Source organism: Canis lupus, chromosome 10, assembly GCF_003254725.2.
Source record: "Canis lupus dingo isolate Sandy chromosome 10, ASM325472v2, whole genome shotgun sequence".
Classification (NCBI taxonomy): Eukaryota; Metazoa; Chordata; class Mammalia; order Carnivora; family Canidae; genus Canis; species Canis lupus.
This window is the reverse complement of record NC_064252.1, coordinates 57,821,734-57,876,895: the sequence shown is the minus strand read 5'-3', so window position 1 is coordinate 57,876,895 and position 55,162 is coordinate 57,821,734. Positions and strand designations below refer to the sequence as shown.

Genomic DNA, 55,162 nt, shown 5'->3' with positions numbered 1-55,162 from the left:
GAGTAGAGCCTACTTAAAGAGGAAAAACCAAACCAAACCAAAACACCTTCCTGCCTTTTATGTCAGAGGAGTTCAGTGTTTCTCTCTCTCCTTAGATTTAACTACTAGTGAAATTTGTCTTTGACACCTCTTCTCTCATGTACCCAGAAGGCTCTCCTCAGTGCAGTTCCTGAGACCTCTTTTGGCTCAGGAAAGGAAACACAACTCAGAAAAATATGAATCCTGTCCCTGTCCCTTGTCAATTTGTCTCCTTGAACAAATCATCTCGCTTTACTGGGCCGCAGCAGCTAAAAAAGTAATGTCCACGAAGTGCTTTGTCAAATTACCTACAGAAACGCCAGTTTGTTGTGACCGATATTGCATCCGGGCAGCCCACTCTCTGGAAATAGGAACCATCACGTCTGGGTGGGTTTTTTTCCGCCACCAGGTTTGTTCTTTAGGAGTCCTGTTCCAAAATCCAATGGGCAGCACTCTTCCCCGCTAACTCTCCCAGACATGTAACACCTAAGCAGTTATTAGAAGGCAGATAGGCGGCTGAGAGTTTGAGCGAGACGTGTGTTGAGAGGTCAAGGAAGAAAGAAACCAAAGAAAAATCTCTCCACAAACTTACATACAGCAGCAGCTACTTACTACTGGGCTGTATCACCTTGATGCGGTTTTCATGTTTCTCATTTGGGTCATTGATTCGGGATGATTATTGAATAAATGATGTCGCTTCGTGTTGCTAGGGTCATGGGTGGTATCGGGAATTTGGCTGCTACAAACAGAAAACTCAAAAATCAATCATTTAGAGAAAAGCATTTGTTTTCTCACACATACCCCACATTCAGTTGAGGATTGGCATGATGTCTTTATGATATCGTCAGAAACTTAAGATTCCTGGGGAGCCTCGGTGGCTTAGTCAGTTAAGCATCCAGCTCTTGATTTCAGCTCAGGCCATGATCTCCAGGTCGTGGGATCAAGCCCTGCGTTGGACTCTGTACTTAGTGTGGAGTCTGCCGGAGATTCTCTCTCCCTCTCCCTCTGCCCCTCCTCCCACTCATGTGATCTAGACTCTCTCTCTCAAATAAATAAATAAAATCTTAAAAACAAACAAAGAAACTTAGGCTCCTTCTCTCTGCTCAGCCATCCTTAGCACGATTGCCTCCTGGCAACGAGATGGCTGGCTGCTGGAGTGCTAGCCATCCGTCTACCTTTGGGGCAGAACAAAGATAGGAGCAAATGGCAAAAGGACACGTGCCCTTTTAACATGTGTTCCTGGTACTACAACCCAGTGAAGCTCATTTATATCCTAATAGCCAGGGCTTGCCATGTAACTACCCTCAGCTACAAGGGAAGCTAGGAAGCTTTTTAAAGATAAGTGCATTGGCAGCCCCGGTGGCTCAGCAGTTTAGCGCCGCCTTCAGCCCAGGACCTGATCCTGGAGACCCGGGATCGAGTCCCATGTCGGGCTCCCTGCACGGAGCCTACTTCTCCCTCTGCCTGTGTCCCTGCTGTGCTGTCTCTCATTAGTAAATAAAAAAATTAAAAAAAAAAAGGTAAGTGCATTATGGGGTGCCTGGGTGGCCCAGTCAGTTAAGCATGAAACTCTTTTTTTTTTTTTTTTTTTTTTTAGATTTTATTTATTTATTTGAGAGAGAGAAAGTGTGCAAATGGGAGGAGGGGCAGAGGGAGAGAGAAACTCTCCAGCAGACTCCCAGCTGAGCATGGAGCCCAATGCAGGGCTCAATCTCATAACCCTCAGATCATAACCTGAACCAAAATCAAGAGTCAGATGTTCTAGCAGCTGAGCCACCCGGATGCCCCAAGATTTGACTCTTGATCTCTGTTCAGGTCTTGATCTTGGGGTTATGAGTTTAGGCCCTGAGGTGGGCTCCATACTCCACTGGAAAAAAAGAAAAAGACAAGCACATGAATGGCACAAGTAAAATCAAAGTTGTTTTAATAAGAAATAAGAAAAGAGCTATGTGATGGGCAACCAGCAGTTTTGTATGCGACCTGGCAGTAGCTTCTGGGCACGGTACAGGAAGGCACCTAAAAACCAGCCGTAGGTGACTCCCAGTCCTTAAGCCATGATGGTTTTATCTCAGCTGTCGCTGGAACCACCTCTCTCCACTCACTATTGCCCAGCCCAGGCTCTCACTAGGTCTCACCTGGTCCTGCTCACTGGTCCCTCTGATGCCAGCATCGCCTCTCTTGAACCTGCTCTCCACACAGCTGCCCAAGTGATCTCTCTACAAAGTCAAGTGCAGCTGCTTCGCCCCCAGTGTAGACTGAATCATTGTTCAGCGTTCTTCCCAGCCTCCCAGTGTGGCTCAGCCCCCCTCTCCTCATGCGGCTTTGCAGGAACTCCCACGGAGGGGGGCAGAGTTTATCTTCCCTCCCCAGGGATGTTGTGCTTGGCCATGGGCTTGTGGTGCTGATGGAATGTGGGTGCCACCTGAGGTGGGTCCCTTCTGTTTGTCCCCTTGCCGCCCTGTACTTCTGCAGGTCCCTGGCAGGAGAGCTGACCTTGGGTAGCTGCTGTTCCTTGGGTCTCAGCACCACCCAGTGCCACCCCAGGCATCCCACAGACCTGCACCCTGAGGTGGAGCCTCCCTCCCCTTGGGAACACTCGCATCTGTGTGCAAGAGTGTGGGGCTGTTGCTTAATCCACCGAACTTTGGTCAGACACATCGTGCAGCATGAAGGCAATAGTGAGGGTTACAGCTCCCCTGGCTCCCCTGCCCAAATCCCTGCAGCGGCAACTCAGCACCTCTGCACAGAGCAAAGCCACATTCCTCAGCAGAGCGCATAAGACGGCCCAGGAGGGCCCTTGCCTCCACCCCCAGCGTACCTTGCCTCACACCATACTCCAGCAGCACCCACTGCCCTTAGATCCCCACCAGCAGCTCTCCATACCTGTCTCCTGACACTAGTCTCCCAATGCGTGGAATGCCTTTTCCCTGCCTTTGTCCCCTAGATCCTTCTATCAGCATCATCTCCTCCAGAGCCCTGGCATCAGCCCACATTTCTCCAACGAAGTCAGAAGGGAGTATTCCTCTCCACTCCCATAGCCTCTCGCGTACCTCCAGCCCAGCACCTGAAACAGCACATTGAACCACAGGTGGAAGCTCTGTTATTATAGGCGGAAGCTCACATTAACCCAGCCCAACCCCAGCAGAAGACTTTAGCTCTAGCTAGAATTTAATATTCCCTCTTTTGCACTTTCTCCAAACCCTGTAAACTTCTGTCATGCCCTGTGAAACGCCTTGATGGGATTAGAAATGCTGTCAAGGACATTGCTGAGTGGATCCCATATGCCTTATTACGACACTACACCCTAATCCATATGGTTCCTTGGGACTCATTAGTTTTAATCTTACAGACACTGTGAATTATGCAACTGGTGTACATTTCTCTTTGCACTGGCTGCCGGGAAGTCAGATCTAAACTTGCAGCCCACTCTCAGCAATTTAGATGAGACTTAAGGAATATGCCTTGTTGACTAACCTTTTATCATTTTCTTACTTTTAAATTTCTCCCTCTTCATTTCTTCTATCTCTGCAAGTTACCTGATACACACGTGTGTGTATGTGTATATATGTACGCGTAAGGTGGGAAACAGTAGGAAGTGGCTAAAGGGGAAGGGGGGTCGCTAGTCAGAGACTCTATACATAATGTTTTCTCTCATTCACTTTGAGGCCTTCTCCCTCTAGCAGCAGGCCACTTGCTAACCTAGAGGCAGCAGCATTCAATAAAAGAGGGAAGGGAGGAGGGAACAAGCTTGCTTAAGGCCTTGGTTCAATTTTTTTATTCCGCTGGTTTGGAAAGGCGAGTCCTCACCTGCAACACAAGTAGAAGACTTCTTCTTTGGGAAAATATTATTTTTTTTAAAGATTTTATTTATTTATTCATCAGAGACACACACACACAGAGAGGCAGAGACACAGGCAGAGGGAGAAGCAGGCTCCATGCAGGGAGCCCGATGTGGGACTCAATCCCAGGTCTCCAGGATCAGGCCCTGGGCCAAAGGCAGGCGCTAAACTACTGAGCCACCCGGACTGGCCCCTTCCTTGGGAAAATATTAATGACGGATGCCTGGGTGGCTCGGTGGTTGAGTGTCTGCCTTCGGCTCAGGGGTGACCCCAGGGTCCTGGGATCGAGTCCCACATCGGGCTCCCTGCAGGGAGCCTGCTTCTCCCCCTGCCTATGTCTCTGCCTCTCTGTGTCTCTCATGAATAAATTTAAAAAAAAAAAGAAAGAAAATATTAATGACATTTAAAGTAGGCTATTTTGGAAGTCACATGAGTCCTATGCAGTTCAGAAAACTTTTCTAAACTGTCTAAGTATAGGATCATACGGTGTTTTAATGCTCAAATCGCTGTGAACTGCACTCAGGTGCGGGCTTGTTCACCGATGATGTGGGACGTAAATAAAGGTACCGCGTGCACACGGCTGCGGCTTATCTCCTCGTGTCTGGGTTGTGTCAGGCAACAAGCAGCTATTGAAACATCTCATCTTGCTCCACTAAGAACCAGATACCCAGGCAATACTTTAAAACCCAATGAAGTACACCGAGATTTTTGTTTTGGTACCTAATTCTGAGGCCCAATCCAGAAAACATGAGAGCTGTGTGGGAATGCGGAGTAGCTGGGAATCCCAGCAGTCCCAGAAGCCTCTGGTGGAGGCAGGTGTTACCGATGGATGTCTCCCAAACCTGCTGCCACCGTGAGCCTCTGTGAAGGTGCTTTGCCTCCATCCAGCCCCACAAACCAAACATTAAGGAGCTTGCTGGCCTTTACTGTGTTCTGTTTTGCCAGGTACTCTAGCAGAAACTGCCAAGGAAGGGTTGCTTCCAGAAACACCCAAGGACGAGAGGCTCAGCCAGCCTGACCCTCAGAGTGTCGAGACCCCAGGTGTCTTCTGAGTCATGAAAACAGTTGCTCTGTGCCCTTCCCACCTCCACTCCATCTGCTCTCTGTGGGTAGGATGAGACACGCATTTCAGGGAGGAAAACCGAAAGCAGAGGGTCCTTCAGGCACCCATAATTTCTGTTTGTGAAGAAAATGGGCAGGGATCCCTGGGTGGCGCAGCGGTTTGGCGCCTGCCTTTGGCCCAGGGCGTGATCCTGGAGACCAGGGATCGAATCCCACATCGGGCTCCCGGTGCATGGAGCCTGCTTCTCCCTCTGCCTATGTCTCTGCCTCTCTCTCTCTCTCTCTCTCTCTGTGTGACTATCATAAAAAAACTAAAAAAAAAAAAAAAAAAAAAAGAAAATGGGCAGACCCATTTGATAGTGCCCGGGGCCACTAATGCAACTTCCATTATCAACCCTCCTCAACCCTCCTCTAGGTCTCTATCCCACAGATTCTCAACCCTTGGCTGCATATTAGAATCACCTGGAAAGTTTAACACATACTGCTGCCTGGGCCTCTCCCTAGAAATTTCTGATCTCATAGCTCTGGGGTGCAGCTTGCCTTTTGGGGTTTTAAAAAACTCCCCATGTGATTCTGCTGTTGAGCAGTTTGAAAATTAACTCTTGTAGATGGTGCAGAGCACCGTCCAATAGAATTATGATACAAATGACAAAGGCAAGCCACTGATGGAATTTTAAATTTTCTAGTGGTTGCACTTAAAAAGTAAAAAGAAACAGGCTTTAATAATATATTTCATTTAACCTAATATACTCAAAATGTTATTTCAACATGGAATCAACATAAAAAATTGCTAATGAAACACTGCATTGTTTTGTAGTAAGACCTCAAAAATCTAGTGTGTATTTTACATATACACCATATCTCAATCCAAACAAGCCACGTTTCAAGCGCTCAAGAGCCACATGTGACTGCCAATATTGTGGCCACCAGTAAGTGGCTGCCACATTGGACATCACAGCTGCAGATCATTTGGTTGGGGGACAATAAGAGTGGTACCTGCTAAATAATGACCTTACCCCAGATATCTGCGTGCTAATCCCTAGAATCTGTTAATGTTACCGTTTAGTGCACTAAGGGACTTTGCAGATGTGCTGATGTTAAAGATCTTGAGATAGAGCAATCATCCTAGCTTCTCCTAGTAGATAAACGCAATCACACATACCCTCGTAGGAGGGAGACAAGGGAGATTTCACAGATGGATCAGCAGGGCATGTAACCACAGGGGCAAAGGTTGAGTGGTGAGTACAGTAAAGGAATGCTGGCAGCCACTAGACACTGGGAGAGTCCAGGAATGGAGTCTCCCTAGAGCCTCCAGGGGAAACGCAGCCCTTCTGATACTTTGAGTTTAGCCCTGAACATCTCATTGCAGATTTCTGTTCTCATTCTCCTATGAGAATAAATTTCTGTTGTTTTAAGCTACTAAATTTGCAGTCAAAATAGAAAAGTAATACAGCCCATTTAATAAAAAAGCACTTCCTTTTTTATCTGCATGATTGAAGTTATCACAGTCTTTCTTCTTTTATTGCTGGTTGGATACCTATTGATTTTTTTTTTTTCCCCGGAGGGCAGGGACCTGTCTTATTCATTGATGAACCCTCCACCACACTTAGCAAGTAAAGTGTTTGTTGCAGGAGCACAGTAAAGCGTCTGAAGCTCAGCCTCGGGGATGCCCAGATTCTGGTGCACGTTCAGGGAAAGCGTGAAAGAAAGGCCGCCTCCCGAAGAGGTCTCTATCTAGGAAAGCAACAGATCACAAACATCCCAGACGTCCATTGGAGCGCCTGCCTGCCCTGGTCACTTGAGGTGTCTTTGAGAAGGCGTGACCCCTGGAGTAGAGAAGAGGAAGAAAGCTCTAAAAGAAGGACTGCCTGACAGATCTGAGCTTTGAGGCCAATTCCCATGGAACTGGCCTACCCCTGCCTGTCCCCACGCAGACCCACCCCCATGCGATCTGGAAATTTCCAGTCCTTTTGCTAAGCTGCCTGAAATAGACATAGTTAAGTCTCACAAGTGAAAATGCCTCTTCACACATTTGCTCCATAAGAGAGCTTTTCTCCTAACAGAAATCAGCTGCCCTGAGGGTGGGCAAGTTTGATAAGGAAGTCCCTCCTGGGCCGTTTCTCAAATAGTCCGACCCTGGCAGCATGGGTCTCACCTGAGATGCGGGCTTATCCTGCCCCTATGCACTAAATTATGATAAATGACAGACTGAACACTGAGGTCCACTCGCCGCCTTTCAGAGTGGAACCTTCCAAGGGCCATGATCACATTGCGACTGGACAGGAACCATCCTGGATGACGCACCCCATCGTAAGCCATCGACCTGGGGACAGGCACTCTTACCCCATTTTCCAGACGAGGCTCAGGCCAGACTCACACAGTCATTGCAGAGTATCATCCCGATGATGAGCTTCACCAGAAGAGACAGGAGGAGGCTGAGGACTCTGCAGGTGGCCCTTACGCCCCCAATCTTCTGTACAGCCTACAAGAGGTGTTGGTGGGGGGGCTTCCTTGGTGTGTTTGGTGAGACCCAGGTTTTTAGGCTTTAGTGGTAGAGCAAGCAAGGAACAAGAATTGGCTCTAAAATGGACATAAATGAAGTCTTTATGCCTTTGCCACCTAAAAAAAAGAGTCCTAATTGCAGAATAATTTGCAAGGAACTCGTAATTGTGTCTTTCGTTTGTCTGGTAGCATCTACAGATGTTCATAAAGCAAGCTCTTTCCCAGGGGAATGCTCGCCGGCGATGCTCTCTGCCTAAGCACCACCGTGATGCTGGAAAGTTTGTACCCCTCGGAGTCACTGCCCCAGGGACACCCTCGCCAGGCAGGTCATCTAAAGGGCCTCCTCCTGCCTCGTGAGTTCACCACCTGTTTCCTTCAGAACACTTATCCTTCACAGTTTTTTCTAGTTTACTCTCTACTTGGAGCTGGGAGAGGGATGAAGGGAGGAGCCACGCGCCTGACCCGAAAGACACTCGGTGACTCTGTGACTGGATAACGTGAAGGTGTTTAATATTTGCTCATCAATACAGCAAGCCACTAACTGCTCTTTGCTTTGTGACAATACATACTACCCCACTACCACCCCCACCCCAACGCTAATTCATTTCACCAGAGGCAGTAGAGGCCTTGGAAATGTGTATTTGATGGTTGCTTCTGGGCTGATTCTGGGCTGATCCATCCCCAGAACAGCATGTGGAACAGAACCCGTGCCTGCCTCCCTCACACAATTTTCATTCTCTTTGCAGTGAGAGTCATGGCAACAACCTAATTCACACACTCATTTCTGGGTCTTTGGGATGCCTGAGAGTATCCTATGAATCCTATTTGCATTTGTATCACTTGTCTGCCAGTGAAAAGCCATGAATTCGATTTTAAAGTTAATGTTACCTTCTATACACTATGATTTAACACTCACCACTGTCTTTGGGAGTATATTCAGGGCAGCAGAGAAATTGTGCTTTCTGGGAAACTCATTCCAAGGTCCTGGGAACCTGAAAGTGATCTACATCCTTTGGGGGCTTGTAAAAGAACTGGAAGCAAGAGCACCTAAGGTTGACCAGATGGCCTGTAAGCGGGACACTCTTGCAGTGGAAGATGTGTAGTGGTAGGGAATAGAAGTTCCAGCTGCACAGTGATGGCATCAGAACAAAGAGCAGAAATGGGATGAAGCACCTGAAGAATTAACTTTACTTTGGGCTCCTACTATTCCTAGTGTGGCCTGTGGACCAGCAGCATCAGCTTTGCCGAAGACCTTGCCGAACACTGAGAATCCCCATTCCTACTCCACAACTACCAGATGGGAATCTACCTTGGGATGATCTCCAGGCGATTTGTAAGAACATCAACATTTGCGAAGTGCTGACTTATACCAATGGCAAGTAGGAGCTTGGGGAACTAGAGGAAATTCCTTACAATTTAGGAATTCCTTCACTTAGAGGAAATTCCACTATGGACATATTCAAGCCTTGGTCATATCCAAGGAGAGTGTGAGTCAGGGAAACAGGGCTTATCACTTCACTCTTGCATTCCTGAAGGTCTTGTTTCCTCGAGGAGGGTATAAGCTAACTGGGGCCAAGGAGAGTTTATGGAACTCCCTTCTGTTCCTCCCGGCACACAGCCTTGGGAACTAGACTTTGGTTTTTGGTAGGCGGTGACGTCAGGTCACTTAGCCAGCCCTCCTAGGATTATGTGTGAATATGAAGATCACAAAATGTTAGAAAATGGTTTAAGAATCTGTTGTTCATGCTCATAAACATAATGTTCATTCCTCAGAACTGGGTCTTTCCAGAGCCAGAGGTGTGGCTGTGTGGTTTTAATCTGCATTAAATGCCCCAGAGGCAAGGTTACATAAAAGCACAAGAAATCATGAAACCAATTTGGGTAGGCGCTGAAAAAACAAAAACAAAACATTGGTTCTCTAGTTCATTGGCTTTCATCTTCTCCCTAGGGCACAGAGAACTCTCAAGCGCATCATAATAGCCTTGGTAGTCTTCCCCCTCTCTCCCCTTCAGCACACCCCCGTCACCTCCCTACCCCTGCAGCTGATCACCAACAATAATTCTTATTTTGAAAATACTATGTCAGGGACTGCAAACATGACCTCACATTTAGCTTCTATTGCAGTGATCTGTGTGATATTGCAGTACCCAGAATACATGCAGTTTGAGAGCTTTTTAAGAAAATTACAGAACAAAGTGGTCCTAGGATATGTGTATGGTGCGACTGTGTGCATGTGTATGTGTGTGTGTGTGCATTTGTGTACTGTGTGGATTCTTGCCTTTACAGCAATTAGACTTTGAACCATGAAAGTAGAAAACTAGGCTAAAATATATAATTCAGCTCAAGTAAACATAGCCCTTTTCTCAAGAAATAAAATTAAAATCTGCACCAGCCAGGAACTCTAGTATTTGTTCTTGAAGGAAAGTATGTTCCTTATTATACTGTTCAATTTAAAAAAAAAATGAAATGCTTAGAAAGAATGCACTAATGTTCTGAGAATTCCATAGGGCTATGAGGAAGGCTGGAAAGAGCTTGGGACCCTGGACAGCCGCTCAGCCAGAGGAGAGACTTCCCCTCTAGCCACCACCTACGCAAGTGTCCCCTCTGCAGCTGTATCTGCACATCTTTCAAGTGAGAATGATAACAAGCATCAGCCATACATCTTCGTATTAATACAATGAGAGAAACACGTTTCAAAAAGTACACATCGCCTCCCCAAAATGCACCATTTGAGTAATTTCCATGCATATCACTCATCCCTGTTTTGCTGAATCTCCCTCCAGCAAGCGAAGGCATTCTCAGGGTTCACCACTAATGTAGCAGAGGAACAAAAGCCCTTAATTGCTTCCGTTCCTCTGGAAGAATCACCCACCTTCTAGAAGACTCATGCTGAGAGTAGGAGTTTCACAGCACAGCCAAATCTAAGGAAGTGAAGAGGGAGGAAATTTTCAAATGATGCTTATCAGCCCCTCCATACCCACCTCTCCATACCCAACTCTATATCCATTGCCAGAGTCTTTGGAAGACTATGCCTGAATTAGCAAAAGGCATGCCTCTCCTGAGTGGTATCTCAAGGAGCGTACCTCGTCATATATATAATATAAGGAATTAGCCCATACAGTTCTGGAGGCTGAGAGGTCCCAAGATCTGCAGTTAGCAAGCTACAGACTCAGGAGAGCTGACGGGGTATGGTTCAGTCTGAATCCAAGTCTGAAAGCAAGAGAGAGGACCCATGTGCCAGCTCAGAGGCGATCAGAGAGCAAATTCGCCCTTACTTCACTTTTTATTCTATCCAGGTCTTCCGTGAATTAGATGAGAGTCACTCACCTTAGGGAGTGAAATCTGCTTTACTCACTCTGCCGATCCAAATGCTAATCTCATTGAGAAACCCCTCACAGACCCACCTAGAATAACACGTGGTCAAATATCTGGACACAACTGCCCAGTTGACACATAAAACTAACCAACACAACTAGGGTGCATGGTGGACCACAGGCTGCATTCCACTCCCATCTGCCATCAGCCGGGCACGCTAGTGTAGAATCCACATAAACACACCCAGTGACCTGCCCTCCGTGGTAAGGACCGCTCTAAGAAATGACCTCTTCTCCAGAATCAAGGACACTGTAGTCATGCCTTTGTGGTTCCCTCAATCCCACCATAGTCTCTGGACTGATCATGGCATGGGCTCCCCGTAACGCCCCAACAAAGGGCATGTCACCTTATAATTTGTTTGAATGCAGCCTCTCTTTAATGTTTTACTCGGGGTCACCCGGATAATCATCTTAGTTACATGACTGACATGAGTCAAGGGTACAACGTTGAACCCTTCCTTTCACTGACAGAACCACAGCGTTCCCCTGGACTGGCGGGTCTGCTCCATATACTCAATTTCCCCTCAGTGAAGAATAAGAGAACAGAGGAAATCCGAAACAGCAGGAGGAGGACAACAAAAACAAAACCCAAACCTCAAAATAAGCCCACAAAGTAAGGAACCATGTAAATGAACAGGGAGATAAACAGAAATAACAACTGACAGAGCATTCAATGAGAACTGGGTCCCCGAAGTGGCACTTGTACAGAGCTGTGGCCTACGGACTGAATCATTGTTTACCAGCCACAGACATGCTGCTGGCAAGTTTGAAGGTGTGTGCAACAATTAGGAGTGGAACATGCGGTGCCCGGAGAACCATGGTATAGGGCCGGCATTGGAAAGCAAACAAACCCTACCTGTATCGTGTCTCCAAAAAGGAGAGGGTGGCATGTGAAAGGCTCACGTGCACAATATATAAATGTTTCATGAAGCAAAGGGTTGGAATAAATGGCAGTTCCAAGTGAATAACAACAACAACAAAAAAGGTTTAGATGTTGTCGGCTAGGAAACACAAACGGTGCCACCAGGGAGAGCTGGAGAATACAGTTCCTGCTACGGTAACAGGTTTAGAAACCAAATGTGACTCTGATGTGGAAATGCAATTTTTTTATGTTGGAGGAATAAGCATGAAGTGCCTTGCCTTAAAATACACTCCCAGTGTCCAGCCTTGAGATCTGAAAACCTGGAAATGAACCCAGGTCCGAGGAGGGAGGACCTTTGAGAAAGGGGCTTTCGGGTGATTTTTCAGGCCCAGAGTGTGAATGAACTTCTGGCCTTCGGACTGGCCGGATGGATGGTTGTCATACGGAGATGGATTTGCTGCTAGGTCAACAGCTAGTCTTACAGAAACTCAGCCTAATCAGTGACTGGAAACTTGGTTCCAGGCTAGTGTGTCCAACAGAAACCATGGACTGGGCTCCCAAATGCTCTCAGTATTGGAGTCCCCACTTGGAGAACCCAGACCTCAGTCTCCAAAGTAAAGAGAGTCACCATCCCTGTCCCCCTCTCCAGTCCAGCTCCTGGCCAGCTTAGCCGGGCCCAACCTCCCTTTGTACATACTTGCATGTCCAATGGCTGCCTCAAACCTAGACAGTCCAGACCCAAACTCCTGACAGATGCTCATACTCGCTCGCCCTGCAGCCTCCCCATATCAGCAAATGGCAGCTCCATTTTCCCAGCTACACAGGCCAAAAAGCCATGGGTTCATCCTTGACTTTTTCTCTCATTACCCCTCCTCTAATCATCTGTAATTCTACTGGCTCTACCTTCAAAATATACCCAGATTTTGGCTGCTTTGCACCACTTGCACTGTTATCACCCTAATCCGAGCCACGCCTACCCCTTGCCCCCTAACTGCACACCTGCCTCCCAGCTTTGCCACCCTGGGTCTATTCTCAAAATGGGTTAATCAGATCATGTCACTCTAACATGCAGAACTCTTCAATGCCCCCCAAGTCACTCAAAGTGAAAAGCCAAAGACTTTAAAAATCACCTGTCAGGAAATAGAATCCATTCTCTCCACCTCCGCTCATCTGTCTTGCCTTACATCTGGTACGTTCCCCTTCATTCACTCTGCTCCAGCCTCACCGACTTTGTCTTGCTTCCTTTAACACACTGGACTTAGTCCCACCTTAGGGCCTTTGCACCTGCTGCTCCCTCTGCCCAGAATACTCCTGTCCCAGGTGCATCTCTCCCTCACTCCCTTCAGGCTTTCAGGTCTTAACTTCAATATCTCCACAAGGGCCTCCTTGGCCACATCGCTTCAAATGTAATTCCCTCCCCAGGTGGATGGGCAAAGAGAGGGAGGGGGGTGGTCTCTCCCTACACCCAGAGTCCAAGGCTGTTTAATGTTTTGCCATCTTGTAGCTGCATGATTTGGGACATGTGACCTCCTGGGTCAGGGAAGGGAAGAGAGAGTTTGGAAGTGACACACCAGCTCTACCATGCTGGATGTAAGAATGGCACATAACAGTTTCCTGCATAGCTCATCAGATCAGTCAAATTTTTACCTAGTTGCAAAAGGGCTAGGAAGTGTAGCATTCTACGTGCTGAGGAAAAAAAAGGAGAACAAGACATGAGTGAATTCTATCTCATGAACTATGAGCTGTTTCCTTGGAAATCCTTCACTGCTTGGGCAATAAGGATTTGGGTCTCCCTACCTTATTGTCCTAAGATTCATCTGAGAGTGATTCCTTTTCACTCACCCATTCAACAAATCTTTTTTGAATTTTGAATGCCTCCTATGTGCCAGACACTGTGATGATGCTGAAGATACAAAACATGAGGTATTTTGGGGTTCCTAGCTGCAGTGCCGCATCGCAGAGTAGAAGAGGGGCACCGCATTCTGACTTCAGCTGCCCCCACCTAAAGTCGATGGCGTGCTGCCCATTACCCATGGGAGTAAGTGCGGGATGGACAGAACAGTCTTACTCTCCTCAGGAATGCTAATATTGTAAGGGGATACTAGAGTTTAAGCATTCCTAAAAGTTCTTGCAGCTGTCTCAGAACCTATAGACCCATTGTAGACATATGTAGTCACATAATTAATCATGATCTCCTTTCTCTCCTCAAGAAATAACAACTCATGAATATATATTTGATCTCAGAATAATGATTTGAGCACAATTTCCTTCCTCTTTTGACTTCAGGCGGACACCATGGAATCTTTTGCTGCAATTACAGGCAAAAATCTAAACACGCTCACAACAAGGACAGAGTTCAATTTGCGCTTAATGTAATGTTTAGGAGCGGAAAATGTTAAGATAACATTACTTTTGTGAATATAACTTAAGTCAGTTAAAAACACATATTCTCAAAACCACAAAACATTATATATTCTTCAAGGAAGCATGCATATCCATCCACTCTATGTGTTAAACATCCTAGAAGAGGTGCTTATGGAAGAGCATGGAAAAGGAGTGGGGATCCACATTCAAGGAGGGGAAATGACAGAACAAGAAAGCATCCTGGCATGGACTACGAGGCTAATGTACCATCAATTGAGGAATATTACTAAGTTGTCAGACACAAATTTTATCTCTTATTTTCCTTGTTTGAAGAGACACTCAAAAACATTTGTTGAATGGGCTAATGAAAAGACATCAACTAAAATTACTCTTTAGAGCCATAAGATAAATTGACAAGTCTTCCTACTATATTTCCATATTCTGTTTTCTGATCTAAGCCCAGGATTAAGTCTGTAAGTAAAGAGTGATCATATATCATTTTGCTAAAGGCAGACAATAGAGGATGAAGGATCATTAGGCATATCAGCTTCCTGGTGGGAAGCACAAAGTGTCAACTACTAGAAGACAGGCTCTCTATACATCCACAAAATCTGGGGGCTCTGTAGAAATGTGAAATCTCCAGTCTTATCCCAGACCTACTGAATCAGAATCTCCCTTTTAATAGGATCCTCAGGTAATTCATGGTGCATTAAAATTTGAGAGGCACTGGTCTATCACACAAAGCATGTAGAAGATTCTCAAAAACATATTAGACAATTGAATCACCAATTTAAAGACTCCACTAGCCAATTTTATAAAAACTCTGATTTATTCAGAGTCACCTTCTCTTTTTTTTCTTCATTAGTTTTTTTGGGGGGGGAGGGGATATGCATTCATATGTATGAACCTAAGTGGAAAGTTGGTAATTGTACTACTATTTTATGAGAAACTTCAGTAGAACCTATTTTCAATTAGGGTAGTCTACACTTGCTTGTTGTTCTTGAAGCTCCTATCTTGCTCTCCTTTTCTCTCTCTTTCACTTCCATTCTACATCTCTTTTTTTTCTGCCCCTCATTTTTCTTACAGCTGCTCCTGACTCCCAGGGTAAGAGGAGATCCCTGGAAGGGAAGGATATGGCTTAGCTGTGCCCCTATCTTGCTTTTTTTCTCCACAAATATGTGAATATGGTCCAGGCCTCTACCCTAACAGGATCCAGATTTAAATTTTACTGAGAGCAAACATTGCCTTAAGAACTCATTTTTTTTTAATTCTACTGTAATGGATATAGCGATAAAACAAATGCAATTTTCAGTCTATTAAGCACACATCAATACAAAAGTGAGGCATGTTGGTGGTTAGATGTAAGGTGGCTTATTCCAAGGCAAAAAGTTTGCAGTTAACATCATTTGGAGGATAGTATTTTTTAATGGTTGGTTATTATTTTAAGATCCCACTAAGATTTAGAAAAGTACATGATTTTTTTTGTTAAATGTGCTTTTGCAAATCCATTGACCATCTGTTACTTTGAACAATTGCCATTTTTGATATTATTTTTTATGTTCTGTTATGTAGATTGCTTGAGTTACAATGAACAGCCTATAAGATCAGATGTGTTTAAAACTCAAATTCATCTAATGTAAAAAAACATAAAGAAATCAATTTCTATGTCTCACCTTTTAAAAATGATTACTCTGTCTCGATCTGTGACTTCTATGATATTCACCTCTCCAAATATGAGACATAAATCTCTTTTATATCACATATTATTATGGACTGAATATGTTCATTCAGATTCATATGTCAAAGCCCTAACCCCCAATGTAGCTACATGAGTATACCCCACTTTTGCAAAGTTCTCATTATACCACTTCACTTTTACAAAAGGCCTACATTAGTACCTGTTTTTCACTAGCTGGAAAAAATACAAAGAGAATATTCACTGTTACAAAAAAAAAAAAAAAAAAGGCAGTTACTGCAGTAATGCAGGTCTTTTGTAAAAGTAAAGTGATGTAATGAGAACTTTCCAAAGTTGGGTGGGGGGTAGTCCTGGCTTTATGCCATTGCAGCTTGCAAAAGTTTTCACAGGAACAGTCTACTTCTGGATAGCTTAGGAAAGGTGTATTTGGAGATAGGGCCTCTGAGGAAATAATTAAGGTTATAAGGCTGGGACCCTGATCCCATAAAGCCTTAGCACTCTTTCTCCTCTAAAACACAAAAAAGAGGTGATGTTCATACAAAAGGCAGCTGTCTATAAGTCAGAATAAGAGCCCTACAAGAACTGAACTGGCCAGAACCTTGATCTTGAATTTATAGCTTCCACGACTATGAGAAAATAAATTTCTATCGTTTAAGCTATCTAGTCTATGGTATTTTGTTATGGTGGTTGAAGCCAACTAATAAATAGCTATTTCATGTGATTCATATATTTTATTGGTACTGTACATCAAACAAATTTGGTTAAGGTATTACCTGATTAGATTCTACTAAATATATAAGCTTCTTCTATTATCTAGACTTTTTAAAAAAGATTTTATCTATTTCTTCATAAGCAACACAGAGAGAAAGGCAGAAACATAGGCCGACGGAGAAGCAGACTCCTCACAGGGAGCCCGATGTGGGACTCCATCCTCAGACTGGGATCATGCCCTAAGCCAAAGGCAGACGCACAACCGCTGAGCCACTGAGGCATCCCTATTATCTAGACTTTGAATTCATCCTGCAAATTGGGAATTATGAATATATGGCATTCCTGCTACCATTCTCCATTCTTAAATAAATGGTAGATTACTAATTGATGACAGCATTAGTTCCTACTGAATCTAAACCAGATTTTATAGTCCTTGTCAGCAACCCAAGCAGTCACCATCAATAGATAAACACATTTAAGTTGATCTGTTTGCTATTCATGTATTAGACTATAAAGTCATTGCATGCTTGGATATTATACTATTTCTTTTCTATAGTCTATAAACCTTCATGTGATAGAAATGGAGTAAATTCTCACTGAATTAAATAAACTTCATTCTAACTATAAGCCTTCTCTTTTCTAAAAAAAAGATTTTATTTATTCATGAGAGACACATAGAGAGTGAGAGAGAGAGAGAGAGAGACAAGACATAGGCAGAGGGAGAAGTAGGCTCTCTGCAAGAGAATCCAATGTGGGACTCGATCCCAGGACCCCGGGATCACGACCTGAGCCAAAGGCAGATGCTCAACCACTGAGCCACCCAGGTGCTCTATAAAGAAAGTTCCCTATAGAGGAGCTTTGGGTCCTGAGTCAAGACAAATCTTTCTCGGCTCTACACAAACGCAGGGGAAAGAGAGCATCTTGTGTACTTTTACCTTTGAATGAATTTTTATCAAGTATGAATAATGAGTCATAATAATGATCATCATCATAATTCATAACAACAATGCATAATTCATAATAATGATTGGTGCATTATGCATCATTATGGAGGAAGTTCAAATTTGGAAGATGCAAGGACACAAAGGATTGGAAAGCCCAGTCCCTTGCCTTGAGGAACTCCCCATCTAGTTGAAATAGCAGGTTCTCACACATGAAAATCCCACTCACAATAGGAATAGAATGTGACAAGTGCCACTGCCAAGTGGATAGTTTTGGCAATAGGAGCATACGGTTCAGAAGAAGGAAGGAAAGATTTTCCTTTAAGATTAAAAGGAAATTCAATAGATGAACCAATTCCTGCAGAATTCATTTATTTTTCTTCTGTTTTCTCATAACAAACTCCCCTGTGGTCTTCTGTTGATTTATCAAATTAGCTATTCAAGATGGTTGCCTATTCCCCAAATAAAGATATACTCTCTACACTGCCCCACCCCATCATATTCAAAGCAAATGGAGGAGAATGATTTTCTAAATCTTTAAGTGCCTGGAAGATGCAACATGTCCTCTCTTTGAAGACTCAGTGCCCCATGGTCAAAGTCTTGCCATCCTGATTTAAGATGTCCTCGCCCTCAATAGCAATTTGCAAGAACAGAAAAGATGTGAGGCTCCAAAAACATCTTTGAGGGCTAAATTCTAAAAACTAATAAATTGCTTGGTCTCCTGCCTGCAGGCAGGCACTTCCTAGGGCTCTACCTCAGTTACTGGGCCTAATTAGTCAGTAGAGCAGAATTTAAACTTAAAAGTTTAAACTTAAAAATTTGGTCCTGCTGCAGAATAAAGAGAAATTAAGGCATTAATCCCCTTTACAATTGCACCAAAACCCATAAGATACCCAGAAATAAATCTAACCAAAGAAGTAAAGGATCTGTACTCTGAAAACTATAGAACACTTATGAAAGAAATTGAGGAAGACAAAGAAATGGAAACATATTCCATGCTCATGGATTAGAAGAGCAAATACTGTTAAAATCCCTGTGCAATCTACACATTTAATGCAAGCTCTATCAAAATACCAACAACTTTTTTCACAGAGCCGGAACAAAAAAAAATCCTAAAATTTGTAGGGAACCAGAAAATAGCCAAAAGAATGTTGAAAAAGAAAACCAAGGTCGGTGGCATCATGATTCCAGACTTTAAGCTATATTACAAAGCTGTAATCATCAAGGCAGTGTGGTACTGGCACAAAAACAAACACATAGATCAATGAAACAGCATAGAGAACCCAGAAACAGACCCTCAACTCTATGGTCAACTGATCTTCAACAAAGCAGGAAAGAATACCCAATAGGAAAAAGACAGTCTCTTCAACAAATATGTTGGGAAAATTAGCCATGTGCAGAAGAATGAAACTGGACCATTTTGTTATACCATACATAAAAATAGACTCAAAATGTATAAAGACCTACATATAAGACAGGAATCCATAAAAATCCTAGAGAAGAACACAGGCAGCGACCTCTGTGACCTCAGCTGCAGCAACCTCTTGCTAGACACATCTCCAAAGGCAAGGGAAATAAAGGCAAGAATGAACTATTGGGACTTCATCAAGATAAAAAGCTTTTGCACAGCAAAGGAAATAGTTGACTAAACCAAAAGACAACCTACAGAACGGGAGAAGATATTTGCAAATATCTTATCAGATAAAGGGCTAGTATTCAAAATCTATAAAGAACTTATCAAACTTAACACCCAAAGAACAAATAATCTAATCAAGAAATGGGCAGAAGAGGGATCCCTGGATGGCTCAGCAGTTTAGCACTTGCCGTTGGCTCAGGGTGTGATTCTGAAGTCCCAGGATCAAGTCCCACATTAGGCTTCCTGCATGGAGCCTGCTTCTCCCTCTGCCTGTGTCTCTGCCTCTCTCTCTCTCTCTCTCTCTCTCTCTCTCATGAATAAATAAATAAAATCTTAAAAAAAAAAAAAGAAATGGGCAGAAGATATGAAGAGACGTTTTTCCAAAGAAGACAAACAAATGGCCAACAAACAGATGAAAAAATGTTCCACATTACTTGGCATCAGGGCAATACAAATCAAAACCACAATGGGATACCACCTCACACCCATCAGAATGACTAAAATTAGCAACTCAGGAAACAACAGATGTGGAGAAAGAAGAACCCTCTCACACTGTTGGTGGGAATACAAACTGGTATAGCCACTCTGGAAAACAATACGGAGGTTCTTCAAAAAGTTAAAAATAACTTTTTTAACCTATATACCCATATACCCTACAACCCAGCAGTTGCATTACTGTGTATTTCCCCAAAGAATACAAACACAGTGATCCAAAAAGGCACCTGCACCCCAATGTTTATAGTAGCAATATCCACAATAGCCAAACTATGGAAAGAGCCCAGATGTCCTCCTATAGATGAATGAATAAAGAAGATGTGGTCTATATATATAATGGAATACTACTCAGCCATTAAAAAAGAAATCTTAAAAAAATAAATAAATAAAAATAAAAATAATTTAAAAAAATGAAATCTTGCCATTTGCAACAAAGTGGATGAACTAGAGGGTATTACGCTAAGCGAAGTAACTCAATCAGAAAAAGACAATTATCATATGATCTCACTTATATGTACAATTTAAGAAAGAAAACAGGATCATAGAGAAGGGAGGGAAAAATAAAATAAGATGAAATCAGAGAGGAAGACAAACTATAAAGAGACTCTTAACTATAGGAAACAAAATGAGGATGGCTGGAGGGGAGTGGGGGATGGGGTAACTGGGTGATAGGATTAAGGAGGACAGATCATGTAATGAGCACTGGGTGTTATATGAAACGGATGAATAGTTGACTTCTGTCTCTGAAACTAGTAATACTCTACATGTTAATGAAATGAATTAAAAAAATAAAATTAGAAAAAAAGAATTTGGTCTTCCTGGACTAGTGGTAGTGAATCATTACTGTTCTTTAAATTACCAAGAAAAGAGCCCTTCACCCAGCACAGTGTAAGCAATAAGCAAATCAGCAAGACATTTTGCTGAGGCGGATGTTTGTTGTTAGCATTTGATTACAGAGAGATTCTCAATCATTCTGCGAGTCTGTTGATTTTTTTAAGTGAAAACTAGATAAGGAAGACAAAGTATCAAGCTTCCCTGTTTGAAAAGACTCAAAATACCCTCTAAGACCTGCAAACTTGTACCAAGTGGCATCCCAGGGTTTTCGGAGTAGTTCACTATCGTAGACACTAAGAGTCATGCCCCACATTACTTTTTCCCTGGCTGTCATCCAGTTTATTTATAGAATGAGATCAAAGAAAAGACATATCCCCGGGCTCCACGCTGGGTTCCATAAAGAAGCATCTCCTGTTTTCCTCTAAATTTGAAAAAGCACCGAGAGAATCTTGTTTTCAAGATGTAGAGTCACATCCTCCTACCTCCAATCCATGACCTTCAACCCTACTGTCCTAGGAACCTGGCTTTCAGGGAAGGAATCTGATTGATGGAGCTACATGTTTTTAAGAATGTCAGAATGTCTTCATTTCTGAGAAGAGCTGGGAATTGGCAGAGAACTTCCTCCACTTAAAAGGGAGAAATGTTTCTATTACCAAGTGAATCACTTTCTCCAGCTGTAAACAAACAACTGAAACAGCGTTAAGGAGAGAAATACTGCAAAAAGGGAGAAGGGTGGGGCAAGGGCTACTGCTCATATTCTTATTTTTGAAGAGGTAAATGGGCAGAAGAACTTTTTCTGGCCCATTCTTCTGCCTACCTCTCCCAGACCCCAAGCAGGCGGAGGAGCAGAAGCAAGAGCGTGGGCCCAGTCCTCCACATTACCAGCTCCCCCTCTCCTCACCTGCTCAGCTGGAGAAATCACAGTGTCAGTGGTTTTCTGGCTTTTCTCTAAAGAGAAATCCCCAACAAGTGAAGAGTTATTTGCCAGGAGTCCCAGGGATGAGAAAGAGAAAGGAAAAGACAAAAGAGGGAGAAAACCAACATTATTGAGCTCATGGTTAATGCCAGACACGTTATATTCTGATCAATTCCAACAATCAGATATGAGACACTGGAGTCGGATGAGACCTAGATTTGAATTCCAACTCTACCACCTACTAGCTATTTGACTTAACCTCCCTGAAAGTCAGTAGGGTCACCTGTAAAGTGGGGTTCCTAATAATAATCTAGGGTTCTAGAGAAGATTATATGAGGTCATGCACGTGAAGTCCTTAAGGTATAAATGGTAGTAAAAATTTATCAAAATTTAGCTCTATTTTCTATGTGACGTATATGAGTCAGAAGGATAGGTGACTCCCTTAATCAACTGATTCCCAGAAGATGGTACATTTCCTCCTTAGGATGATGCCTGACTAGTTCAAAACATTAGACAAGAATGCAAGTGGCTTTTTTTTTTTTTTTTAAAGTGCAAGTGGCTTTAAAAAGGTATATGCATTCTCAATATACTCAGAAGTCACTTCTTACACTCCCTTCATAATTATGTGAAATAATGATCTTTAGAAGTTACTCTCAGACCCTGCATGTCAGTCTCTGCCCAGACCATCCTAGCAGTCAGACTGAGAACTCAGCTAGCTGGGGGCCCTATGAAACCTTTTCCTGCCAGACTAGGCTCTCCTGATGCCTTCCTCCACCTCTCTTTCGGATGGATTCCTTTGCACTTACTCCCTCAAACTTCTGGCTTGCCTCTCAGCAGCAGCTCCCCTCCTCCACTCCTTCGGATGGGATTCTTACCCATGGATCTTGTGGTAGAGACACAATTCTCACCAAGTATTATACTTAACTCTTCTACACCTGGCTATGCCAGAATGTCCGGCCTAATTTCTCCTGCTGTGGAGTACAAAGTCTACAGGACCCAGATGTCTGCAGATACTAAAATAGCAGAGCCTTGGTTAGCCTGGGTTCCTGAGTGGCTGTGTGGAACAGATCATTACACCATACCACTCAGGATACTTTATAAAAGTAAAAACTTTTATTTTGTTAAACCACTGATTTGGGGCTGTGTGTTCTTACAGCACAGTCTAGCATATCTTAATTTATATAAAATTCAGTCCTTGTCTATAAATTACAATTGAGTCTCCTTGCTCTTGGCTACCTCTCCAAGAATTTTTTTTTAAGATTTTATTTATTCATGAGAGACATACAGAGAGAGGCAGAGACATAGGCAAAGGGAGAAGCAGGCTCCCATGGGGAGGCCAATGCAGGACTCCATCCTGGGACTCTAGGATCATGCACTAAATCAAAGGCAGACGCTCAACCACTGAGCCACCCAGGCACCCCTCTCCAAGACTCATACTGGGTCCCATTTTGCCTCTGTGATCCTAGCACACTGTGGCAGGTGCGGAATGGGAAGTTCTAGTCACCTTCCAGTTTATTATTTGCATCCCTCCTTCCCCTTCTCCCTCAAATCCTACCTCAACCTCAAAGAGGTCAGGAGATAACCCAGCTGGAGATTAGCTAAGTCACCAGAATAGAAACTGGAACAGGGAGTTTCCAGCTGATACAGAGAGTCAATAGAGCAAGGAAGAGAAAAGTAGAGAACGAATTGACAATTTCAGAAATCGGTATAAGTGAGCTGAATCTGAGAGTTGTTCAAAAGTAGGAATTAAAGTCTTGGAGTCTTGGGGTCTTGGAGCCAGTGCTTTGGGATGGAACAATGGGGCCAAAGGGAAAGTGAGTCGTGATCAAAAGTAGATGATCCTGGGCAATTCCCTCTCACCCCGATTGATGTGGCTCATCTACCTCTGTTGGGTCAGCGGGTAAATCTGTAGAAGTAATCCTGGCTGGCCTCAAGGATCAGGTGTCTACTAGCACAGGAGCACTGACCAATGCTACTGTGCCAGGTGATCTATTAAATCCCATCATCCTTATAAATCCACAGGGTTTATTCCATGCTCTTCAAGGCAGAGTTCCTCTTTCCCCCAAAACCCATGTCACACGTCATCGGTGGTTCCAATCCAACACGCTTATGACTTGCTTCTTATTCTAAAAGCTTATTCACTGTGTAATGCAATTTCTCCAGAATAAGCACAGAGCTAATTGAGGAACTTAATGACTAATCTCTCAAGCCAAACAAGATGTTCACATTACCTTTTTAATGTTCGAGTTTGTGACCAGATTATCTGATTTGTCTATGAAAGCAATAATCACACCTTACACCCCAAGTAGCATTAAAAATCAATGTGCAGTGGAAAAGTTAATTAAGATTATGAAATATTAATTATCCTTTTTGATCTTTTCATTTAAAAAATCCATTCTTCCTTCATTTGCTCTATATTCAAAGCTGAACTGTAGATGATGTATCTCTGAATTTACAAGGCTATAAGCAGTGATATTTACAAGATAAATCTGCATATCACACACTGAATATGCAATGAGAAGCAGCAGACTGCCCAGCAGCCCCTCTATTATTAATACCCTGCATATCTGGAGAGATTGTAAATCTTTGCTTATAGACCACATTAAATTTGTGATTAAGTGTAAAGGCAAAAATCCTTTTATTTCAGGCCCCAGGAAGTAGTGATAGGAGATACTGTTCCCAATGAGCTTTCTAAAATGATCCATTTTAAACAAAGCTAAAAGCTTTTACCATTAAGGAACACTGAGTCATCTTTAGAGTGGCTCTCATATCACCAAATCCTACCTGACTTTATTTCAGAGCAGATTTATCTTTTAAAAATTGTTTTTTCATTTTGTGCATATGGAAATTCATACATCCTATTCACCTTCTGCCAACATACTACTGCTCATTCCTACTAAAACTGGGGAAGGCAAGAATTTATGAAAATGTGTGCATTTAAACTCTGAAATTATAAGGTACCTTCAAATCCTAAACCCCTTTCCTTTATACAAAGCTGGCGCTACCAGTAGAACCCCTGGAGGTGGTTTCAATTTAATTTTTATTGTGCTTTTCAGACCACATACAGGTTTTATTTGATGTTTTTAGTACATTAAATGGTCAGTATATTACCTAACAGACAAATCAATTTGAAATGGGGTAGCTTGTCAGAAATGATGCCCCTACCCCAGCTTTTACAATTTAGCAGGTTCTACTTCTCTTCTGAGAAACTTCTGGGGGTGCTATTCCTAGAAGGGGAGGTGTGAACATTCCAGAACCAGTTAATATAGCCAATCTTATAAAATGAAGTATGAGTACTCCATTGTCCAAGACGCTGGAGCACGCATTGTCATTCCCTCACTCACCTCTACAGTCCAGTGACTTCTTACTGCAAATGTTTATAACTCTGCCTAATGTCTTTCTTCTCTGAGGGTGGCAACGTGTGCTGAGAATGCTAGGGAAGTAATGCCTCCAGGAGAAGTGCTCATCCAATGGCCAATGGAAATTTGGTGGATAGACCACATTTCATTTGCCATTCAGTTGAGATAATTCTGATGCATATTTCTACATTACCTCTTCAAGTTGCCAAGGAGGGTTGAGTTCAGTTGCCCAGGGCTACTGAACCCTAGTCTAATAGTCTATTTTTGGAGAAATCCAAAGGCAAGTCCTTTGTGCTTCTGAGGATTCAAAAAGAAAAGCTATCTGCCTCCAAGTGTTGGGTACCTAGACAAAGAAGGGTCAGTAATTCTGGGTCCATGAGATGATGGACAACAGAATCACCTCTGATTATGACTTGGTAGCTGCAAAAGTCCCAGGTAGTAGTTTTACACAGAAACATGAAGACTTACAGCCTTGGAGTCCAACCATGAGCAGTGTGGCCAAGGTTAGCCTGAGGGAGTAGGATCATATTCCCCAAGACTTGCAGGAGGAAAAGCAGGGTTCTATTACCTCTCCCTTCACAGCAAGCAACCGGCAACTGTAAGACGGCAGTGCAGCCCTGAGCTTCAATAAGCAACATAATTTGGTGATGGGAAGCGTCACCTACTGCGGGTTACTGAGTCCAGTGACACTCCCCATGGGTACAGAGGTTGAAGCAAACATTATGGCTGTGCTATCCAACATGGTAGCCATTAAATTTGCATCTAAATTAATGAAAATTAAATAAAATTAAAAGTTCAGCTTTTAGTTTGAACTAGCCACATTACAAGTGCTCAATAACTACATGCAGATACCCTCAGGGAAGAAAGTTCAATTGGAAGTAGCCTCCTTAGTTATTGGGTATTTTAGGGAGAGGGGAAATCTCAAGGAAGTAAAACATCCCAACTTCCTGACTATAAGGGACCTAAGGTATGGGGTGGTGATTATAGTTAACCACATGGGGTTATATACTTAAGGGCTGCTAAGGGAGTAAATATTAAATGTTCTCATCACAAGGAAGAAATGGTAATTCTATGAGGTGATGGAGGTGTTAGCTGATGCTGCAGTGGTAACCATTTCATAATATGTAAGTGTATGAAATCAACACATTGTACATATTAAATTTATACAATGTTATATGTCAATTATATCACAATAAAGCTGGAAAAATAAAGAGGTGTAAGAGGCATTAGGATAGTCATTAAAAAAAATAAAAAGACATGCCTTTATCTGCACCCTAAGTTCATGAGCAATTCATACCAATTATAGAATTACAGAAGTTATAGAATTACTGCAAGAGTCTGGAAATTATATAGGCCACCCTACTGACCTAATGTTTTACAAGCTAGCATGAAAATAAGATGAGTATACCTGTGATTATTGGAAGAAGTATACATAAATGCTAAGGGAACTATAAAATCTCTATTATAAATTACACAGGCAGAGATTAATTTTAGCGGGGATCAATAAGATAGGCATGGAAGAGATGGCATCTTCATTAAGCCTTGAAGTATATGTAGGATTTCAGTAGGTGGAAAAGTGAGAGGAAGACGGGCATTCTGTTCTAAGATAGAGGCAAGGAAGCAGAAACCATCTTCAGGGAAGGTTTAATACACTGTCTAGTAGTGAACGATAAAGATGGACCAATGGCCTGGGGCCACTTGAAGGAGAACCAAGAGAGTCGAACAAGTATCCTTTCCAGCGCAAAGCCAGAACTACAGACCTTTCTAGGTAAATGAGACTCCAGATCTTTTTCTCCATGTATCCCTCCTTAGCTAGCTATCATTAGACCACAACATGTGATTTCTCACCACAAGATGGGCCCCAAGTGTTCTAGTGACCCTCAGGGACAGCCCCTGCCTAAAATTCTGAATGTCGGGTGCCTGGGTGGCTCAGTGTTTGAGCGCCTTCCTGCGGCTCAGGGTGTGATCTGGGACCGGGATCAAATCCCTCATCAGGCTCCCTGCAAGGAGTCTGCTTCTCCCTCTGCCTGTGTCTCTGCCTTTCTCTCTCTCTCTCTCTCTCTCTCTGTCTCTCATGAATAAATAAATAAATCTTTAAAAATATAAAATAATATAAAATTCTGAATGTCTTGATACTAATTCTGATAAACTACACAAAGGTGGTGCCTCCACTTGCCCATTCAGAACAAATAGACACTTTCCTTTTGCTGGTGTGACTGCAGAATATTCTGGTATGATGCTTTGTCCTGATCCCCACTCCAAAACCTTATAAAATGGCAGATGAAAGAACCTCAACTTTAAATCACTTAAGCAAAGAGGGATGTGTTGTAAGATTGCAGGGTAGCTCAGAGAATCAAAGAGAAAGCTTATCTCCTGAGCCGTGAGCAGAACCAGGGAAGACCTTAGACTCTAAAGACCTCAGAAGAAAACAGAAACAGGCATACCAGCTGGGACTTCCCTGCCTTGCCTTGGCGCTGCTCTCCCGAGGTGCTCCTCATCCTTTCCATTTGCAGACAGCCTCTGCTTCCCAGCTGTGGGCAGAGCACCACCACTGCACACTTGCCCCTTGTGGTTCCAGCACCAGAGTGGGGCGGCTCCCATTTAAGACCTTACAAGGGAAAACTCAGGGCCATCTCTGGACACATCACTGTGGCCAGGGAACTAGGGACATGTAAAATGATGACAGTCCTCCTTTAGACCACATGACCAGGGTTGTGGGGAGAGGAGTTCCCCCCAAAAGAAGGGGATAGGAAAGGGAAGATATAACTTGGCTCAGACATGACCACTCACGGTAGCTGTTGTGGTCAGCCACCCCAATCGGAATATGGGATACAGGGAGCATTTAGAACAGACTTGTGAGGAAAGGGGGGCAGGCACGAGTTTACAAGAGGTCTCACTATACTAGACAACTATCCTAAGATGTGTAAGAGGCCTGACGTTAGCCAAACCTTGTCGGGCTCCTGTTCCAGTCTTGTAACCTAGGCCTGCAGCAAAGAGCACAACGGCCTCCAATTTGCCAAACCCACGCATAAGATGCAAAGCATATAACTCTTCTGTACGAATCATGTTGCCACACAAAGCCAAGCCACATCCTGATTCCCATCCTCTCCTATATTAGCTTCAGCGTGTTTTTCAGGCATACTTTGCACCTTTCGCTAAACAAATGTATTTTCTAGGATTTAAATAATAAACAAATACAAACATGTATCAGTATGGTAGATAGCAAAATATTTTAAGACACATGTATGCGGGGCACCTGGGTGGCTCAGCAGTTGAACGTCTGCCTTCAGCTCAGGGAGTGATCCCCGGGTCCTGGGATCGAGTCCTCGCACCAGACTCCCTGCAGGGAGCCTGCTTCTCCCTCTGCCTGTGTCTCTGCCTCTCTCTGTGTGTCTCTCATGAATAAATGAATAAAATCTTAAAAAAAAAAAAAAGACACAAATATGCTAAAATCAAGGGTGACCCAAAATTGGGAAATCCACTCCAGGAGACAGTTTTCTTGGGGGAGACAAGGTGTCCAAATCACATATGGTATCTGGTGATGGCTGCTCACTGCATAGAACTGGAGGCCTTGCTGAAATTTTGCAATGGAACCAACATTAAATTTGATCCTTGGTGAGTCAGAAACTGTACTGGGTTAAGTTGTCCCATAAAGTAAACTTTATTTGCAGCAACTAAGGAGGTCATGGGGAATGGCTTCCAAAAAAGCCATGATTCCCTGGGCAAGGGTGAATGAATTCCTTTTATTTAGGGTTAGGATGAATGTAGTATATAGGGGCAAGCATAAAGTCACGCATACGTCTTAAGGAAATATGCCTATACACCCATTGCTTGTTATGTAAACGAGCCTTTGTAAAAATCTGAGGAACCTAAGACTCATGCCTAGAAAAAAAGGCCAACACCCATTCAGTGATAATTCAGTAATAAGAAAATCTCCTTCTTGGGTGGAGATTTTAGTATTATAATGAGATAAAAGTAGTCATCAGTTATTCTAGAGGCCACTTCATGGTCCACGTGTACAGGCTCAAGTCAGGGGTTAAGTTCAAACTGGCCTGGGTGCTCTGGGCCCAGCCGGAGGTCTCACCAGGGCAGTCCCTGTCACTGGACGGGTGGTTTCACTTTCCACTTGCCTGAGTTGAGAGACAAGCTGGAAAGAAGAGCTTTAGGAAAAATGTGGGACAAAGGTTGGTGAGTACAAGCAGGTGGGCAGTAAAGGTCAGGTCTTGGGGGTCTGGCTGGTGACACTTTCTGTGGCATCTACCACATTCACTTAAACATAAACACATCCCTATAAAAAGAATAAAACTTTCAAAATATTTGGGGAGAAGGGCATTTTTCAGCTGAATCTTCACCTTCCAGAAAGTGCTCCTCAACAGTAAAGGGGACAGCATTTCACAGCCATCTTGTGAGCTAGATCAGAGAAATCACCCCACCTTCAAATGGAAACAAGGGGTCCCATACACCGTTTGTTCATAACCTGCACGGACCTTGAATATCATTTCCAACTGCCAGACTTCTGGATGTTTCCACACTGGCCAAATCCAATTGAAAATTTGGTATAAACTAAAAGCAAATGTATAGAAACTAAAAGCAAATGCATTATTTGTCCTGACTTCCATGTAGCTCTACTACTGCTAGTAGTAATACCACCATTCTCTCTGTAGCTGAGGTTTTGAACCCCATCCCTAGATGCCTTTCATCTAAGCCCTTGCATGGAGTCCTGAAGCTTAGCAGTTTTTTATCCTAGCTTCTTCCTAGCCCATTCTTTTGTTCATGTCCATTGGCACATCTCTAGTGCTCTGGGACCCTAGAGCGAAGTCTAGCCCAACATCTGTTTTTGATAAATAAAGTTTTACTGGAACACAGCCACACTCATTCACTTCTGTATCATCTCTGGGTACTTTCACACTACAACAGCAAGGTTGAGTAGTTGAGACAGAGACTGGCCCTGAAAGCTCAAAATACTATTAGGCCCTTTGCAGGAAATGTTTGCTAATTCCTGCCCTATAAACAGTCTGCTCAGTCTTAACTTCTTTCCAGTTCTCCCTACTTTAAAAAAAAATGCTCTAATCTGAACCTTGTGCTGAATTACCAATGGATCTTAACATACCCACACACCTAGAGTTTTCAAAAAGTTTGTAAAATGCTTCTTACTACGTTTAGAATAATTCCCAATCAGTACTATGTTCTACATGATTGGGCATGGCTTACCTCTCCATCTTGCCTGTCACCTACTTCCTCCCTCACCATATTCCAGCCTCACTGGCCTTTCTCCTTCCCTTCAGGCATTGAGCAATTCCTACTCCAAGGCCTTCACAATTACTGTTCTCTTTGCAGCAACATTCTTCCCCACCTGCTTCCTTCTCATCCTTTAGGTCTCTGGCTCAATGTCATCTCCTCAGAGATTAGATCACCCTTTCTAAAGATTTTTCTCACTCTGTACTCTCCTAGCACCCTGTTCTCTGACTCCATAGGGAGAAAACAAACATTTCCTTATTGGATTTTACTTACTGGATTATTATCTACCTCACTGGTCATCATAGCTTGAGGGGGCCAATCATTACATCCATTTATTTATCATTCCACATCCAGCACCTTTTGAAGAATAAGCCCTGAAATTATATTCTTACAAATGAGTGATGTTCCATTCATTCCCAAATAATATTCATTCTTTAGCCTGGTACGATATGGCTCTATTCTATTTTCCAGTGCTAATTGTATACCTCGCTCCAGGTAAACTGGCATAACCATAATTTCCCACATACACACTGTACTTTCTCACCTCTAATGCTTCCTCATCCCTCTCCAACACTACCTCCTCTATCATATTTGCCCAGGAAAACCTTTATCTTCCAGACTTAATTCAAAGAATTATTCTAGGAACCATGTTATAATAAAACATGTTTGAATAATATAAATCAAAGACATGCTTCATAAAGATTTCTACAATGATCTTTAATATACATAGTTTGATACCCTCATGCCAAAGTCAATGAAATAATAGCAAATTTTACATGAGCCATGCCACAATGCTTTCCAAGTCTAATTCTCTGACAGGCTTCATTCAGGGATTAACTTTAGAGTGTAGATGAATGGATTGCATAGCCTTCAGGTTGTGTACTATTAATATTATTTCTCTAAGTTCCAGTTTTAAAAGTACTTGAGTAATGATGGTACCTTCAGGTACCCTTATTCCATGTTTCAGTTCAATGGAATTAGAAATGGGACTGATAACTGCGTGAAATCTGAGGAACCTAAGACTCATGCCTAGAAAAAAAGGCCAACACCCATTCAGTGATAATTCAGTAATAAGAGAATGCATCCTTATATCAATCATGACAACATGCTGTACGTAGGATATAGTAACCTGTTTACTAAGAGCATAATAAAGAATACATTTCTTTTTTTCATAAAAGAGAATGTTTCAGTGTCTATTGCCTGTTGCTTAAGGGTCTACATCTCCTCTAGTTTATTGAAAGAGATGGTGAAGTTTTTCTCAAAAAGGCTGAAAAGGATGAAGCCACAATATATCTTTGTGTGTGTGTATGCCTGTCCCCTCCCTTGTTCCACACATAATGAATGTAGCTTCAGATTGTTATTGCTTCTGAGCTGTTTACTCATAATGAGTTTGTTATTGACAGGAGCCCTTAGAATTTTTTTATGTTGTTGCTAATCACATATTTCTGTTGTCTACTTATGCAGCTGTTATTTTAGGACCCAAGATCAGGAATATATACATACAAATACATGCATGCCCAAACTTCATTCTCCCACATAACTTTATGTCAAGTGTAAATGTTATATGTATAGGCTCCCTGACTTTATTCAAGCTATTTACACCCCAACAAGGGCCAAACTAGCTTCATCACACCTCTGGTCTCTTTCAGTTGACATTTATTATCAGTCAGAACTCTAATTAATACCTAAACAAGCTCTTTTGCCCTCAAATCTAGTTCTTTGACATGAAATCATTAAATAAACAATATTGACCTCCTACTATGTACTAGACATCTTGATAGGTAGTAAGCTTTCAGCAATAAAAAAGAAAAAAGTTGAAGTGCCTCCGTGGGTCATTCACTTGAGTGTCTGACTCTTGATTTTAGCTCAGGCCTTGATTTCAGGGTGATAAGTTTGGGCCCTCTATTGGGCTCCATGTTGGGCATGGAGCCTATCTAAAAAATAATTTTTAAAAAGACAAGAAAAAAATCCCATTTATAACCTGGGAAGTGTCTAGTGAAGACTATAAAGATAATAAGAAAGTTATCTTTCTTACTAATAAGAAAGGTATCTTTCTTACTGAATCATGTACTATTTTAAGTGCTTTACATGTATTATGTCATTTAATCCTCACAGATAATAAACCCTAAAGAAAGTACTATTATTCATATAGAAGAAAAACTAAAGTTCAGGAGATTAGGTAATTTGCCCAAAACCTCTGGAAAGTAGTGGAAACAGGATTCAAACCCAAATGGTCTGTCTCCAAAGGTGGCACATTTAACACTTTTGCTATTTAAGATCACTACCATGTGTGCCCACAACCTGCACACTGCACAACTTAGAGGAAGATAGTTCAAATGACTACAGCCTACATGATCTCATACAGCAGATTGTAACCCAGACACACCACCATATTGCCTTAACCTTGATTTTTCTACGCCTGGTGTCTAAAACAAAAATAACATATAAATGGAAGGAGATGAAATGGGAAATTTTCTAGACAGACACAAACTACTGAAATTGACTTAAAGAGAAATGGAAAATCTGAATAGACTAATAATAAGGAGGTTAAATTACTAATTTTAAAACTACCCACAAAGGAAAGTACAAACCAGCATGTCTTGTGAATTCTGTCAAAGCAATTAAAGAAGAAGTGATCAAAACAATATGATACCGGCACAAAAATAGACCCATACGTAGGTCAATAGAACAGAATAGAAAAGCTAGAAATGAACGCATAACTATATGGCCAATTAATCTTCAGCAAAACAGGAAAGAATATCCAATGGGAAAAAGACAGTCTCTTCAACAAATGGTGCTGGGAAAACTGGACAGAAACATGCAAAAGAATGAAACTAGACCACTTTCTTACACCAAACACAAAAATAGATTCAAAATTGATTGAAGACTTAAATGTGAGACCTGAAACCATAAAAATCCTAAAGGAGAATACAGGCAGTAAACTCTCTAATATCAGTCATAACAACTTCCTTCTAGATATGTCTCCTGAGGCAAGGAAAACAAAAGCAAAAATAGATGATTGGGATTTCATCAAAATAAAAACCTTCTACACAGCAAAGGAAACAATCAACAAAACTAAAAGGCAACCTACAGAATGGGAGAAGACATTTGCAAGTGACATATCTGATAAAGAAGTATAGTAACTATAATATATAAAGAATTTATAAAATTCAACATTCAAAAAATGAATAATCCAATTGAAACTGGGCAGAAGACGTGAATAGATATTTTCCAAAGAAGACATACAGATGACCAACAGACACACGAAAAGAAGCTCAACATCATTGATCATCAGGGAAATAAATATAAATCAAAACTACAGTGAGATATCCCTTTACATCTGTCAGAATGGCTAAAACCAACAGCATAAGAAATATCAGGTATTGGCGAAGATGTAGAGAAAAAGGAACCCTCTTAAACTGTTGGTGGGAATACAAACTGGTACAACTACTGTGGAAAACAGTATGGAGCTTCCTCAAAGAGTTAAAAAAGAATTATCCTATGATCCAGCAATTGCTCTACCAGGTATTTTTCGAAAGAATACCAAAATACCAATTCAAGGGGGTACATGCACCCCAATGTTTATAGGAGCATTATCTACAATAGCCAAATTATGGGACAGCCCAGTGTCCATTGACTGATGAATGAACAAGGAAGATGTGAGATATATATATATATAATGTAATATTACTCAGCCATAAAAAAATGAAATCTTGCCATTTACAATGATATGGATGGAGCCAGAGAATATTATGCTAAGCCAAACAAGTTATTCAGAGAAAGACAAGTACTATACAATTTCACTCATAATATGGGATGTAAGAAACAAAACAATCAATGGAAAAAAAAGAGAAGGGCAAATCAAGAAACAGATTCTTAATTCTAGAGAACAAACTGATGGTTACCAGAAGGGAGGGAGGTGGGGAGATGGGTGAAATGGATGATGCAGATGAAGGAGGGCACTTGTGATGAGCACTGGTTGCATGGCAGTGCTGAATCTTTATATTGTACACCTGAAACGAATATAATACTGTATGTTAACTAGCAAAACAGGAAAGTCTTAAATTAAAACTTTAAATAAAGAAAAAAAAAACAAGAATTAATCCCAACTCATTACAGATTCTTCCAAAGACTAGAATACTTTATAACTCATCCTATCACAGCAAAAGCACAAAGATCCAAAGAAAAAATAGATAAGGTGGACATATTTTGTATTGCAAAAGGACACCACCAAGAAAGCAAAAAGACAACACACAGAATGGAAGAAAACATTTGCAAATTATGTAATGGATAAGGGACTAGAATACATTTCACATACACACATACACAAAAACTCAATAATAAAAAAAACAAGTAACCCAATTTAAAAATAGATTGTTTGAATACATATTTCTCCAGAGAAGATATACAAATGGCCAACAGGCACATGAAAAGAGTCTCAATATTATTATCTACCAGGAAAATGCAAATGAAAACCACAATGAGATGTCACTTCACATCCACTAGGATGGCCAAAACAAAAAAGATAGGTAATAGCAAGTGTCAGTGAGGAGGCGGTCCTTGGAGCCTCAGGCTTGCTGCTAGGGATATAAAATAGTGCAGACACTTTGGAAAAGAGTCTGGCAGTTCCTCAAAAGGTTAAATATAATTACCCAGAAATTCCAGTCCTAGGTAAATACTCCAGAGTAATGAAAGCATACGCAAACATGGACATGAATGTTTCTAGGTGCATTATCCTTAATAGCCAAAAGTGGAAACCACTCAAATATCCATCAATGAATAAATGGATAAAATGTGGTATATTCAAATGGATAACATTAATATTATTGGATAATGGAATATTATTCACTGATTAAAAGAAATGAAATTCTGATACCCACTACTACATGGATGAACCTTGAAAACTTCATGGTGAGTGAAAGAAGTCAGGCACAAAAGACTGCATATTGTCTGATTCCATGATATAAAATGCCTAGAATAGGCAAATCCATAGATATAGAAAGTAGATTCATGGTTATCTAGGGCTGGAGGAATTAGGGGAAAATGAGTAGTGATTGCCAATGGATATAGGGTTCTTTCAGAATTGACAAAAACATCCCAAAATTGATTATGGTGGTGGTTGCACAACTCTGTGAATATACTAAAAATAACTGAATATACTAAAAATAACCATAAATGGGTGAGTTGTATGATATGTGAATTTATTTTAATAAATTGTTGTAACTAAAAGTGATGGAATGAGGGAAGGAGGAATAGAGTTCTCTTTAAATATGTAATATTAAAAAAATAATAAAAATAAAAAATATGTAATATTAAATGTACTCATTTATCTCTCCTCAAAACTCGAATAAAATGGTGAGAAAAGAATTTTTTATTTTCTTATTTTTTAGGTCTTATTTATTTATTCATGAGAGACAGTGAGAGAGAGAGAGAGAGAGAGAGAGGCAGAGACACAGGCAGGGGGAGAAGCAGGCTCCATGTAGGGAGCCCGACGTGGGATTCCATACTGGGTCTCCAGGATCATGCCCTAGGCCGAAGGCAGCACTAAACCGCTGAGCCACCTGGGCTGCCCTTAAAAAGACATATTCCCACGTGGACAAATAATATGGGAGAAGAGAGCACACACAGCAAAGGGGAGACGTCAACACAATTCTGGATGCTGGGAAGTAGAGGAACAAGTATCACGACCTAACAGACCCAGGAAAACTGAAAACCAAGCCTGTAGGAAAAGATAAGATGGAATACTTATGCTTCAGAAAGCTCCAGAAAGGCTCACAAATTGGAAGCATCAATTAATTCTGAAGACCCAGGGTATGGAATAAGGCTGGAAGTTGGAGTGCTGGTTCAAAGTTTATATAAGAGGGAATCAAATCCCCTTCCTAAACCATGAAGCTAGACTACAAAGTCCACCCCCAACCCCACTCTGCTACCTTAGCTAGAGAGAGACAGATGGTTTCCTCTTTTTTTTTTTAATTTAAAAAATTTGAAGTATGACACATAACATATTAGTTTTAGGTATATAACATAATGATTCCATATTTTTATACACTGCAGAATAATAACAAGTCTAGTTAACATCCAACCACCTTGCATACTTACGTTTTTTTAATATTCTGATGAGAATCAATAAGCGATTTCTTTTCTGCAGAAGTGGTGGGTCTCAGACTCAGGATTTAGGCTCTTGATTCAGGGATCTAAGACACAGAAGAGGAAGGAGTGAGATGGTCAACTAAAAACAGGGGAATTGAATACACTGCTCTACATTAAAAGGTAGTCTAGGAAACTCACAGAAAGTAAAACAAAATGGCAAAGAGATAGGAAATAAGAAAAAAGACAAAAAAGTTGGAAGCTCAATCCAGATGGTCAAACATCAAAACAACAGAAGTTCCATGGTGAGGTGGGTAGACAATGAGATCAGAGAAAATGGAGAGGAGAATATTATAAAAAAATAACACAGGGCCACCTGGGTGGCATACTCAATTAAGCATCAGACTCTTGGTTTTGACTGAGGTCATGATCTCAGGGTCATGAGATCGAGCCCTGAGTCAGGCTCTGCACTCAGCACGGAGTCTGCTTGAGATTCTCTCTCTTCTTCTGCCTCTGCTTCTGCCCCTCCCCTCCACTCTCTCAAATGAATGAATGAATAAATAATTTTTTTAAAAAAAAAGAAAGAATGGAATAAAATTTCCTAGGACATAAAAGAATATGTTTCTAAATTGAAGGGACCTACCAGGTATCCATCACTGTGAAATTTCGTTAACTCTGGGATTCTGGAACACACTGGAACAGTGCCATCAAGGTCTAAGAGAAATTCTGTCCAACACAGAATTTCTTACTTCGCAAAACCATTAGTTAATTGTGAGGGGAGAATGTAGACCAAGAAAGAGAAAGTCATGTCATCTAAAAAGTTGGGATTCGACACCAGAGAGAAGCAAGCAAAATGCCCAGGATGCTGGTGAAGGACACTCCCGGTGACAGCTTCAGGCCCAGAGAGTGGAGAGTCACAAGCTGTGGGACAGACAGGAGCAGGAGGAGGAGGATTCTGAAAGTTAGGAAAGATTGAAAGGTCAGAGGGACATGGGGGAGGGTGGGTGTGCAGGGATTACTTAAAGAGATGACTTGATAGAGAATCTTCAGCCTTCAATCCTTTAGCAATGAGCTAAGCAAATAGATAAAGCCAGTCAACTGCTCTAGAGAAAAGAGAATTCTATAGGAAAAGAAGGGTAAATTTAGAGGCACATTATAACTATTTATAATTGTAGGGTCCTTGCAAGCAATCTCATAAATCATTTTCTTCTTCCCTACCCAAGTTTTAAATAATTTGATCAATAAAAGTAAGGAATTCAGATGAAGGACAAAATATCTCTTTGTTTTTCTTCTTCATGACAAAGGTTTATTTGGCTAATGTAGTTCAGTTTTGAGAGCCAAATGGGCTTTGAACCCCAGAATTAGGCAGATTTTCCCGCCCAGGCAGGGCAGTGCTCCAGGGAAAGCTTGCTCCTTGGCAACAAAGAGCTTTCACTGGGCAGGACAAAGGGCTGATCCAAATCTCCCACCCAGATGAAGCTGCTCCTCCTCCCCTAGACAGAAGCCAAGTAATAACCGAATAAAGGGGAAGAGAGCACTGGATGTTAAGGGGAAATCCCACCTCGTGGAAGAAAACATGAGGAGCAGGGACCAGGCTTCCCCCCTTGATGCTAACAATGCCAACGTAGTGATTTCACCAGAAGTTATAATAGAGCAACGTAAGAAGTGTGAGGGAATTTGGGGGATTACGATAGTAGAGGCATGAGGCAGCCAAATCCCTATCTTTACAATAGAAATCCAATGCACAGTGGATTGTCAAAAATGGAAAGTCAAGAAATGACAGCAAAACACATCAGGTGGCAGTAAGTAGCTAAAAATAGTTAAGAACAGCTCCCAGAGTTGGAGGAGGCAGCCTTAGGGGAGAGAAGTCTGGGATGAGGAGATGGAGAGCAGAGAACTCCTGCCCTTTTGTTATTAAGACTTGTTTGTCCTGCTGTTGGACTTTCAAGACTTTGGGTTAGGTTGGAACATAGGAAACTGCCAATATTTGACCATATGGCTTTTTAAAAAGGCAAAGCCATATGTTCATATTGTTCAAACTAAAAGTGTAACCGAAATTTAATTCAGAAAGCCTTTTTAATGAAAGGAAAAGGAACACATTGCCCAGGGAACCTTCTGGGTCCCTTTGCCCCTTGGCTGGTTTGTGTGCCCCCCCCCCCCCGGGCTCCCTCACACTTGTGTCACTACGCTCCCACTATCTGGTGTCTCGACAGCAGTGAGGTCGTCTGTGGGCCTGTCCCCTCACTTGAGGAGAGGGCTCTGTTTATCAGGGTGTCCGCCAAGCAGCAGGCACAAGAGCAGGACCCCAGGATTTTCCAAATGACTGTGTTTTAACAACCCTTGCTGGGTGCTCGGAGCAGTGGCTTCCTTTCCCAGGTGTTTAATCTTTCAGTCTTGTGTCTAAGGATTTCCCTCCGAATCACACCAAGCTCACTCCTTTGAACTTTGTAGAATTTATTACTGTCTAGTCTCCTTCTTTAGGGGAAAAAAAAAAGTTTAAAACTACCCCCCCAAAATAAAATAAAACAAAAACCCCATTTTTCCATCCTTGGATCTCCAGCTGCTCACCGTGGTCTCCAGTCCCCGCCTGCAGGTTCCCCCAGAAGATGGGGTGTCCCGCATGGGGTTCAGGAGACCCCCCTTCCCCAGGGAGCAGCTCAGCCCAGCTCTCAGACTGCAGATCCTGCAACCAGGTGCAAAAGGTGCTCTTTCCCCTCCTCCAAATGACATGAAATTTCAACATTCTGGCTTTACCTCCCTAAGTGCAGGGCTCCTGGTAGCTAAAGAAGATAGTGCCTGGGTCCGTAGACTTATTGGACAAATGAAAGGAGATGATGCAGGTAAAACACTGAGCTCTGGAAGCATGCAGGTGCGTTTCTGCTCCCATGTGATGCGCAGTTCTCCAGTCTGGACTTCCTTTCCCTTTCTTAGCGTTTGTTCTATGCTTTTCAACCCAGGGATCATTCCTTGTTGCAAAAAATGAAGATGAACAGAAGTGTGGAGCTCTGGTATATATATATATTTTTGGTATTATTGGCCAGAACACAAGAATCCCTCCGAGCAGCAGACCCACACATGCCCCCACCTCCTTGTGGGTCTCACTCTGAAAGTAATTTTATGGTTGTTGTCACCCTGAGCACTTCCCACAAGCTCCTGGGAATTAAAGCCCACATAATTCTGGTCTCAATGGTCTTGCCTCTCATCTCTGGCTTCAAGCACTCATTTCTCTCTCTCTCTCTCTCTCTCTCTCTCTGTCTCGTGTTCTTTTGAAATCAGGACTCATAGGTGAGCTCCTGTGGAGGCACCAGTGGTTTCCCTAAGCACTTAGTTAATTATCCATCAGTGGGCAAATTTCCATTTGCACAGCCAGCCTCCCAGGTTTTGGGAGTTCCAGTCCCTCGTCCCTCGTGCATGGTCTTCCCCCCAAGTACCCACTTCTCTTTAACTCAAGAGCTCAGGGCCTGTGACTCCAGAGCTCAGCTTTCCTCCGAGGCCCTCACTGCCTCAGGGTGCCATGGTCACTTCCCACGATGTTCTCACCCCCCATCACCCTCTCTTGGTCAGAATTGGATCTAAGTCGGCAGCTCTTCTGGTTACTTTCTAAATAAGCAGGGAAATAACAACTACTCAGAAAAACCCTGTGTGTGTGAAGGTGTTTGTGGAGGCAGAGTGCAAACGAAGAAGCAGAGGTTTCCACTCACAGGAGCAACTCTAATCATGAGACTTTCTAATAGTTTGCCTAGCCAGCAGGAGAGATGATGGTTGGGGCCCTGGATAAATTCCAGATGTCCCTTCAGTCATAATGTGTAGCCCAATGGCCACTCATCTAAGTGCGGACCATCTGGGTGCTGGGAGACACGCGGAGCTCCCTAGCTGGGAAGCACGGAGCATCTCTACTCCTCTGAGCCCCTGCTTCCCGTCTGTAACATGAGGGCTTTGGGCCGGGTGATCGCAAAGCTCTCAGCCCTTTGACAGTTCTGGGATTTTAAGTATAGACTGAGGGTTTCTCCTGACAACCAGTGTTTGACCTGATGTAAAACATAGTATCTTATCAAAGGAAGCACATAAGGGTTCAAATAAGAATCTTCCAGAAAGCTAAGTGTATGGTCCATCTCTTTCCATGTTTGCCTTGACAAATTCATCAAGTCCTCTGTAACTTTTCTGTCCTGTACAATGAGACCCCCATCGAATTTTCCTTTAATCTATTGTTCTATTTCCCCAGTAGATGGCACCCCATTACAACTTTCAATTACCTTCTGCCCACAAAGGGCAGACAGCCCAGAAAATAGAGTGAAGAGCATGTGTTGGGGGGGGGGGGGGGGGGAGGTATTTGTTTATCAAACACAGATAAATAAGAGGAGCTTCAGGTTGAACATCCACCTAAAATATTCATTGATTTTTCTAAAATGTAAACAATCGTGTAGGTTCTACACATAAGGTGTCATAAATTAGAACATTTTTATATAGACCCATCAGACTGTTGGGTGTTAGAACTGAGTACTGCCCTTCAAAAGGATGAAACTTTGAAATTACAGCTGATCAAATGATGCTGTCACATTGCTTTAAAAAAAAAATTTAGAAAATCATTCTCTAGAAATGTAATCTCATGATCAATTTCCAGCCTACATGAGAAAAAAGTCTCAATACCCCCTTTTGACAATCCCTTCCCCATAGCACCATCTTCCTAGATAATCCTCGCATTCACGAGTCATTTGGGTTTTTTTTAAATTTCCCCTTGGAAAGGCTATTTGCAAATATTCCACACTCAATGAAATTTGACCATTCACTTCTAATGATTTTGGAAAGAATAGAACTCATCCACTTATTACCTTATTTTCACCCCATATGTTCTGGCTCCCAGCTGGCTGCTTTTGCCATGGGGTGGGGGGCGGCGGGTAGAGCAGAGCCTGTTCTGTAGGAAGATTTATTCTAGTATGCTGGCAAGCAAAGAAGCCAATAAATGAGATGGAAAAGGCCTCTAGCACTGGGAAACATGAGCTTAGAAATTTGAATTTAGCTTCTGAGGAAAGTGAAGGGAACAAAGCTCACCAGACTCAGGTCATGAAGAACCAACCCGTGCTTCAAGCCTGGCAGTGGATTAGGAACCCCAGGCCTACCCACATAGGTGTTACCGGGATTGTCCCGCTGCCCAAAGCCCAGAGCTGCTGGGACCTGGCTACCTGATACCCTTGGAGCTAAAACCATCACCGGTTATTAGCTGAATGCATTCCTGTTTCCCTCCTGGAAGGGAAGCCCTGAACCGCTTCTCTGGGGGAATCCATCCCTGGTTCTTTAGGCGTTGCTAGCTAGCCCCTTTAAAGCATGGGGGAAAGCACAAGCAGGTAACACCCAGCCCGACCCACAACCACCTTGCATCTGACTGACGTGTCCTTACCTGCTCTCATCTCAGCTGCTGGGTTCCAAGACTTTTATTTTCCAGCTCCCAAAACCTTCCTCAAGCCCAGCTTATTATGGTGACATTCTTGCCCCCCTGCTGTGAGCTCCTGTATACTCCTGGGATCGGGCACCCTGGCTTACTGGGTAAGAGATGGGCCCCACAGCCCCCCTCCCGTGCTATTTACCGCCCTGCTCTCTGCCTGGAGAAAGGATCAACATCTGGCTCTACTTCCCCTACTCGTCACAGCTGAGTCACCCCTCAAGGTCAGTTGCATGATCTTCTGGTTGCGAGACCACTTAAGCTTCCTAGATGCCCAGTCCGGTTGGAGCTGAGTTTTCAGTGATCTGCTCCTCTGTCTCCCTCTGGTGGTCAAAGCCACACCCGCGGGCCACCACACAAAGCTGAAGGTTTGATGGCCCTGCTGATTTATGGGCTCAGTTCAATGGCTTCCTAAGGATATGAGGTGACAGTTTCGGTTAAGTGGTGGGGGAACTAGGCCCCCTGACTCCCAGGTTAGGTTTTCTTGGGCAAACCCTCACCAATTCTGAACGACTTCCATATTAATCTTATGTTTGCTCCACAGCCTGAAAGCCCTTGGCCATGGGAACTGGCAAATTGGGATAACATAGACCATTCTTTCAAGTGTATTACTATAGTATTATGTAACTTTTTCTTTTTTCTTAATATTTATTTAATATATGCTTTGTGCTGGTTCCCATTCTAGGCACTTTTCCTGTATTAACTTATTTAATTCCTAAAACAACTCTATGGGGTTGGTGTGATTATCATCCCATTTTTTAGAAGAAAAAATAGCCACATGTTGCCTCAGATGCCACAATCCAAAAAGGACAAGTATTCATTTTTCAGCTTCACGCATAAGTTTATGAATCAAATGAGCCATTGAGTCCATAAAGAGGCACCAGGCTGATAGCAGTGGCCAAAACAAGTCATTTTGCAGGAGCTGCAGAGCCCAAGAAGAAGTGTTTGGCCGGTGGAGGACACTATCACTGAACTTCACTCAGAAATTTCAAGCCAAGACTTTTAGGAGCTTAACCAGTAGCATATGGTTAAGGGGACCAGCTTCTAAACCAATATAGGAATATGGAAGAGAAAAAGGAGCTAGAAATGCATATGACATCTGAGATGGGTCAACACTGTGGTCTTCCAATAGACTGACCAACTGTCCCAGTTTTTCGGGGTTCTCCAGCATGTGGAAATTTCAGTGCAAACACCAAGAAGCTTCCAGGAAAACAGAGACAGTTTGGTCACTCTATCTTCCAAAGAACTGAGATTTGCTTTGAACTACTAGAGACTCCAGGGGTCTCCTGTCTCACCTCAAAGTTCACAAGGCTCCTCATTTCATTGGCTTCCATCTTCCTTCAACACTGGCGCAGGGATGGGGTCTCAGCATCAAGCTCTATGTCACCTTCTGGGGGCTTGTCTAGTTGTTTTAGTACAAAAGAAGGAAATCTTTGGCTCCTTGCAGACAGTAATAAACTTGTTACCCCCAAAACAGAACAAGCAAGAAATACATATTTTTCAAAGTTTGGATATAAAGGAGTTTGGAACATGCTACCCCAAAATACGCCACTTTGGCATATTGATTATTTTGAGTTAAAATCACTTGATAAACAGTAGGTGCAAGAAAGACACCCTGACTTTCCTCTTTCTTCCTGAAAACAGGTGGTAAAATTTCCATGTGAAAGGTGCCCCTCTATACCAGAGAAAGAAACATTCTCATCACCAGGGACAGGGGTCAGGGCCAAGAGAAATCTATGAAAAACAGACCTTGTTAAAATAATTTTAACAAATTTATTTTCCTTTAGTCTCCCCACATATTTTAGTAACCTTCCATTTTGCCATTCTTTGTTCAATTTAGTATATAACCATTTCTTTGGATCTTCATTTTTCTTATGATAATTCCCACATACATATAAATAAAATTCATATGTTTTTTTTCTCCTATTTATTTCTCTGATGTCAGTCCCAAATGGAAACCCTAGGCGGGTGGAGGAAAATTCTATCCCCCCTACGGACGAACTAATGAAATTCAGATGTCGAAAAGATTGGGAACAGGAAGGTGGGTGTGAGGAAAGGAAGAGACGTCACACTGGATGTCCCTTCGGCCCCCTATTGGCCAATAAAATGGTACCTAAGTGGACCACGTGTCTGAGCTGATGCCCAGTCCTTATGTCCAGGAGCTCTTACAGGTACTTTTAAAGAAAACAATGAACAAATAACCTTGACTAAAAGAAATACATGACTGAAAGAACTATGAAACAGAAAGTCAATTTGATATAGCCAAGTGATTTATTTACCCTTTCTTCCATCTTGCCAAATCTAAAATACTCATAAAGAACCAAGAAGAAAGATAACTTTAGTGCCTGATTTTCTGATCTCCTTTTTGTACCCTAACTGGCTAGATTTCAAATGAAAAGCCTTCCTGAGCTTGGGTAAGTACATAAAATCCTGTAACAGAAGGGACCTGCCAAGGACTTGCCTGAGGGAGAGCCGGCCTGGTCCTTCAGTAGACCCTACCACCCACGTCCAATCCAGCTGCAGTTTCAAATATTTGTCCCAGATCCTGAGCATTTCCAGCTTGCCATACTTGGATCCACCTTCTTCTAAATCTTGACTTTTGGCTCTGACCTCTGAATTTAATCCCTGTATTTAGCTTCTGTAAACATGATGTTTAGACATCTTCCATCATCAAGATTTCAGCTACAGACTTTGTCTTTGCCTGTCCTTTGGTTTCCTGGGGCCCCCTATGAGCTCTGATAGGAACTCACAGCCCTAGCCTTGACCTCATAAAATCTAATCCACTCCCAGTTACTTAGCTGGACAATATTAGCTGGCCAGGAGTCAGGCCTGAGAGTCAGACAATAGAGAATCTGGCATTAACCGTTCAACCCCATGGGTCTCAGTTTTTCCATATTAAAATGTAGTGATCCCTGCACATGCCCACCATTAGGGCATCGGGACTCCTCAGAACAACCTCATAAACCTATAAGGAAAATTGTTATAATCCTAAGAACCTCATTTTTTTTTCTTTTAGAGAGAGAGAGAGCAAGAGTGGGAGGCAGGAGTAGGGTGGCAGACACAGGGAGAGGAAGAAGCTCCAAGCCCCGTGCAGAGCCTGATGTGGAGCTCCATCTCACGACCCTGAAATCATGACCTGATTCAAGCCAAAATCAAGAGTTGGATGCTCAATGGACTGAGCCACCCAGGTGCCCCTAAGAACCTCTTTCTACATAGCATTACCCTTGCCTATGCTTACACATAGGCTCTTTGATTTCAAACTTAAAAACAAAGCAGGTGCCTGGCTGGCTCAATTGGAAGACCATGCAACTCTTGATCTCGAGATTATGCGATTGAGCCCTACGTTGGGTGTAAAGATTACTAAAAATAAATAAACTTAAAAAAAAAAAAAAAAAAAAGCAAAAACAGACAATGCTGACCCAGAGAAGGAAAACAATTAGCAGGCTTTAGGTAAACACCCTGAATTGTTAAAAAGAAACATACTGTCTAAAACTGATTCCCAGACTTGATTTGTATTCATGTCTCCGGCCTAGAACCAATCAACAGTGCAGCATTAATAAACCCCATTTGGCATAATGCAATGATGACTGTCATTATTACTCCAAGAAAGAGGACACAGGAAGTGGAGACATCATTGCCCAGAGAATTGCTAAACAGGATTAATAGAAGTGCTCTGAGCAGTTCAAGTTTTCCAGTATCAGTGAAACCATGTCTCTGTTTAGCACCTTCTCTAGAAGTGTCTGAATCAGGTTTTGGTACCCTCGAGGTCTGCTTTTGTATCAGCCCTCGGATTACCCGGTTCAGACAGAAGCTTCCTGGTAGAAAGGGTCCTCATCCAAGCAATGAGACAAGCTTTTTAATTAAATGCCCTTTATATGCTCCTGTGACTCTTTCATCTGCTCTGCCTCCTTTATCTCTCTCTGGGATGCAATTCATTCAGTCTTTTTTAAACAGAACACATCTGCTTAACCTTGCCCAAAAGAAACTTCTACTGTCCTATTTATTTTAATAACCATGTGATCTACTAACGAACATTGAACAGTAGAGATTAATCAGAGGAAATCTCTCCCCAGTTGTGCTTTATCCATTAAACACGTGTGAATCTGTGATGATCTCGGCTTTCCTTGTGCCCAATGACTAATTGAGTTTGAGACAGTGGCTGTCAAATGCTGGAATAGAATGATTTATGTTAAGGATATTTTTGGTCTCTGATATCTCCAGCTTCAGAGGGAAGAAAAGAAGTCGTTACTGTCTCAGGATTGTGACAATAGGCAGTTTCTAACAATGGGATCACCCTGCTACGACCAGCCAGGCTATTAACGGAAAGCATCTTTGCTTTCACCCACTGCTCCTGGGCTAGTGATCTTGCAGATTTTTATTTGCATTTATTTCAGCTGCAACATGTATTCTATTCCCAGTTATCCTTCCCTGAGATCTTATTGAAGCTGCCACTGGGAACCATGGAAATAAGTGATAGTCTCAGTGAAGAACCAGCTGCTGGGCCCGGCCCACCATTCAGATGATATATACCCCAACCTGGCCCCTCTCTCAGCAACAGCGACTCAGAAATACTCTGGCTATTCATGGAAGAAACCCATTTCCTGCCAGGAACTTGATTACCATTGCTCTCACTTGGGACTGTAAAATGGCAGTAGGTGAATAGAAATTTGAGGCTGATGTGTGTGAACTAGGTTTATAATACCACCCTCTGGGGTGGGGTGGGAGGGGCGGTGTGGAATAGGGCAGGTGGGACTGATTTTTAATTGTTTTAACAGACACAGTACACAACTCAGAACCCAAACTATGTCGACCTGTAAGCTATAGAAATATTATTAATAACATTTAAGTGCTGAGTTCTGATGACTATAGATTTGCCCCCACCATTTAATCACAAGGGTACTTTAATCAACCAGCCAGATTTGAAAGACTGGCATGGATCACAAGGTGAAGAGACTTGTGACATTGCTTCCCTGGCTCTTCTGCTGCCTCTGAGAGCTGTCTGTCTCGGATCCAGGAAAAGCATGGCCATTCTCCCATCTGCAATCTCCTCCAGGCTCTACTGCTCTCCTGCTGCCAGTCCTGCCCCAGGTAACCACCAGAGCACCCTCCCAGCCAGCCTGCTTTCTGCTTCCCACCCCTAGCTGGTGCTCACAGCCCCCATCACTGGCCCCTACAAGGCTTTTCTGATACCATGTCAGATGGGTCTTCAGGTGCCCAAGGAAATGGATGCAAAATGCCTCCAGGGGGTTAGATACCCAGCGGTGAGGCATTCCAAGGGCAGGTACTCACATCTCAGGGCAACAGTAGGAAATCGTGTTCCTCACATCGCCCTCCTCTTTCATGCTCTAGCCCTCCTGTCCCCCATCAGTGGGTCGGCTCCCCCATGAAGGGCCCCACCCTCCTCTCTCCCCAACAAAGCTGCTCAGAGCATCCATCAGCAAGAGTCATGCAGTGATTGGGCTGTGACTCTCAACTGTAACAGACAGAGACTCCTCTCATGCTTAAACAAAGGAGATTTCCATAGGTGGGATGTTCAAGGGGCAAAGTACCTCCAGGCATGGTTGTATCAGGGGTTTTGACAATGGCCTCAGAAACCTGGCACCCTTTCTCAGCTCTGCCTTTTTTGGTCTCAGCTTCATTTTGAGGTGCGGGCTCCCTGTGTGTTAGCAAGGTGGGTTTCCAGCAGCTCTCGATTCACCTCGTCTTTATGGCTAGTGGTCCCAATAATCCCAATACAAAAGCCAGGGTGCACTCTGGTCGACCTAACTTAATCAAGCATCACCCCGTGGATTGTGCAGTCAAATTAGTCAGCCTTATGTCATATGCTCAGCCTAAAGCACTTGGAAACGGCTCCCTACTGAAATTAGGGGTTTTGTTGCCAAGAGGAGATGGCTCAAGAGACATGCAGGGCAAACACAACAATAGCTATGATGATAGTCCTCTGTACTGTTTACAACGCCTCGGCCCAGATGAATAGGTCCATAGTGGAGAAGCCTCCTCCATTAATAACAGGCTAGTAGGATATGGGGCCTGTTAGAACAATTCTAGTTATATTTCCTGCATGCTGCTATTAATTGCAGTGATATCTAACCCCCTCGAAGTATTACACTTATAATATGTGTAATATTCCTATGGAATCAACCCTGCTTGGGTATCACTCTTTAAAGCAACAGAACTCAAATTTATTTTTAAGCACCATGACTTTCTTCAAATAAAATTGCATGTAAATCCTGATATAGGAAACAGAAGTTAAGAGGCTCTACCTACAGCTGAGAGTTGGAAGTGCTAAAGCATGGAGACAGGCAGACACAGATATGCTCGGTGGTCCCTAGAGTGCATCTTAAGAACCCTTGAGATTCCTGAAAGAACAGTTTACAAACAAAAGATCCAACTGTTCTTGGTACCAGGCCCGTAGGTCGCCTTAACTAATATTTGTAGCTAACTCAGTTCCCTTATCATACCCATATGTAAAGGAACTCAATGATCACACCAACTCAGCTGAGAAACTGAGTCTCATGGGTCTGTAAGTGGTAAAGCTAATTTCTAACCCAGGACTAATTATTCCCAAATCAGTCCCTTTATCTCTACCTATTAGAAACAGCATATAGGACAGCACACTGATTGAAAAAAACAGGACACAAAGTTACATATGTCTAATATGATCCTACCTATTTAAAAATATAAATGCATGATTAAATTATTAGAAGATTGAGAGGGAATATGCTAAAGCATTTCTTAACAGATAATCTAGGTTGGTAATTATAATGATTGTAATAATAGCTAAAATCTAAGTGTTTACTACATGTCAGAGACTTTGCTAAAGACTTTATATATAAATTGTCTCATTAAATCCTCATAACAACCACTTGGGGCAGTTATCATTATTTTTCTCATTCTATAAAACAGGAAATGGCAAATGGCTTGCCCATAGTCATACAGGTTCTGAGTTCTGGGCTCAAACTCAATTTCTGAAGACCTTGCTCATAACCATATTCTCTGGTGCCTTCCACTAATAACGGACATGTATTTATTTTTCAATCACACAAAAAATTAAATATTAAGATAAAATCAGATCTGGAGCCATATTTTCTTCAATGCATGATTACGGGCAGGACATGGGAATTTACTGGGCTTGGTGCCTTGTCCACCATACAGGTTAACCTGGGTGGCAGGGCCTTCCAGTCCATCCCGGGCTGTGTGCCTGCAGGCCACACCACCCTGCAAGCACCCAGCCATGAGAAGTACCCTCCTTGGTGGTAGCTCAGCTCATGCCCTCCCTGGGAACCTTCCCTGGGTGATCTGCTTCAGAACTAAGGTTATATGACAGGGACCTGATCACGGTTGGTTTGAATCAACCTTTCTATTTTCCCAGACTCTGATTTAGTGCCTGCTTCCCTTCTAGCCTCCTGTCGCTACCCGGCCTCCGACTCCTCTGTGGCAGAGCGTACATTGCTCACTTGCAGGTAGCCTTCAGAGGATGGGCTGCGAAGGTCCACAAATCACAGCTTTGAAAATGGGCAGAAAAGGCAAAGTTGCCAGCATAATTTCCCCTTGACCAGCTAGCTAGCCAGCCCCTGTCCGTCTGGTGACCGAGGCCCCAGCACCCTTTGGCTCTGTTGATTTCCCTGGTAATGCATCTGCTCCAATAGCAGGGGGCTGAGGAGTGCTCCTCAGTAACTGCCTCCTCCATGGCTCTTCCTTGGCTCTCTCCTTGCCCATCGTAGTCCTGGGGTCTTCAATGGGACACTGGGCCAATTATGCCTTCCTGACATCCTCGATGCTGTCCTGTAGGCTGAGCAATTCTGAGAGCTGAATTTCTGCATCCAGCGGGAGTCGGGTGATAGCCACTCTGTCAGCCAGGTCACTAATGTTTCTGGCCTGTGGCTTCCTTCTCGTGGGATGGGTCACACTGGTCCACCTGGAGCCCAGGTGTGGCAGCCTAGCTGTCAGAGTTGGCTGGTCTAGAGCAAGTCTATGTGATTGACAACCTGCTGAGGACTCTAGTCTTTGGTGACTATGCCCTTTCTCTGGCTGGTCTCAGGGCAAGGACAGTATATCACAGCAATCCCCCCAAACAGTACTCCTTACAATAGTGTCTGCTGAGACATGGATACGTTACAAAGGAGGAGAAACTGTCTATTATTAAATGAGTTTGCAAAATTCTGCCTCTATAACTTTTATTGGAGATTCACAGCTCCCATTAGAATATTCAGGGGGCTATGAAATCCTGCAATAAAGAAAACTGGTTAACTAGGCTATACCCAGTGTTGCCTAAACTTATTTATAAGGCCATAGCTCATCCCTCTGTCCCCCAGAACTTCTAGTAGCCTCACCTTGGACACTGGTATTCTAATGAGCTGTCTGGAAAATCTCAGTGGCCTGAGAGTAGAGCCAGGTAATCACCCAGTGATGTCTCTAACCGGCTCTATGGAAGTCACTTCCTTTCCCTGGGGCTCAACTTCACCTGTAAAATGGGGGTTAGGTTAAGACAGTTTTCAAATGAATCCTGAAGGAATCCCGCAGTGTCCATGGATCTACCTTAGGTGCTTCCTCAGGGGATGAAGTAGAAGAGAGGTCAGCTTGGAGCCCTGCAGACCCCCTCGGCCTCAGCTGGCACAGCTTTGTTGGCAGCTATTTTATGTATAATAAAGTTTCCTTGTAAGAGATCCTGTAAAGAAATTCCCTTTGGAAGGGAAGGTGATAGAAAAGGGACAGAAGGAGAGGAAGAGTATGAGGATGTCCATTGCCATCTTGTTCCCCTGACTCCCACAGCAGTGTCTGACTCCCCCAGTTGGGGTATCAGTTTAGGAACTCCACCACTACCTCCCCCAACATATACACACTCTCAGGTCCTCTGCTAACCAAAGGCTCAATGTCATATGGTCCAATACCATCTTGCCACCGCCAAACCCCTTTTCCCCAAAGTGAAGCATATGAACTACCCAGCTGCTCATTAAAATACAGATTTCTGGGTTTCACCTCAAAACTACTGAATCAGAATTCTGGGAGAAGGGACCTGAGAATCTGCATTTTAACAAAAGCCCCAGTAGATTCTTAGCTACTTCAAAGTTCCAGGCCCACTGCTCAGGTCTTGGGAGCTGGGCAATTTCCACCGCACCCCCCTCCCCGAGACATTTGATGCCCTCTCCCCAGCACAGGGCTGGAACTCGGAGACCACCCCTACCACCGACTGGGTGCAGGGGCCCAGGCGAACCTCACAAGCATGCCCAGAGCAGCCAACACTGAGGCCTGGGGTGAAGGTCCAGTGTCAGTCGCTGGGAAAAGGCAGTCTGGAGTGAACACAGGGCGCTAAACACTTAGAGGAGGAGGTTGGAGCCAGAGAAGCAACAAGCAAGCTAGGGAAGATCTGCGTGGGCACAACGGGAGAGAGGAAGGCTGGCTGAGCCCCAGAGATCCAGGGCAGCTTGTGGCTGGGCTTTGCTTTGTCTTTTGTGTGACAGGCTATTCATGTCTTACCAGCCTGTGTCGCAGAAGCAGACCAACCGGTGAGGGAGGGCAGGAGAGGGGCGCCCATAGGTGGCCTCAGAAAGAATCCCTTGCCTTCTGTCCTCTTCCCTAAAGTGCAGGCTACCCCAGAGGTTGCTGGGAGAGGGCACACAGTTTTCTGGGATAGTTCCTCCCCCATCCCCAAGCGCACCCCAGGGTAACGAGGTTGGCGGCCCCCAGAGCACCCCGCAGGGACACAGGCCGTGCCCTGGGTCCAGGTCTACGTCATTTCTCTGCATCCCTGAAGCTGAAGAGCTGTGGGCCCAGAACCCAGTCAACAAACAACAGCCAGAGAGCCTTCTGGCTTCAGGATCACATGGCTGGGCTGGAAGCAGATCAGGATCAAATCACCAGGGAAGGTCCTGAACCCCCAGCATCCAGCTTCTAGAAGGTTCTGGCTTTTCCACCCTAGTGACGTCAGTGGCCTCAGATTTCCATCAATCTTTCCTCCTCTGTCACATCAAGTGTGTGGCTAGGAGAGTGGGTCTGGGTGTCAGGCGGACCTGGGGTGGAATCCTGGCCGAGTGGTTCACGCGGGGTGCTCCAGTAGCTCCCAAAGTTGGGGACGGTCAGGGGGTAAGGGTTCTCATCAGCACCGGCACCGGCACCGGGGTAGCATGGGGTCCCTGCCCCATGATGACCTTTACAAAGACTCAGTGAAGTGGGGACAGGGCAGCCCCTAGCACTGGGCTTCTTAACACATTTAGATTTTTATTGTGATTTTTATTATGTGCAGCAGGCCCCCAACTAAGGCCCTTTCAAATTCATGCAGCAGAAAGGGTTCAAAACCTTCCTTGATGGTCAGGAAGTTATTGAACTAAACCCGAGGACCAGGAGAAGAGGAGAGCCTGCGGAGAGGGGACCTGCAGGAGCTCACACCTGCACAAAGTAAGGGGGGGCCCCCGGATTTGAAGGGTACTTTCACACTAGTTCCTATACACAATTCAGAGACATGGGTTTTCTCATTTGTTCTATGGGAACCTGTAACACAAAGTGAAAACACAATAGCACCAACCAATTTTCTTCATACAAAAAAAAAAAATATATATATATATATATATATATATACAGAATTCCAGGATGTTTACTGGAAGAAATACAGATAAGAAAGGAAAGTCTGCAAAAAGGCACTCCCGGGTCCTCAGCGGGGTGCATGTTCTCTAGTCCAGGCTGCTCCCTGCTTGGTCACAGGTTCACTCCTGCCCCTCTGCTGTGCCTTCAATGCCTTGGCCTTCTGGCCTGTGGTTCTGATGGGTTAACAAGCCTCTGAATTACCAGGAGGGTTTGTAAAAACACAGACTTCTGGGCCCACACACCAAATTTTGGATTTGGGGCTCAGGAGTGTGGGGCCTGACAGTTTGCATTTCTCATGGTTCTCACTGGGGCTGCGGCTGCCGCGGGCAGGAGTGGGGGGCCTTGCTGTGAACAGCTGAACCTCTTTACACCTCAGGTGCCTCATCTATCAACTGGGGGATAAGAACATCAACTTCACAGGGTTCTTGTGAGGGTTAAACTAGTTACCCCTCATAAAGTGCTTAGGATACTTTCTGGAATTTATGAAGCTCTCAATAAATGTGGGCCATATAAGTCATAATCCCAGAGAAGGGGTTGCAATAAGGATGCGCTTTGCTGTAAAATGCGCCATGCTCCCTTTGTAGAACCCAAGTCGTCCCTCAAAATGGATTTTCTCCTTGTGTTCATCACTACATCTTTTCAAGCTGTATTAAAATTCATAGCACCTAAAAATGTACTGAGTACCGAGTATGAACTAGGAATGCTAAGCAACTCACCCGGGGTTCTTTCTACCACCTTCATGGTAATCCTGTGAGATGGGACTACGACCCTGCTCTTGCAGGTGAGGAGAGCGAGCCTGCCAGAGGACCTACAAATCTGAAATATCTTGCTATGGGTCCCACAGCCTCTAAGTGGCAAAGCTGGGGTTTGAGCCTTCTAATCCCATTTGACTGCAGAGTGTATGCCCTGCTCTACTCCGGACACAGCAAATAGATTTCATCATCTAGTCATCCCATCAGCTAACAGTCGCCTGGGGCAGAGGATTTTGAGGCATAAATATCCTGGTTCAAGGGGAAGGACTACTGGAATTGATTAGAAATGTCTAGCTGCCATGCAGCCAGAGAGGGGGGTGTGAAAACATTGGCCAGATATTTGCTGCGCCTGCACTTTGCTATGGCAACACAGATGGTGGTAAAGGTTTCCTCATTTTATTGAAGATTATATTTAAATACACACAAATCAGGTGAATGCCCCCAGGAGTTACTAATGATTTCAGATCTGAGCTCCTCTGCCCACTGTAATTTCATTTACGTGGCATTTCAGTGCACACCAATGAAGGCAAGTAGTCATGTGACTAAGCCACATCTGTAGATGATCCAAAACCATTTTTTTGTTGTTGTTGCTGTTTTAGAGTTCCAACAGGGATACAGTCAATAGACTATCTGACATGATTGATAGATATTCCAGCAAGTTTCTGGACAGTATGCAAGTATTTAAAGAGGAGAGGGATATTCCATCTTCAGGTGAAACTGAAAACACAAAGCTTTAACCTTCTGAAGTTGATTCCTGATTATGTGAAGGTTATTTTCCAATTCCCTTAAACCCATGGTTCTCAAGTGCCAATGTATGGGAAAAATTGGTGTTAGTAAGTTGGTTTTAGAAGCAGATTTCCAGCCACCCCCGGAATTGCCTGCTGCGGCCAGGCAATCTGCACTTTGCACTGTCCCTCAGAGTCTTAGGACCACACCTGGGAAGCCCTGCCGTAAGCAATGCTATAGAAGAGCAATTTTCCTTGTTTTTCAATACAAGGAAAATTTTTACTCAAAAAACTTCTCAGGCATCACTTGATAGTACTTGAGAAATTGAAGAGGCAGGGTGGTAAAAAAAATTACAATTCATTTTGTATGATTATAGATAAGTATGTGTTTTAATTACCTTAATAGTGGATATGTGGATATTTGAGAAAGAATAGGAACTCTGTGTAAAACATAGTGTTTAATCCATCCATATGCAATGCTCATTGCACATATGGATTTAAAAGCTTTTGCAGACATTCTGCTAACCTCCCCGCCACCCTTGCCCCAAGATGTCCACAGGCCAAAGTGCGAAACCGTTGACTACAGTTTTGATTCCTGCCCACTCTTTAGTACGGTTGTCTCTTGATGTATTGAAGGGACATCACTCACCTGAGAAGAGGAGGAGAAGAAAAGTCCTATTATTGAGCACTTACATGACAGGAGTAGATCCATATTGGCTGGTTTGTATACATATTTTCATTTAAAAGCAGGAGTCCAATTCTTTCTTCTATCACCTGCATCAACAGAATAGAAATCCAAATTTGATTAATAAATCCTCATTTTACTGTAAAATCAGATCTCTCTACCTCTTATATCTCCATTCCAGTTTTTATGCTTCATGTGGCTAAAACTCACATTTGAAAATAATACTGAATCCAAAAAGGGTTGTTGGGTATTTGGCGAACAAGGCACTATGTGGACAACAATAAAGACCTCATGGAAATCAGCATGTGAATACAGGGTTGAGTACAGGGGATTCTCCTTACCAAAGAGGCACTCATTTGGATGTTTCTGGACGGTTCCTATTCTGTTTGCCAAAATCAAAACTCTTCTCAACCTTAGAAATGGGAAAAGCAGAAGACAGGATTGTCTTCCCATAATAAAGGGTAATTGGTGGCAGCAATGTCCACAATAGCCACAACTATGAAGAGAGCCCAGATGTCCATGGACAGATGAATGAATAAAGAAGATGTGGTATATATATACAATGAAATATTACTCAGCCATCAAAAAATTAAAACCTTACCATTTGCAATGACATGGATGGAACTAGAGGATATTCTGCTAAGCGAAACAAGTCAATCCAAGAAAGACCATTATCGTATGATCTGACTCATACGTAGAATTTAAGAAACAAAACAGAGGAGCATAGGAAAAGAGAGGAAAAAATAAAACCAGATGAAATCAGAGAAGAAGATAAACCGTAAGAGACTCTTAATCATGGGAAACAAACTGAGGGTCACTGGAGGGGAGCGGGTAGGGAATGGGGTAACTGGGTGATGGGCATTAAGGAGGGCATGTGAGGTAATGAGCACTGGGTGTTATATAAGATATGAAGCACTGACCTCTACCTCTGAACCCAATAACACAGTATATGTTCATAATTGAATTTAAATAAATTTTTTAAAAAAACAAGTAACTGGGTTCTAACAGATGTAGCTTCAATAAGATGATGATACGAGTTATGTTTTGC

General features: G+C 43.1%; 2 long non-coding RNA genes across 2 annotated transcripts; one reads left to right on the top strand and one right to left on the bottom strand.

Annotated features, from left to right (window-relative positions):
• Window positions 1–1,925: 1,925 nt before the first annotated feature.
• LOC118350075 (uncharacterized) lies at window positions 1,926–54,201 on the bottom strand. The gene is made up of 3 exons (XR_004803225.1): window positions 54,123–54,201; window positions 35,947–36,041; window positions 1,926–3,082 (listed from the first exon to the last, which is right to left on the bottom strand). It is a non-coding gene; the product is annotated as an uncharacterized LOC118350075 (long non-coding RNA).
• Window positions 50,456–54,927, top strand: LOC112675602 (uncharacterized). The gene is made up of 3 exons (XR_003145945.3): window positions 50,456–50,877; window positions 51,615–51,766; window positions 53,979–54,927. It is a non-coding gene; the product is annotated as an uncharacterized LOC112675602 (long non-coding RNA).
• Window positions 54,928–55,162: the final 235 nt, after the last annotated feature.